Genomic DNA, 72,089 nt, shown 5'->3' on the forward strand with positions numbered 1-72,089 from the left:
CAGTATAACATCATAAAACACACCTGTGTAATTGAATGTGTTGGGAAATGTATTGAGTGTCTTCTCTCGTTTAGAGAGTCAAACTAGGTTTAATTATTGGTTGCATACATATGTGTCTGTCTGTCTTGCATCTGACGAAGTGGGTATTCACCCACGAAAGCTCATGCTCCAAAACGTCCGTTAGTCTATAAGGTGCCACAGGACTCTTTGCTGCTTTTACAGATCCAGACTAACATGGCTACCCCTCTGATACTGTCTATCTTTGATGTACTATGGCGGTGTCGGTGATGGCTCCACTGTTAAAGTTGTGTTGAGTGTTGCATTTACTGGGCCTGATTCTCAGTTACTCTGTTTCTGCAATTGAGGCCACTTTTGTGCTGCCATCATTCCAATGCTGAGCAGGGATTGCCTGTCCACTGTTAAGTTAGAGCACACTCAGTCTTCAGGAAGAGGAGATGAATGAGACTTTTATTAAACTAACAAAATCACCCAAAGCACAGGACCTGGTGGGCTTGAACTACCCAGACATCTGTTGGGAAATAACACAGGGGGGGCACAGATTATCCAACAAGTTCTTGGAATGTATTGGAGACACTTTTTTTTATTTCAGAAGATGGAGAATTGATTTTGACAAATAGGGAAGAACTGGTTGAGAATTTGAAAGCGGAACGCAGCTTAGGTGAAAGTGATCATGAAATGGTAAGAGTTCATGATTCTAAGAAATGATAGGAGAGGAAAACACCTCGCACATAGAAGATAATGGATTTCAAGAAGGCAGACTTTTAGCAGACTCGGGGAGTTGGTAGGTAATGTTCCATAGGAAGTTCAAGGGGAAGACTGTTCAAGAGAGTTGGCAGATTTTCAAAGAGATGTTAAGGTTAAAAGAACAAAGAAAAAAAATGGAGATATACCTATCTCCTAGAACTGGAAGGGACCCTGAAGGATCATCAAGTCCAGCCCCCGCTTTCACTAGCAGGACCAAGTACTGATTTTGCCCCAGATCCCTAAGTGGCCCCCTCAAGGACTGAACTCACAACCCTGGGTTTAGCAGGCCAATGCTCAAACCACTGACCTGTCCCTCTCACCCTGGGAAGTATAATAAGAGACCACTCTGGCTTAAGCAGGAGATCTTCAATTATGTGAAACTTAAAGAAGAGTCCTACAAAAAAGTGGAAACCTAGATCCAATTACAAAGGATGAATATAAAAAAATAACATAAGTATGTGGGGACAAGGCACAAAATGAGATTAAATTAGCTAGAGACATAAAGGGTAACAAGAAAACATTTTACAAATACATTAAAAGCAAGAGGAAGATCAAGGACAAGGTAGGCCTGTTACTCAATGAAGGGGGGAAACAATATAACAGAAAATGTGGAAATGGCAGAAGTACTAAATTACTCCCCTCTTCCCCCCGAAAAGGTTGTTAGCAATTGGACGTCTAACAGTAAATACCCATGAAAATGAAGCAGGATCAGAGGCTAATATAGGGAAAGAACAAGTTAAAAATTACTTACACAAGTTAGATGTCATCGAGTTACCAGGGCCTGCTGAAATACATCCTAGGTTACTCAAGGAGCTGATTCAGGAAATATCTGAGCCATTAGCGATTATCTTAGAAAACTCATGGAAGATGGATGAAATTCCCGAGTACTGGAAAAGGGCAAATATAGTTCCAATCTATAAAAAGGGAGATAAGGACAATCCGGAGAATTACGGAATAGTCAGCAGAACTTCAGTAACTGGAAAGATAATAGAGCAAATAGTTAAGCAATCAATTTGCAAACACCTAGAAGGTAATGTGGTAAATGACAATCAGCATGGATTTGTCCAGAACAAATTGTCAGACAAACCAGATAGCTTTCTTTGACAGGGTGACAAACCTTGTGGATGGGGGGAAGTGGTAGATGTGGTATATCTTGACATTAGTAAGGCTTTTGGTATTGTCTCGCATGACCTTCTTATAAACAAACTAGGGAAATACAACCTAGATGGGGCTACTTTAAGATGGATGTGTAACTGTTTGGAAAACCATTCCCAGAGAGTAATCATCAGTCGTTAACAGTCAAGCTGGAAGGGCATATTGAGTGGGGTCCAACAGGGATCAATATTGGGTCTGGTTCTGTTCAGCATCTTCAGTGATTTAGATAATGGCATAGAGCAGGGATGGCCAAACTTATTGAACCTCTGAGATGCTTACGACAATCTTCAGAAGTTCAAGAGCTGGGGTGTGCCTGCCCGTGGCTTCACCCCCGCTCCCACTGAGACCCCAAGCCCCAGCAGGCACCTCCCATGGGGTGAAGCCCCAAGATCCCCCTCCCTGCCGGGCAGAAGCTCCTAGGTTTCCCCTCCCAGCTGCAGGGCAGAAGCCCCGAGCTGCCCCAAACAGTCTGGTAGGGGAAGAGTGGTGAGGTATTGGAGGGCTGCACTTTAACGGTAAAAAAAGTTGCATGTGACTCACAAGCCATGCTTTGGCCACCCCTGGCATAAAGAGAACACTTATAAAGTTTGCAGATGATACCAAGCTGGGAGGGGTTACAATTCAAAATGATCTGGACAAACTGAAGAAATGGTCTAAAGAAAATAGGATGAAGTTCAGTAAGGACAAATGCGAAGTACTCCACCTAGGAAAGAACAGACAGTTGCAGACATACAAAATGGGAAATAACTGCGTAGGAAGGAATACCACAGAGAGGAGTCTGAGGGTCATAATGGATTACAAACTAAGTATGAGTCAACAGTGTAACATTGCTGCAAAAAAAGGTGAACATCATTTTGGGATGTATTAGCAAGACGTGAGTGGAAGAATTATGTCTCTACTCCACTCTGATTAGACCTCAACTGGAGTATTGTGCCCAGTTCTGGGCGCTACATTTCATGAAAGATGTGGACAAATTGGAGAAAGTCCAGAGAAGAGCAACAAAAATGATTAAAGGTCTAGAAAACATGACTATGAGGGAAAGTTGAACACATTGGGTTTGTTTAGTCTGGAGAAGAGAAGACTGAGAGGGGACATAAAAGTTTTCAAGTACATAAGAGGTTGTTACAAGGAGGAGGGAAAATTTTTTTTTGTTAATCTATGAGGATAGGACAAGAAGCAGTGGGCTTTAAATCACAGCAAGGGAGGTTAGGTTGGATATTAGGAACAAATTGCTCAGGGAGGTTGTGGAATCCCCATCATTGGCAATTTTTAAGAGCAGATTAGAAAATGTCAGGGATGGTCTAGAGAATATAGTCCTGCCATGAGTGCAGGAGACTGGACTAGATGACCTCTTGTATGATTCTGTGCTCCCCTTCCCCTAGGCTCTGGGAAGTAGAGAATAGCTATAGCACAGTGTTCTCTGGTCACACCTCTGATCTGATCCCAGTGTCAGTGATACTTAGACTTCAGTGATTCAGGAGCCAAATTAGTGATCAGCATTACCCAAAAGAGCTGTGGTAGTGTGAATTCATTGTTTCGTTAACTACAGTGCTATATATTCAGTCATACTATGTTTTAATAGCACGTGCTGCAAAGAGCCACAGGAAACACATTAAAGAGCCACTTGAAGGTCATGAGCCTCAGTCTGAGTATGGCTGTCCTAGCGTATAAGTAATGACTGTCACCTTGGTCAGCCCTGGGGATTGAACCGGGGACCTCCAAGTATGAAAGGAGGAGTAAGCTTGAGCAGAAAGACTAAGCCTTGTCTATATTTAAAATAGTGTATAGCTATAATTGCAAACTTTCGTAGACACAATGTATACTGGAAAAAAGTCCTTTTGCTGGTATAGCTCGTTCCTTGGACAAAATGTGCTACACCAAACTTTGTCAGTGCAACGGTGTCTACACTAGGATTTTTGCCAACATAGCTGTCAGTAAAAAAAAAAAAAAAAACTCCAAAAAACACTTCCCCCCCCAAACCCTTTATCAACTTTACTGGCAAAGCTTAAAATTCTGGGTTGAGAGCCCAGTGCCTGATGGGGCAAAAATCATTGTCGGAGGTCGTTCTGGGTAAATGTCGTCAGTCATTCCTTCCTCCGGGAAAGCAACGGCAGACGATCATTTCGTGCCCTTTTTCCCTGGATTGCCCTGGCAGATGCCATAGCACGGCAACCATGGAGCCCATTCAGCTTTTTTTTTTATTTTTTTTTATTACAGTCACCGTATGTGTACTGGATGTCGCGGACAGAGGTGATACTCCAGCGCTACACAGCAGCATTCATTTGCTTTTGCATGATAGCAGAGATGGTTATCAGTCGTTCTGTACCGTCTGCTGCAGGTGTAAATTGGCAATGAGATGACGGTTATCTGTCCTTCTGTACTGTCTGCTGCTATCATGGGTGCCCCTGCCTGAGATCGGCCGGGGGCGCAAAGGCAAAACTGGGAATGACTCCCTGAGTCAATCCCTCCTTTATGGTTTCTAAAAATAGTCAGTCCTGCCTAGAATATGGAGCAAGTGTACTAGAGAACCAGTGTATCAGAGAGCACAGCTGCTCTGTGTCAGATCCCGCAGAAATGATGAGCTGCATGCCATTCACGGGGGGTGTCCCTGCAACAACCCCACCCATTGCTTTCCTCCTCCCCCAACCTTCCTGGGCTACCGTGGCAGTGTCCCCCCCATTTGTGTCATGAAGTTATAAAGAATGCAGGAATAAGAAACAGTGACTTGTTAGTGAAATAAAATGAGGGGGATGCAGCCTCCCGGTGCTATGACAGTCCAGGCAGGACAGAATCTTTTCTTTACACAGGAAAGGGAGGGGGCTGATGGAGCTCAGCCCCCAGTTGCTATGATGAGGACGGTTACCAGCCGTTCTGTACCATCTACTGGGAGTGACAGAGAATCATTCCTATTTTCACCCAGGCGCCCCCGGCCAACCTCACCTGAAGCCAGCCAGGAGCACTCACGGGTTGATAACAAGGACGGCTACCAGTCCTACTGCACCGTCTGCCACCGGGCAGGGGAGAGGAGTGGATACTGGTATTCACTGCTGCAGCATCGCGTCTACCAGCAGCATTCAGTAGACATAGGGTGACATTGAAAGAAGTCAAGAAATGATTTCTTTCCCTTTTCTTTCATGTGTGGGGGGGAGTAAATTGACGATCTATTCCCTGAACCACGCCGGACAGTGTGTTTGAACCTACAGGCATTGGGAGCTCAGCCAAGAATGCAAATACTTTTCGGAGACTGCTGGGGACTGTGGGATAGCTGGAGTCCTCAGTACCCCTCCCTCCCTCCATGAGCGTCCATTTGAGTCTCTGGCTTCCCATTACGCTTGTCATGCAGCACTGTGCAGCCTGGAGATTTTTTTTTCAAACTCATTGGCATTTCGTCTTCTGTAACGGAGCTCTGATAGAACAGATTTGTTTCCCCATACAGCGATCAGATCCAGTATCTCCCGTACGGTCCATGGTGGAGCTCTTTTTGGATTTGGGACTGCATCGCCACCCGTGCTGATCAGAACTCCACGCTGGGCAAACAAGAAATGAAAATCAAAATTTCGCGGGGCTTTTCCTGTTTACCTGGCCACTGCATCCGAGCTGAGATTGCTGTCCAGAGCGGTCACAGTGGTGCACTGTGGGATACCGCCCAGAGGCCAATACAGTTGATTTGCGGCCACACTAACCCTAATCTGATATGGTAATACTGGTTTTAGCGCTACTCCTCTCTTTGGGGAGGAGTACAGAAACCGATTTAAAGAAACCTTTATATCGATATTAAGGGCCTCATAGTGTGGACGGGTACAGCGTTAAATCGGTTTAACGCTGCTTAAATCGGTTTAAATGCATAGTGTAGACCAAGCCTTAGCTGAGAGATATAGCAGAGCCATATCCTTTGTAGATTGGACACAGAGGGGGAAGCATTACAAACACTGAGCAGTGGGGTTATATGTGTGTGCCTTTCCTGTTTTAAATCTATCTTTCTTCCTACAGATCACGCTGTATCAGTGCTCCATACTCCTATTGATCTGTTACAAGTTATTAATGAAAACAGGTTCACTTAGGGTGTGAGTGTCTTCCCCCTCTGGCCCCTTGGTTTCAAAAGCACATCATTGATTTTTGGGATTACGGCAACAACATAAAAAGCCATGCATATACTTTGTCAATATTACACACCATTCCATTCAAGTGAAAAACAACATTGGCACATTGCAGAAATACTCCTGTGATGACTAACCACTCTACCTTAAAGTAGAGAAGAATCCTTTCGTACCCAGCACAAACACCAACATTGGAAGCTTGCGGAAGTTTTCAAATCTGTGTTCAGCTGGCAACAAATAAAGGGAATAAACCATAAAATAAAATTGACAATGATAATTTTATGGAGTCTTTTATGTATAGTTTTGTAAATTGGATCTGTTGAAGCATGGCAGAAGAGGAGAATTTAATCTAGAGATACTGTCTCTTGCTAGACTAGGTTTCCCACTGAAAACTTCCCAAAAATACTCTGAAATCAGATCTGAAAGTTGTCAAAAGCCAGATGGATCTTGGGCAACTCCATTTGTGGGTGTCCAACTCAGTGGGGCCTAATTTTCAGAGAGCTCCAAGAACCTGCGTTCGATAAACAAGGCTCTTGTAAAGAGTCTCAGGTTGGGCACTAAAATCACTGCTTACTTCTGGAAAAGTTAGGCCTAAATCTTTGATTTGCGTATTGAATATTGTATGTTTTAAACCTCTCCTTGCATCCGTTCCTTCCCTCTCACCCCAGTTCCAGACACAGAAAGTATGGATGACATTTAGTCATCAACTAAGAAGTTATTTTATTGAAGTCAGAGTGAGTTTCACTGTCCTTTTCTGGATTAATAGTTTAGTTTTCTCCTGTGTCTTATTCTTTAGAGATGGCAGTGACAAATGAGGAATTAGTTTGTGTACACTTACTTTAGTTTGGGGGAGAGAGGTTCCTATCTTCTCTCAAACTTGATAGACAGCAGTAAGTCAGTCCCTGCAATCTGAAGTGAATTGGGTGCCGCTTTCTCTCGTTATCACTTCCTTTTCATGCATGATGGATTCTTTCTCAGTACCTACTGTTTTCGATATATCCAGTCCATTGCCCTGGATATAAAACAGCTAAATCAAGTGCAAAATCAGGTTTTCAATAGCAGAGCAGGTGTGAGACTGTTGCCTCATGAACAGTATAACATGGGGCAGTGGCACTCAATCTTTCCAGACTACTGTACCCCTTCCAGGAGTCTGATTTGTCTTGCCTATCCTCAAGTTTCACCTCGCTTAAACACTATTTGCTTACAAATTCAGACATAAAAATACAAAAGTGTCACAGCACACTGTTACTGAAAAAATGGCTTACTTTCTCATTTTAACCGTATAATTATAAAATAAATCAGTTGGTATATAAATATTGTATTTATATAGAACAGTATTAATATTTTATTGTATGAAATTTTAGTTTGTACTGACTTCGCTCGTGCTTTTTTTGTAGCCTGTTGTAAAACCAGGCAAATCTCTATATGAGTTGATGTACCCCATGGAAGACCTCTGCATATCCCCAGGGGTACGTGTACCCATGGTTAAGAACCACTGGCCTGGGGTAACCTGGAAAACTTTGTTGGCTTGGTTCAGACAGGAAACCTTCACTATCTTAATAGCTCTGGTGCAGTTCTTTGCATTAAAACAACAAGAGCTCATACTTTTTCTGATATGCCCCCTGCAGTCAGGAATCTCAATTCTGAAATGGCAGTGCCTGTGGTCTTTGCAGCACCCCATTTCTCCCCCCCCCCATCCCCTCCTATGCACACCAGTAAAAGGTGCTGCTCAGAGATTGCCCACCACTGCCTTTGCCGCTGACTCTTGCGGAAGGGTGATGGTTCTCAAGCTTCACGCTCTCTTTGCAATACTTCCAAGGAAGCCCCAGAACACTCAAAACTGGAAGCTGCTAGCTGGCTGTGTTGGATCTTTCCACAAACTGCTGAGACCATGAGAGACATTTCAGCCAGGATGGGAGGGATGTGGTGCATCTCGGACGGAGACAATGTTGAATTTTTCTGTCCCTAGAAAGTTATTTTTTTCCCAAAACTGTTTCATTCATCACGTTTCCCCCTCCACTACACACTTGCTAACATTACAGTTCCCAAATGATACCAGTCATCACTACGCTTTGCCTGCTCTTTTGCAGCAGAAGAGTACGTTGCCCTGTACTGGTGGATACGCAAGATTGTATTTCTGATCTAGCAACAGTGACTTACTTTAAAAAAAAAAAAAAAAAAGAAGAAGAAAAGCCTTTAATAATGAGACTAGACTAGTGTGTGCAGGATGTTTCACTACTTATTGCTTCAAGATGTTCCTTTCTTGACTGGTGCACCTTTGTAGCTACTTTCAAAGTATGTATTTTTTTTTAAATGTATGATATTTGCTTTTGTTATGAACAGCTGCACCTGCTGCTGTTTAGCTGTGTCTGCTTTAATGGGCACTCTGTCTTTTGGATTGTCTTTAAAATACCCCCCACAATTTAGAATTAATAAAATACTCCAAACAAGATATATTATTGCAGAACCTAGCAACCTAAAATCATCTACCGAATTATTGAACTGGTATATTAATTTAAAGGACTCCACGGAGTTTGAATTGTTTTGATATTCTTGTGCTCATCTGCTGAGCAGACTAAGGTGGGTTAGATAGGAATTTGTAGTGAAGTTGCCTTATGGCATTAAAATGTAAAATCTCTGTAACTGGCTGACATCCCAAGACCACAAGAGGCCTTCAGAGGAGTCTTTTTATAGAGATGTGCGAATTTGAAATATACTAAAACATCCTCTGTGCGAACTGGACACTATATGAAGAATTTGTGATCAGTCCTCCATGCAGTTTAGTAGCTGATTTTCAGGTGGCAAATAAAAACAATCACAGAGGAAAACCTGTGCTGTGGTAACAATTGGTAATACTATTTTGGTGTGATTTACAAGTGGATATTCTTTCCTAATGCTTTAGGACAGGGGTAGGCAACCTATGGCACGCGTGCCAAAAGTGGCACACGAGCTGATTTTTTCAGTGGTACTCACATTGCGCTGGTCCTGGCCACCTGTCCAGGGGGCTCTGCATTTTAATTTAATTTTAAATGAAGCTTCTTAAACATTTTTAAAACCTTATTTACTTTACATACAACAATAGTTTAATTATATATTATCGACTTTTAGAGACCTCAAAATGTTAAAATGTATTACTGGCATGTGAAACCTTAAATTAAAGTGAATAAATGAAGACTTGGCACACCACTTCTGAAAGGTTGCCGACCCCTGCTTTAGGAAGTGGCCTCCACGCTGTGTTGACTTCTGAGTTTCAACCTTACAATCTAAATAGACAAGATGGAGAAAGGGAGTAGTGTTATCCTCATCTTACAAATTGGGAACTGAGGCACAGAGAGATCACAGCCCCAATTTTGCAAGTGTATCCAAGAGGATAGACTCTGGAGCCCCACTGACTTTTGACTTCAGTGGGGCTCTCTGCAGGATAGGGGTCTAATAACTTGCCGTGGTTACACACTGAGGGCTTCCGTCAGAATTGAACCCAGATCTGTTGAGTCCTAGTCCAGACTGTTAACCATAAGAACATCCTTCAATGTATATGTATGTATGCCACTATTTTATGCTCTGTCAGTACAGAAATAATTTTTCAGTACCAGTAAGGGTATTGGCTTCCTAATGTCCTCTGTCCATTTCATCTGACTCCCCCAGCAGAGTTTCCATTTCCTCCTCCTCTTCTCTTTGCCAGCCCAGCAAAGGATTGGGAGGTTTCCCAAATCCTGGAGTTCTGCATTCTTACTCTTTCTAATCCAGCTCCTGGTTACCGTTTTCAGATGCTGGAGAGTGTATTCTGCTTGTCGATATCAAACCTTTTTGGCTCACTCCCACACTGTGGAAAAAAGACAAGGTGCTTGGGAAAGAAATCCCACAGATAATTTTTTTTCTCTACTCTGCTGTAACTTTATGTAGAAGTTGGGTTATTCTGCCTTTGAATGACTAAGAAGGAAATTCCTTTCTGGTTAGAATGTTACTGTAAATTCATTAGATTTTTTTTTTTTTTTTTTTTTTAATTCTTGTAGGTTTGTCACTCTCTCAGTTTTTATTGGAATTTGTAGTTTGAATAGTACTAGTAGAAAAAAATATAAGTGACTACCTGGGCCTGGGAGAGCCCTCCAGCCCAGGCCCTGCCCCTTCTCTGCCCCTTCCTGCCCCCATTCCACCTCTTCCCCCAAGCCCTTGCTCTGCATCTTTCCAGCTTCCACCCCCTCCCCTGAGTGATACCAGAAGCCAGTGGAGCGGAGTGGTGCAGGCTGGGACCGGTGCCAGGCCCCTCGCTAACCCTCCAGGCCACCCTGGACCCCATATCCTGAAGCGCTGGGCCCCTGGAGCACGGGGCCCAGGGCGGTTGCCCTAGTCTGTCCTATGGACGGGATGGCTCTGGTGACTCCCACTTATAGAATTTTCCCCTTAAGAAAAGCTGTTGAATCTTGAATTGCCTGAATGGCTGTGGCTTTCATATCTGCCATGTGTTACTTTATAGAGCTTGTTCTGTATCTAGTTCATTTGTGAATATCCATTCTAGTACTTGCCATCTTCAGAGTGTTTCATGCTTAAACTAGTTGATCATCTAACAGCCCTGCAGCGTAGGTCAATAGTGTTACCTTTTTTTTGTACGTGTAGGGCAGAAGTTTTGTTCATGGCCTCAGAGGGGTGGTTGGAATCAAAGCCAGGCTTAGATCAAGGAGTTGCTGATTACCAGCCCTGTGCTCAGCCCACTAGACCACACTACCTCTTGTTTTATCCCTGGGGCCTGACTTTCCCACTGGAGAAGTTGAGCTGGTTTGGGAAGTGCTCCTCGCAAATCTGCCATGGAAGCCGTTGTGCTATTGTAGTTGCCTGCTGCACGTGCCTAGGAAGTGAAGGAGCTTTAAAAGTGGAAGATGCACCAAAAGACATCCAGGTGCTACCCAGCATTGTTTGATTTCTCAGGTCAGATTAAATTCTCAACGTTGTGCTCGTCATCATGGTGGGACATAGCGATGCATTTATCTTTCCATTTGGGTTTCCTGGGAGAGGGAAACACATTGCCTGTTTTCAACAGAGGTGAGGCATACAAAGAGTGCTTGTTTTTTCCAGGCCAAAACAGCAGGTCTGGCCAATCCAGAATAAAAGCCAGTTTACGGAGAGTTCATGTCTCTTATGACCAAGCACCAAGTGTGTATAAAACTCAAGTTTGCATGCTGCCGTCGTCAGGCTTCTCAGTATCTGAAGTAGCAAAGAGTCCTGTGGCACCTTATAGACTAACAGACATTTTGGAGCCTGAGCTTTCGTGAGTGAATACCCACTTCTTCGGAAAGCTCATGCTCCACGAAAGCTCATGCTCCAAAATGTCTGTTAGTCTATAAGGTGCCACAGGGCTCTTTGCTGCTTTTACAGATCCAGACTAACGTGGCTGCCCCTTTGATACTTAGTATCTGAAGTGAAAGCCTTAATATAATTGAATAAACCAGTCATTCAAATAAAACCATGTCATTGCAGTGTGTGCATATGAGTACACACCTTTCTTCTCCTGGATATTTTTATCTGTACATATGCGTGCATACATACATACCCAAGATTCAAGGTAGCTTTCTTCAATCAAGGCACTATATATGAATGCAAGCAATACAAATCTAAAAGATTAAAGAGAGCACTAAAACATGTAGGAGGCTGGAAATAATGACAATAGCTTTCATCAGTAAAACCAAATTACCCTCTCCACGCACAGGCTCTCATCTCCTACAGAATAAGCAAAACTATTTGTTCCAGAGATGCTTTTACCGTAATCTGACTTTCACAGAAACGAGAAGCCAGCACTGCTTTCAGATGTTTTATTTTTCTAGCTCTCAGAGATAGATCAGTTGTCAGAAATATGCCTTGCTGTACAGAAGAAGGAAAAAAACCCATATAACTGAGCACAATGACCATCTGCCGGAGAATGCTGAGTAATAGGATATAACGAAAATTCTGCCCTGGCCTACCAATCTAACTGTTGCTTTTCATGTTGGCCACTGTCTGGAATGCAGCTCTGCCAAAAGACTGCTTTAACCAGAAGTATGACTGCACAATCCTATGACCTATAAGCCCTCAAAACCAAAGCTGATCTTTAACATTATCAACACAGTTAACTCTCTAGGGCTCTGTGTCTCACTAAAACGCTCCAGGAAAGAAATTTACGTTTTACTGGAACACAGAAGATGAATCCTTCCCAGTTTATGCAATAAATATGGACTGCTTTTTTTTAAATAAAATGAATTGGAAGATATGAAGCAGTGTCATTATTTAGTACTGTTATAGCATCATATCAAAATACTTAATGAAGATTAATCAGACCTCTCAACACTCTTGCAACATACTTTCCTGACATCATTCCCATTTAATAAATGGTACACTGAGACAGAGTGTAAGTGACTTCCCAGCACAGTAGTCATGGAATGTCTGAGGATGGAAACAGTCTGCTTCTGATCCTCTGCTCTAACCGCTAGACCTCTTTGCGATACAATTAATAGCAGTTTTCACACAGTGAAAGAACGATATATAATCATTCAAAATATAATACACTCACATTTAAATGATTTTCATCCTCAGAGTGGTTTACTAGCATTAACCTTCAAATCTCCATACCACCCATGATGTAAAATGACTATAATGATGATACATATGTATATAACGATTTCCTTCCAGAAGGATTCTAAAGCCTGTAATTTCCCCAACATAACAGTAACAAACACTCTGGTTTTGCAGTGCAAGATTATTGGAGTATTCTTGCAATTCTTTGCACCACTTGCCCGCCTTCATGGTTTTACTGGTGAGTTGAAGATTCTACTCCACTTTTAAGCTGTGCTATTTCTACTGAATTCAGGAGATATACTTATTTGAAATTAGATGAGAAGCAGTCTGATGATGAGGTGGTTTGCGGCTGTGGTGTAATAATCTACATTGGGAGCCCAGAGGGTAGCCACACTGTTGACCCTGCCCTGTAACTCGTGTGCGCAGATAGAATTTAACGGAACAGCAGCAGGTTTTCTATTAACTGTTTGGTTCTTCCATAGTTTTTCATCCTGAAGATGCTTGGCAGCAGCTTTCCAGCATACTGTACAGCTAAGAGGGGTGGGGACACTTTTGCCAAAGACATCACAGCAGATGTAGACCTTGCGTGGTCTTTAAAGTCATAACAGGCAGTTCTCTTAGTTTATATGATCTTATGCAAAGATCCACCACATGGGAAACTGAATGGAACTCAACTACCTGGTTCAAATAGATAGTGTTGAGAGAACCTTGCCGGAGTCTAGATATTTCAAACCTGTGACTTGGTTTATTAAACCATTCCATTCCGGTGATACCAAACTGCTGAAGTGCTCAAAACAGCAAGCAATTTCTGTTCATCCACCGGGAAGCTATAAGTGCTAGCAAATCTATACATGCAAATGAAATGTCTCTCTTGGGCTCCTGGCAAGCTGGCCACTTGGCCTCAAGTTTGGATGGCACAATTCACTGGGGAGGGTTTTCTGGGCCCTGTTGTACTCATCACAGTCGTGAAAGAGAACACTGAGGTAAACGGCAAAAGATGTTAAAGGCAGAGAGGAAAGAAGGTTCCAGAGGTTCAGGCCCTAGCCTTGGCTTTGGGAGACCTGGATTCAAGTCCATAGACTGCCTGTGCGACCTTTGGCAAGTCACTCAGGGCTGGGTGTTTAAAGGTATTTAGCTGTTGCCTAGGATAGAGGCACTTTTGAAAATGGGATTTAGCCATCTGAGTTATTTAGGCCGAGGGGCGCAATATGTAGCTTTAAAAGTCTGTCCCTTAGCTACTCTGTGCTTCAGTTCCTCTCCTGTAAAACGGGGGTTAATTGCACAGGAGTGTTGTGAGAATAAATGCCATAAAGATTGTGAGGCATCTGGGTGCCAGGATGGGGGGGGGGGGCGTATAAGTACCATAGAGTGTTACTGAGGACCCCAGTCCTGCAATGTGATGCACACAGAGGCATAGGTGTTGAAACTAGAGGCGAGGGTGCTGCTGCACCTCCTGGCTAGTAATAACCCAAATACATAGTTTCCACCTTCAGCAGTCCCACTGTAAAGATTGCCCTAGTGCAGTGGTGCTGGAACAAAGGGGCATCTCCACACATCACACTGCAGGATCAAACCCTTGATCTATAGAGGGAATGAAACGACTTCATGTCCTACAGACTGAGACAGCACAGTAGCCTGAAATGAAGCCGTCCAGGGTTTGTTAGCAAGTCACCCTCAGAGTGCATCCCCCACATCCCACAATTACAGGAACTGTTTACAAGTTGCTTTCTTCAAACCAGACTCTGAGGTTTTAGCTGCCTTTGGTAAATAGGTACTTTTGTCTTGAGTGGGGTTTGAAAGACTAAACATAGCAGGGTTCCTTAGCAGAAGAAACACTTAACAATTACGAAGGACAACACCAAAACAACAACAACATAAAGTGTATGCATGTAAGGCCTGGCAATTGTCAGGGTCTTCAATCCTTCATGTTCATACTATGTTCTGTAATCAGCTGTCATTTCAGGATCTCTGGATATTGGGCTTCACAAGTACAGATTGAAAATTAAAACAAACAGCGACTGTTCTATAAATATTTAGCTCCCATTGTTTAGGAAGTGTTCAGAGCAGGAGACAAAATAAATTAAAGTTCACGACTGTCTGAGCAAGCTATTGTAGGATGGCATTGTCTCTTTGGACCAGCTGGTGGGGGTGGAATGTACACAGGTTTTCTGCAGTGATGTATGCTTTATTTGTTTTAAAAGGGGTGGTGGCAGTATGTAAACATCCTTTGCAGAGAATTAAGATTACACTATTCCAAGGTTCATGGCTTATTGTATTGTATGTCCAAAACCACATTGATCGATGGAGTAGTGATCCTCTACGTTGCTAACCATGTGCACCCTGTATCAGCCCCAGAAACCACTAAACACACTGCATACCCCAGGCAGTAGTTTTATTTTGATGGACGACTAAAATTTCTTCATTCGCATGATAACAGTCAGGTGAGAATGTTTTGTGCTTGAGCGGTTAAAGTTATGCATGCATTTTGAAAGGTCAGCCTAGATCACTTCGGAGCTGTGTTTTTGTTTCTGTGGTTTTCCAGTGGTATCAATGTATGGTAACCATATTTCCCAAATAGAAAATGGGCCGTGCATGGGGCTGGCCCGTGCCCTGCCCGCCCCCCTCCCTCCCCCCCTCCCTGTGCATGGGGCTGGCCCGAGTCACTAGCCCAAGCCCTGCCTCCCCCACACGCAGGGCTCTCATCCGAGCCCAGCCTGCTCCTCACGTGGGGCTGACATTGCTCCTCGCCTGAGCCCTGCTCTAGTGGTAGAGTGCAGGTTAAGAGGAACAAAGAGCCGGTGGTCAGGGCGCTTGCCTGGGGTTTCAGAGAACGTGGTTTCTCTGCCCTGCTGTGCTGCCAGTTTCCTGTGCGACCTTGGGGAAGTCATGTCGCCTCTCTTTGCCCCTGTACGACGGGGATAAGGGCACTTCTGTACCTCACAGGGCTCTTGGGAGAATAAATGTGTGGAGGATTGTGAAGCGCTCAGGCACTGCGGCAGTAAGGGTCATAGAAGTACCTAAGATCGATCCAAATGCTTTATCTGAGTAGTGTGATCTCTTCTGCACACTGGTCCTGGGCCACTGATTAAAGAGAACGAGGAGTACCTGTGGCACCTTAGAGACTAACAAATTTATTTGAGTATAAACTTTTGTGGGCTAAAACCCACTTCATCGGATGCGTGCAGTGGAAAATACTGTATTTTCCGATGAAGTGGGTTTTAACCCACGAAGCTTATGCTCAAATGAATGTGTTAGTCTCTGCGGTGCCACAAGTACTCTTCGTTCTTTTAGCTAATACAGGCCAACACAGTTACCACTCTGAAACCTGATCAACGAGAGACTGTTTGACCCTTGCTGTATAGCAATGGTTCCCAAACTGGGGTTCGTAAAATGTTACAAGGGGTTCTCAGGAAAAAATTCCCTAACGGCAGATGGAGCTGTTCCTGGGAACCCCGTGCAGCACAAGGCCAGCAGCCCGGAGCCCCTGGACTTCCATGAGCTAAGCAGATCAAAGCAAGAATATCTATCAAACTGAGGAGATTTAAACTTCAAGACTCCTTCTGAAAAATGGAAAGGGAGGTGGATATTTTTTGCTGTTGTTAAAATTAAATAGGCAGCTAATATTGGTTTTAAAATTATTTTGAAGAACAAGTTTAAGCTTTGTTGTAACGTGCATTGTTTGCCTGGACTGCTCAAGACCCGAATGCTTGTGTAGGAGGAACTCTTTGAGTTGGCTTCTTAAATACCTTCATGCTGTTTCACATCTGATACTCCGTGATAAAACATAGGAGCCTTGTCTTATAATAGGCTTATTCAAAGTGATAAAAGCTACGAAAGCGAGATCTTGGAAGAGTATTGCTGTTTTAATAATGTAATAAAAATACTGTAATGATAAATAATTAATGTGTAATCATGTCATAAAAACAAATATTTTAAATTTCCAAGATCACTGCTTTTATAATTTATACTCCAGTAAAGGAGAAAGTCCCTGGAAAGGAGAGGTTTCGCGAGACTTGACATTTTTAGTGAAAGGGGTTCACAGGTTGTTAAAGTTTGGGAACCATTGCTGTATAGTAAGGCCCTGTTCCTGCCTCATTTTGAAAACAATACAGTAAATACCATTTCTTGCCCACCGCCTGTCAGTCTGCCTCACTCAGGAGAGTCTCTGTTTTCCATATCATCCCTCTCCCTGCCCCTTGCGACTTTGCACCCTGGGTGGCTGCCCCGCTCCCCCCGCCCTGGGAGCAGCTCTGTCCTAGGTTGAACGCTTTGGCCATCAGCCTCTAGCCTGAAATGTATGATTTGATTACTCTTTATCTTAACCTGCATAACTTAAAAAAAATAATTTTGTTTTGATCCTGGTTAGTTGCTAGAGAAGAGACTGTGTAACCAAATACTTAGAATGCCTTGGAAAGCATTTTCTGACAGCTTGTACCTTTTTTGCTCAGGGCTGTCTCAACCTGTAGAATTCTCCACTGTGTTCTGGGTCTATCCAGCTGAACAGCAAACGCTGCTTGAGGTGCAGTGCATTTCCTAGTGTTCCACTGATTTGAGGGAAAGATTGATGGATGGTGGCAGAAAAGCAAATATGGTGGAATAACCAGTAAGAAAAGGATAAATTCCTTGGTTGTCCACTGAATGAAATCACTTCTGGAGCTCAAAAGAGCGTTTTCTTGTTTGATTTTTGGGCACAGTGGCAGATTTGGATTTTTACCCTTTATTAGGATAATGCCTAGCTTTTACAGCGCTTTTCATCAATAGACCTCAAAGCACTTTACAAAGGAGGTCAGTATCATTATCCCTGTTTTGCAAATGGCAAAACTGAGGCACAGAGAGAGGACGCGCAAGGTCACCCAACAGACCTGCGTCAGAACTGGGAATAGAACACAGGACCCCTGAATCCCAATCCAGTGCTCTGTATATTTCACTTTTTATGTGATACCTTTCAATCGAAGTATTTTATAAATGGGCTATGCAAATCACTGTTAAAAATGCAGCTCTCTGTGGTGGGCAGCATACACAACTTCGTCTTTAACAGAGGGCACTCTCCCTATTCACCATAAAGAACAGAAACTACAAGGAGAAATTTAGGAAGAGAGCAATTGTCCAAAATAGCATTTGACCTGAATATTTAAATGAGTGCCATGATTATGTAGTGAACACAGCTATTTGGGACTTCAGTTTTTCTCTCATTGTTGCTGGAGCAGCTGTCTGTGCAATGTGGACCCTTGGCACTAGCTAGTGAAGTGTTTTAATACTGATTCAGTACCACTTGCTGAATCATCGTCCCCACCACTTCCTGCAGCATCCAGAGAAGTGGGAAAAGATGACCAATGCCAGAGTTTAAAATGTGTTCCTTTACAAAAACTAGAGCTAGAATTGGATTTAGATCTAAAGCCAACATGAGCTTTGCGATGTAGTCACAAACTAAATCTCTCCATTCATTTTGGGTTTTTTGTTTTGATTTTGTATCAAATCTTGTTCTTGGTCCTTGAAGTGATCCACAGACAACCATGAAGAATAAAGTATTATAACTTGGGTCTGAGGCAGCTGTCCAAAACATATATTTTGGGATACACTTGGCCTTTGAAAAGAAGGTCTTTAGTCTCCAGTGTTGTCAGTCCTTCTGGCTCCTGGAAGTTTTCCTTCTGAATGGTTATTTTAAACCTCAGAGGAGGTGTTTGTGTTGTTCAAAGCCATGATTAATACCGTTTTTACACTTCATTGTGTAATGCCACACAATGTTAGACCAGTGTGTTATAATGAGAATCATCAAACACTATTATATAACAATAACATAACGTATGTGTCTGTGTGTTTTATATATAATCCTTTGCAGAGCTGTGAGATTTCTTCTCTCTAAAATAATCTTGAGTGCGAAGATTGCGGGAGACAGATGAGCAATTAGCTAATAACTTTCACTGAGCTGATGTAAAACTACTAAGTTAAGGTGCTGAATTGCAATGTAATAAGTCACTGAAATGAGGCACAATGGGTTGTATGAACACTTGGTCTCATGTACTTGAAACTGAAGGTACTGCTTGGGTCAATGATCCACTTTTGGTTTCCTGCTAACTACTAATCTAGTTAAAGTTTGTATGTGGGGAAGCGTAGAACTATAAGTGTGTGTGTGTGTGTGTGTACGCACGCACACGTGCACACACACATTAATGAGAGGTCTGTAGATTTGCCGTTAAAGATACGCCCAGAGTAAAACCCTGGTTCTGAACACCCTCAGACTTTTAGGGGAGTTTGGTTCTGTAGCTAAACTTCGTGGCTTTGGCTCCTCTCTGATACTTAGGTGCTGGCTGTATTTCAAAATCTGTCATGTTTGGCATAAGATCTCATCATAAATGACTCTCCCTTAGCCCCCTCTGCTGTGGTTGAGAGCAGGTTGTCCGGCTAGTGCAGACACATCTAAAAGGGTCCTTGACACCCGTTTGGTCATCCCGAGGAAATGGGAAGAAACGGACTCACAAATAGAAGATGAATACAGATTTATTTATGCTACAGTTGGAAATATCCCCCTTTTGCCCCTCTCCCCTGCACATTGCCCACAATCAGGAAGGCCCCCGAGCTGTTCATTTTGTGCAGTGGCTCGCATCCCACATTCATGTGTTTTGGAGGCTTGGAAGTATGTAGAGATGATTTACCTTATCCTTGCCCATTTATCCCAAGAATGCTTTTGGAGGCAGTTTTGTCCTTTTCCTGGTTCACTTAGTGCTCCTGGATTGGTCTGCCACGCAGAGCTGCACCCAGATGAGTGAGATGTTCTCAGACTGAGTAGCCTCAGTGGAAAAGGGGAGCTTCTTGTAATGGCAAATGACCTTGTGGCTGTGGCTTCATTATCTGGAGCCTGTGAATTTCGCTTCCCTCCCTCTTTTGCCCCTGCCACCCCTGCGTTCCTACGTGCCTGCCTGCTGCTCATTACAAAGGCTTGAGTCGCTTTGCCCTACGAATCCTAGCCTAGTAATTTCTCAAAATAAAGAGAATTAATTTCACCTTTGAAGAGCTCTGCTGCAGACTTGCCAGCCTGCCGTAGAGCTGCTATGCAAAGTGACAGCATGGTATCCTTGGGCTACTTTAGAAAACTCTTCCTTTCTGATGGCCACAGGAAAGGGAGGCAGAGAGAATTTGTGTGTGTGAGAGAAACACACACGTAGGAGGTAGGTATCCTACTTGCATTGTGCAGTGGTGCACAGTGAACCACCTGGGGCTGCATGCAGAAATGATATTTCTCCATATCCTTTTCAGATGATTGTTATTGTCATGGATTTGCTTCCTGATGGCCACTGATGATGATACCTGGACAAACACATCAGGCTGGAAAGCTACTGGCAAGCCCTCACATTGCCTTGCATTAAAAAGAAACAACAAAACCAACAGCAAAACAAACCCTACGGTAACATGTTAATTCTCATCCTCTTTGGGTCTCTAGTACACTCTTTTGATCTTTTTCTCTGCAAAGCCATCTCATTGGAATGTTCAGTCCCTATGCCAGACCTAAGTGCCAGCAACATGAATGTTTTCTAATTAAAAATAGATCATGGACAATGCCACTTCCTAAACTCTGTGACTTACCACTTAATAACAAATGGTTACTCACTTCCTTTGGAACGCGCATTGGAAGTGTTCTGTTTTCTCCCCATGTTTTCTTTATTTTAAGTTCCTTCAGATTCCTTTGATAGTTTTTGTGATTTGTGACTCCTTAAAATTACAACCATCTCATCAAATGGCAATTATGTTTTGGTTTTAGGGTTTATAAAACTTTGTTAAAATGTTAACACTGTGGGATGTGGATTTTCTATATAAGTTAATGTATAGTGCAGCATGGGATAGCTCAGTGGTTTTAGCATTGGCCTCCTAAACTCAGAGTTGAGTTCAGTTCTTGAGGGGGCCATTTAGGGATCTGGGCCAAAAATCTGTCTGGGGATTGGTCCTGTTTTGAGCAGGGGGTTGGACTAGGTGACCTCTTGAGGTCCCTTCCAACCCTGATATTCTATGATTCTAAAGTCACTGTCCAGCAAAGCAAAATATCAAAGGAATCTGTGCATTGACTTAAGTGTTTTGCCGCATTGAAGGCTAGTTGTAGATGCTCATTGGCAAGAATATGGGGAAGGATGTAAAATTTGAGAAAGACAATGGCCATGGGTTTGATTTCTACATGGATTTGTAAAATAGTGAGGCTTAAGAACACTCTTAACAGCCGCAAAATGCGTTTGCTTACAAATTTATCTTGTCTTGAGCACAAACTAGATGAGGAATTTTTCAGCTCCATCACATCCTGTGATGTACCAATCTTTTTTTTTTTTTTTCAATTCAGGTGAGGTCCTTTTCAAACCAAGCAGCAGTAGAGGTGTAGGGTTTTTCTGGGTGTCCTGTCACCTCTTGCAGCTGACCCAGCATGCAGCCTAGATCAGAATTAATGGTCTGATGGTTTTCTGTTGTGGTCAGTACCTCCAACTTCTGTTTTGCTGGGATTTGTGGGTATTCAGCACTCAAGAAAATTGGCCCCTTTAGCAGCAAACTAGTTGTTGCAGAAATATCCATGGAGATTTGCCAGGTTCCTCTGCTTTACTGGGTTTCTTCCATCCAGATGTGCTAACTTTTCTCAGATAAGCATTAGCTGGCATTCTTTCTTCCTCCAAGTTCCTAAGAATTATATCTCTGGATCTCTTATCTTAGGGCTGGTCTACACTGGTAACTTTAATAAGCATAGTTGTGTCTCTTGAGATACGATAAATCCACAGCCCTGAGAGAGACAGCTGTGCCAGCCTAACCCTGGGGTAGACAGTGCTAGGTCAATGGAATTCTATTGATCTAGCTGCCACCTCTTATGAAGGTGGATTAACTACAGCGATAGGAAGAACCCCTGCTGTCTCTGTAGTGTGTGTTGCTGCAGTGGTGCCACTGTACCCTTACTCACTATAGATTCTGATGTTTCCTGCTAAAGAAGATGGTTTTTGCTCGTTGGGCCATGTAGGGAAAAAATGCCAGGAAATTTCTGGGAAGGGGAGCAGATCTTTTTCTCTTACAACTTTGTTTTTCACATCCAGTTCAAAAGAAGTAAAATAGCATATTTGTGTGTCTGTTTTCTCCTTCCTCTCTCTTCCCCTCCCCCTGTTTTCTTGTTAGGTGACTGGATGCCAAATCAGTTTTTCATTCATTCACCTATTAATTTTCCACCCTTGACCTTAAGTTGGTAGGTTGCTGGCCTTCCAGAGTGAACTCCTCTCTTTGCAACTCACAAGTGTGAACTTCCTTTCATTATCTCACCCCTTTGTCTTCATCCTGGCTACTTCTAGCCCTGGAGGTCAGGTGTGTCTCCATGGCCCATTCAATCATTGCCCTGATTTGTGAAGATTACCAGCCAGTTTGGTGATGCTGCCAGTCCTCAGGTGATGACTGTTTAGAGATGCGGACTCTTGTCCACTGGGCACTAGATGGAAACCACCAACTCATTTCTCTTGTGGCACTAACAACCTTCAAATCCTGCAAACTTTTCATTACTGCCAACCTGGGCTGGGTTTGAAATGGTAATTTAGAAGTTGACCAGTCTGAGAGGGCATTATTGTGCAGATTCTCCCTTCTGTCATTCTCTCTGGTTTGGATCTTCTCAGAAGCATCGTTTGCCTTCTGGAAAGGCACATAAGCAATGGCATAAACCTGTGAGCGATTCCCTTAAAGAGGTACTGTAATGTGCATGTAAGGCTTACATGGCAATGGAAAAGTGTTGGGGAGGTTGCCCAGGTAGTATGTAGTATTTATGTTGGGGTTTGTTGTCTGTATTGAGAGGCTGAAGTGAGGGTTGGTTTCTGTTATATATTAGGAGGGTGGTTGGGGTTTGGATATAGTTGGGGTTTTGATAAAGGTAGGGTTCCAACCTTAACTGAGAATTTCATGGTTTCACATTTTAACTCTGGTGCCTTCAAGCTGCAGCGTGTTCTACATAGGGCTACCCTGGAGATCTACTTGGGAAATTTTAGCTAGTGCAGAATGTTTATATAGTGGCATTATCCAAAAACACTGACAGCTACTGAGTAGCCAGATTCTGGCTGCCGCCCTGCTCTGTCAGACTGAAGCTGAATTTTCAAACCCTCTGGGTCCAGTCTAGTCATTCAGGGTGTCTAGATTTCCAGCATACCAAATTGTACTGAATGTGCTGGGATTTGGGAGTAGACCAGCTGACCGCAGATTGTGTATATCTTGCTGTGATACAGGCAGACCATTTCCTCATATCTCTCTGAACATTTAACTGTTTGCTCCAAGAGCTGCCTTCCAGCAGAGGTAGAACTGCTGGGTGGGGCTAACTCTTCATTGGGCTTGGTGGGAATCTTCACTAGCTGTGAAAGCCTTGATGATTCAAGCTGATACTTAGCAGATTTAATCAAAAGCATAGGGTGTAGGTGCCTAGTTGGTTCTGCCCTTTGGCTGCTAGTAGCTGGATCCCTCAGGGGGAGGGGAATGCAAAGCTTTAGTGTAAGAAGAAAGGATCAAAGTTAAGACAACATATTCTGTTTTTTAAAATCATAGGAACTAAATGAAGAAGATTAGATAGAAAGACCTACTGGGTTCGCGTGATCATACTTTTCCAATACAAAATTTGCCCTGCAGTATATTAGGATTTTATTGTTTAATACTATAGATGTGCATGATGCTTTACAGAGTGAATGCAGATGTGGTCTCTGCCTGGAGGATCTTGCAAACTAGGGGTTTACTTGATCTTAAAATCCCTCTGTTTTAGAGAGGATTTGACATGTGGCAAAATAGCATTGAATCTAACTTGTGCCGATCTAGGTTGGATTTAAAGAATGAAGACAGAAGTGACATTGCTTGTTTTGTTTTAAGCAAATGAGAACAAATTGCCATTCGTTCCCTCTTGAAACCCTGCCCCTCAAGCTCAGAATGGAATGAAGTAAAATACAACTACAAAACCATGCTGCAGAGTGCTGAACAGCTGGCAAGGGAATTGGACTGACTGCAAGGAATTCTTGCTCTGTGTACATAAATCTCCGAGAGGTCTGAGTGCAGCAGGGGGAAGTGCGCAGAGCTTGTAGCCGAGAGTATCCTGGAGCCAGGAGGCAGGCAGCATTGTGCCATATGTGAGCTCCAGCCTGAGTAAACTTGATAAACAAGGGAGGAAATTTTTTGTCTAGCAGAAAAAACAGTGGGAGCACTCAAAGCTTACCAGGTTTTTCCGGTAAATATACCAAGCAATTCCCAGATTGCTCATTGTGCATTTTGGCTGAAAATGCTGTAAATGAGCCAGCAGCCAGCTGCTTGTGGATGTACTGGAGTGGCCTGAGGTCTTGAAATTTGAGTTCTAGAGAACTTTGCCTAGGGCACATCACTGGCTGTGATCAACAGAGCAGCTGGGTGAGTAGTAAGAGGAGGTGGAATCATGGGGGTTTCCTTTGAGCAGAGTGGAGACCCAGTGTTGCAAAGGAGAGAGAGAGAAATTGAGCGATTCCAGAGGCCATCCCACAAACATTCTTCTTCCTTAAGTGTGTGGCAAGGACATGGAGACCCACAACTTACACCTTATGGGTTGGGATTTTTCTGAATTTTAATGGGTCTTGTGCTTCAAAAGGTCCCGTAGGTGCTTTTGAAATTCCCACTCTCGGTTGATAAAAGGAATCTTAATGTCTTCCTCTTCTTTTGATGAACCCTGCAGTCTCCCTAGTACTAGCTAGTTTGTGAATAGGTAAGTAAAACATAACGTCTGTTAAGTTCTGGTTATCATTAGCACTCCATCAATGTGAAAACATGAAATTGGCTACTTACCCTGGTATCTGACTTCCATGAAAATGCATAATTCTTGATAACTTGACCACTGACTTCAGCAAAAGCTGTATGCGTCCGTGCAAGGACAGAGAGTACCTCTCTCCCCACCTGTGCCAGGTAATGTCTCCGTTAGTGCTTTGCTTTTAAAAGTGTAAAATAAGTCTGTAGTATTCACTTTGCCACTTCATAAGATCAGCTTTATTGTGTTTCTCTTTAGTTCATTATTTTCCCAAACATCCAGTCAGCTTTGATTTATGGTTGGCTCCTGCTACTCTTACATGTTTTACCTTTCACAGCATGCCACTCAATCTAAAAATAAATTACAGCAGTGAAAATTAGTTCCACTATTAAAGGAGACATTTAAAAAAGAAATGATTCTCTCAGCACAGATAATATCCTTGGCTAGCTAACTGAAAAGCTCCGTCTGAGTGTGTGTGTGAGAGTGAGTGAGTGAAATAAATGGGGAAGACAGTGGCTTGCCACCTAGGTACAAGAGATTGTAAGTCTTGAAACATGGTTTAATGACAACTTGCGCTACTATCCTGGTTAGTATTTATCCCATCTGTTGCTCACTCAGATGCATGACATTTGTTGTTGTCCTCCATATCCTGCTTTCTCAAGGTGTTTCTCTGCACAGTAGTGTGCTCATCACATAGAACTGATAGGACTCATGATACATCATGGTCAAGTTTAAATAAGACTGCATCATTGACAGCTCAGACCAGCATGGAAAGAGTAAACTCAAGAAACTCAGGCAACCATAGAGTTCTGCCACTAATAGCACCTGCTTCTTTCAGCCCCACTAGGAGACTGCAGCAAATCCTAAAGGGACACTGATGCTACGTTTCCAGAGCCTTCTCCATAGAATTTCATGGTAAGGCCATGAGAGCTTGAAAGTTCTGTGGGAGGTTGGAGTTAGACTTTAAGGAATTCTAGGAATCCTTTTGAGTAAGAAGGTTTCCACCTTCTTGGCAAACTTGTGTGCTGCCAAGTTATTCTATTATCGTAGAAAAAACGAGAAGTCCAGTGGCACCTTAAAGACTAACAAATTTATTTGGGCATAAGCTTTTGTGTGTAAAATAAATAAATAAAAAAAATCCACTTCTTCAAATGCATGGAGTGAAAATTACAGATGCAGGCATTATTAAACTGACGCATGAAGAAAAGGGAGTTACCTCACAAATGGAGAACCAGTGTTGACAAGGCCAATTGAATCAGGCTGGATGTGGTCCACTCCCAATAACTGATGAGGTGATGTCTTGGTATTGACACCTCTCTTGGAATTGACACCTCATCAATTATTGGGAGTAGACCACATCCAGCCTGATTGAATTGGTCCTGTCAGCACTGGTTCTCCACTTGTGAGGTAACTCCCTTTTCTTCATGTGTTTGTTTAATAATGCCTGCATCTGTAACTTTCACTCCATGCATCTGAGGAAGTGGATTTTTATTTATTTATTTATTTTACACACAAAAGCTTATGCCCAAATAAATTTGTTAGTCTTTAAGGTGCCACCAGATTCCTCATTTTTTTTGTGGATACAGACTAACACAGCTACCCCTCTGATACTTAGTTATTGTAGGTCATCCAATTAGCCATAGCCGCCACAGGGCTTTTCCCACATGCTGTACTTTCTTCTAGCTCTCACAGTTGTCTCGTTCATTGGCCTTCATCAAAGGAGGTTTTATCTTTTATGTGGTGGTGTCTCTGTTTGGGTTGTATTCTTCTGTGTCTTCTCATCGCCCAGACCTGTGTAGTCTTACACCATTTCCGTTTCTCTCTCTCACAGACTCTAGGACTGGAAGGGACCTCGAGAGGTCACCGAGTCCAGTCCCCTGCCCTCATGGCAGGACTAAATATTGACTAGACCATCCCTAATAGACATTTATCTAACCTACTCTTAAATATCTCCAGAGATGGAGATTCCACAACTTCCCTAGGCAATCTATTCCAGTGTTTAACTACCCTGACAGTTAGGAACTTTTTCCTAATGTCCAACCTAAATCTCCCTTGCTGCAGTTTAAGCCCATTGCTTCTTGTTCTATCATTAGAGGCTAAGGTGAACAAGTTTTCTCCCTCCTCCTGTTGACACCCTTTTAGATACCTGAAAACTGCTATCATGTCCCCTCTGTCTTCTCTTTTCCAAACTAAACAAACCCAATTCCTTCAGCCTTCCTTCATAGGTCATGTTCTCAAGACCTTTAATCATTCTTGTTGCTCTTCTCTGGACCCTCTCCAATTTCTCCACATCTTTCTTGAAATGCGGTGCCCAGAACTGGACACAATACTCCAGTTGAAGCCTAACCAGCGCAGAGTAAAGCGGAAGAATGACTTCTCGTGTCTTGTTTACAACACACCTGTTAATGCATCCCAGAATCACGTTTGCTTTTTTTGCAACAGTATCACACTGTCGACTCATATTAAGCTTGTGGTCCACTATGACCCCTAGATCTTTCTGCCATACTCCTTCCTAGACAGTCTCCTCCCATTCTGTATGTGTGAAACTGATTGTTCCTTCCTAAGTGGAGCACTTTGCATTTATCTTTATTGAACTTCATCCTGTTTACCTCAGACCATTTCTCCAATTTGTCCAGATCATTTCGGTTTGGATCAGGCCCTTTGTGTTTAACCGAGTTTCTCCTCACTCTTACCTGATGCCCACCATTCTTGCCAGGACAACCTCATTAAAGCCTGTGTGGACTTATGTAGAGAACCAGAGGTCTTCATGCTGAAGGAAGACAACCTGTGATTTAGTTTTGTGCTGGGTTGCATTTAGAGAGGCATGTGGAAAGCTAGCCTCGTTGCATGGGTTTTCTTCTCTTTCCCCTTCCACTCTCCCGTTTATGTTGTTGAGGGGAAGATTCTTTAACACTTTGCTACCAGCTGGCTCCCCAGATGAACAGCAAGTTTGGTAATCCTGGACATCAGTGCTGAGTAATAACTTCTATGACCAAATTGATACCTGGGTTAAGTGCAACAGTTACCCATGACCTTGAGTTCATAGTTATTTGCAGCAGTGGAGACTTGTGTTGTAGACTTGGCTCAGACTTACTCTCTCTGAATACTAAATCCAGAGACAATGGAGAAACTCCTCTTGACTTCAGGGAATTTGGGATCAGGTCCTCTTTAAGCAACTAGTAAGAAGTATCTCTTTATACGCATGAAAAAATATTTCTCAGCAGAACCAGCCAGTTTTGTACTATGGCTTATATACTGCCACAGTTATAAACTAGCTAGTGGAAAATATTGCTAGTATAAGAAAGGGGCAAGGGGGGATATTGTAGTAACAGATTAGAGAGCCTTGTTAGCGTGCAAGAATCAGAAAGTGAAGCTAACCAGTCACTCACTGTCCAAGCTGAGAAAAGTTCACCATGTAACCAAACAATATAAACTGGTGCCTGGCAGATCAAAACATTACCGTTCTTAGTTTTAGCAATCTGCAACATAATTGGTAATATTCGGTAGTAAACCAGATGAGGATTTAAAACAATTTTTTATTTTACTGTCCCTTTATAATTGAATTTCACAAAACCTGCAAATTGAACTGTTTGATTCTGGTTAGTACAAAAGTCTGTACCACAGCACCTGGGAGCTTGCACAATGGATACCTTCCCAAGAGAAGAAGGGGTCGTAACAGTAGAATATTTGAAAGATATGTCTGATGCAAACTGATCGGTTGTGGGTAGAACGTGATTAATATCTCCGTTAACATCACAGAGAGAAGAGCTCGTATCTCATAGCGCACAGGTGCAACTTTTTGCTTTAGTGCCTGCATCTTAAACCCTCAGAACTGCTGAAAGATAGTGATGAGTTGGAAGAGCAGGGTGGGCATTGATATGCTCTCTGAGCATTCCACTTTGTTTTGCAATTGCCACAGCATGTGTATCATTTTAAGCTGCTGCAGAGTTTACCTAGGGCAAGTATATGACATATTGCAAATGACAACTTGTCTAAAGTCGCTTTTAAAACCTCATATTTCTGTAACTCACTTTCACTGGTGCAGACTCTGGTGTATTCATCCGCTGCTTACCATTGAAAATGTGAATGCCAACTACATGGATGTTTTCAACTTCAGGTTTGGATCCCTTGCTGTTTGCTTCCCGCTACTCAGGTAGCTTCTGGCAATGTCCGCTCAACAGCTTCCTCTCAATCAGAAATTTTGAGCCTGGGGAGGGAAGAGCGTAGAGAATGGGATGTATGTAGCAGGGTCATTGTTTTTTAGGGTGAAGGGTCACCTCATCTCACCTCCAGGAAGGGAATTTTTCCAGGAGTTATTGGACAAAGGACAGGCCCAGTGTTCAAGATACAGTCCCTCATTAAATGAATTATAGTTTATTACTTAGCACGGCGGGCTGGGAGCTATTCAGGACTCCTGGCTTTTAATCATGGTGCTTTACTGACTCACCATGTGACTCTTACCCTCTTTGTAGTTCAGTTTACACATCTGTAAAATAGGTACAAAAATGCAGTGTACTTACCACACCCACTGTAAGTGCAGTGAAATAGGAATAGTTAGGGAACAAGTTTTCTAAATGGTACTTTTACCTGGTTAGACATCCCTTTTTCCTGCATTCTGTCCAGTTATCCTAGGTGAGTTTCTTCATTCCTGTATTTTAGGCTGTTGCTGTACAGAACCTCACAGTCGTCTCCCCCAGAGGCATCACTCTTGTAGGAAAGGATTTTGTGTTTGCATATGTTCTGTTCTTTCCTTTAGCTGTTTGTTTCTATTCTGTGACCTGGTTGCAGAAATTCATGCAGTGTTGTTTTGTTGAGCTTATTGAGGGAGTATAATCTGCAAACAAGGAAGGTAGCTGGGATACAGTTAAATTAGCTTTCTCATATGGAAGGATTTGACTGGGAAAAGAGAGGCAAACTCTGGAATAGGTGGAAAATTTGCCAAGTGATTTGATCTCACCTGCCTCTCTCATTTCAGGGAGAAGGAACGCCCCCAACAGAATGTGCCACTGTAACCAAGCTACAGAAAACAATCCAGCAGAGGCAGGAGTGGGTGGGTATGTTGATTTACCGGCATCGCGGTCTAGCATCAGTTTGGAAGGTTCACAAGAACACCTGAGGCAAATACGGATGAGTCATAGGACGTCACCCAAAATCCAAGAGCTGACAGATGGTGATTGCGGTGACAGAGCTTATACATTTACAGCTATTGCCACTTCATGTTTTCCACCTGCTTATTTGCCTTCTGAGAGAAGTGGTGCACTGCTGGTGCTCACTGAGGAGAGCAGGGTAGCAACACAGAGAGGTGCTAAGAGCCGTTGCCATAACTGTCTAAGAAGCCTACTTCAGTGCTTGTACTCTGCCCTGATTTCTAAATAACCGTCAAAGCCGCCTAGTTGTCCTTGTATTAGAGAGACCCTCTGTTCAATATCTTCCTCTCAAGCTCCGTTCCACTTGACTCCCATCAGCTGTGCCAGTTGGAGCTGCAGATTAGCCCTTATTTTTGGCTGTCAGGACTGCATGTGATCCGTTCATTGTGAATCGTTGCCCACTTGCCTCTCTTCCCCTCCTCCCCCCCAAGTTGCTTAAATGACTTTGGCTGGTGTCCCAGAACAGCCTCTGAACACACACACAAACCTGGAAGGCTAAAATAACACTTTTAAATTGTTAAATAAATAGTGATCAGTCTCTTCAATGAGAAACACACGTGAATTCATTATAATTTTGCCCCTCTTGGGTGCAAGGTTCTGGTTTTTCTTTTATTCCTGTGTGTGTGTGTGTGTGCGTGTGTGTGCGCGCGCCTGAACCATTTGTTATAGTTAGTAATTTGTGTGTCATGTTCCCAAGTGGGATCAGGAGGGCTGTGCGAATTCTAGAGTTACTAAACACTTACAGTAAAAATGCAGTCATCCTGAATCTATTCCAGAGATTTTAGTCCTTTTTCCCTCCAGGATGCTACTGCTGCGTCACTCACATTCTTCTCCCTCACCACATTGTTGAAGAATCAATCACTTTATGAATCCAGTAACGCTTTCAGTGCTAATAATAATACTCCACTCTTATGCAGCCTTCCTCCTCTGGAGATATCAAAGAACTTTGCAAAGGAGGGTAAACATCTTTATAGCTCAGCAGGTTAGTGTCGGAGCTGGGAATACAACTCAGCACCCCCAACTGCCGGTCGAGGGCTTTATGCAGTGTTGGAGTCATGGGACTGACAAGATGGGTGAAGTAAAATTTTTATTCCACCAACTTTAGTTGGTGAGCGAGGTCTGAGGAAGAGCTCTGTAGCTCTGAAGCTTGTCTCTCTCTCCAACAAAAGTTGGTCCAATAAAATATTACTTCACCCATCTCGTCAGTCCCATGCTTTATTTACTGAATGACACTGCCTCCTTAATCATGTACTGACTGTCTTCATTGCAGGGCACTGGTTGTCTTGCAACCAGTGACTTCTGTGCTGCTGGTGGACACCTACCATTGTCATTGCTAGGGCTGGGTCATATTTGGGGGTCCGAGGGGCTTGCAGTGCTGCTGCTGCTGCTGAGGGGAGAGGCTTCTTGGATTTCTGCTGTTTCTTTAACATTGTTAAACAGGAGAATGTGCCTGTTTTCACAGCACCCCTTGCCCCTGTATTGCAGGCAGCCATCCAGAAAGGATGCATTCCTCCCTGGCATATTTTTGGACTGCAGACAAAAATAGAATATCAATTCTTGTACTGTAAGAGAACAGGGATTCCAGTGGTGAGTTTTTAATGGGTATTTGGAAAATGTTCTGGAAAATGGCTGCCAGCAAACCCATGTTTGACTAGAAGTGATGACTAATTTAGATGCCTGCCTGGCAGGGTGTGGGGGAGCTTTAGTGCAAGACAGTTATTCTTACGTTTGAACCCTGAGCAAAACATGCTAGTAGTTGCCTGTATCTCAGCCTCTCGTAAGGAATGGAAGCGTTTCCTTGGGTGGTTTTGATGCTTCCCTGTGTAAGAAGGTACAGAAGCATTGAGCATGGTCTTTCAACCAGTTGTGCACCCACCTTATAGTAATTTCACCGAGACCAACAGTTTCCAACCTTTTTCTTTGAGGCCCCGCCCAAAGGTCCAGGGCCCGGTGGGAGGGGCACTGGGGGTTTGGGCTCTGGCTGCTGAACGAAGGGGAAGGGGCTTGGGCATACATGTAGTTTGACTTCTGAATACAAGTCATGTGTGTGATGCAGCTGCAAAAAAGGGAAGGCTAATATGATTCTGGAGTGTATGAATAGGAGTGTTGTGTGTAAGACACAGGAGGCACTTGTCCTGCTCTACTTGGCACTCTACTTGGCAGCTGGTATACTGTGTCCACATCTGGGCACCACAATTTGGAAAGAGTCTAGAGGACAGCAACAAAAATGATAAAAGGTTTAGAAAACCTGATCTATGAGGGAAGGTTGAGAAAACTGAGCATGTTTAGTCTTGAGAAAAAAAGACTGAGGAGTGACCTGATAAGTCTTCCAAAATATTGAGGGCTGGTATAAAGACGACAGTGATCAGGTGGTCTTCATGTCTACTGAAAGTAGGTCAAGAAGTACTGGGCTTAATCTGCAGCCTGGGAGATTTAGGATAGATATTAGGAAAAACTTTCTAACTATAGGGGTAGTAAAGCTCTGGAACAGGCTTCCAAGGGAGGTCATGGAAGCATCACTGGAAGATTTTAAAACAAGTTGTCAGGGGTGGTCTGGATTTACTTGGTTCTTCCACAGCACAAAGGGTGGACTTGATGTCTTCTCGAGGTCCCTTCCAGCCATACATTTCTATGATTCTGGGGTTCTTTTGACAGAATTTGCTGATTCAGTTCAATTGAAATGTTTCATAAGAACAAAAGAATGGCCCTTCCAGGTCAGACCAAAGGTCCATCTAGTCCAGTATCCTGTCTTGCGATAGTGGCCAGTGCCAGGTCCCCCAGAGGGAATGAACAGAACAGGGAATCACCAAGTGAACCATCCCCTGTCGATCATTCCCAGTGTCTGGCAAACAGAGGCTAGGGACACCATTCCTGTCCATCCTGGCTAATAGCTATTGATGGACCTATCCTCCATGAATGTATCTTGTTTGTTTTTGAACCCTGTTATGGTCTTGGCCTTCACAACATCCTCTGGCAAAGAGTTCCACAGGTTGACTCTGCATTGTGTGAAGAAATACTTCCTTTCATTTTAAACCTGCTGCCTATTAATTTGATTTGGTAACCCCTAGTTCTTGTGTTATGACAAATATTAAACAGCACTTCCTTATCTACTTTCTCTACACCAGTCATGACTTTATAGACCTCAATCATATCTTCCCTTAGTCATCTCTTTTCCATGCTGAAAAGTCCCAGTCTTATTAATCTCTCCTCATACGGAAGCTGTTCCATACCCTAATAATTTTTGTTTCCCTTTTCTGAACCTTTTCTAATTCCAGTGTATCTTTTTTGAGCTGAAGTGACCACATCTGCACACAGTATTCACTATGTGGGCATACCATAGATTTATATAGAGGCAACATGGTATTTTCTGTCCTATTTTCTATTCCCTTCTTAATTATTCCCAGCATTCTGTTCACTTTTTTTGACTGCCACTGCACATTGAGTGGACGTTTTCAGAGAACTATCCACAATGATGCCAAGATTTTTCTTGAGTGGTATCAGCTAATTTAGACCATCATTTTATATGTATAGTTGGGATTATGCTTTCCAATGTGCATTACTTTGCATTTATCAACATTAAATTTCATCTGCCATTTTGTTGCCTAGTCACCTAGTTTTGAGAGCTCCTTTTGTAGCTCTTCGCACTCTGCTTGGGTCTTAACTATCTTGAGTAGTTTTGTATCATCTGCAGATTTTGCCACCTCAGTTTATCCCTTTTTCCAGATTGTTTGTGAATATGTTGAATAGGTCTGGTCCCAGAACAGATCCCTGGGGGACACCACTATTTACCTCTCTCTCAATTCTGAAAACTGACCATTTATACCTACCTTTTGTTTCCTATCTTTTAACCAGTTACCAATCTGTTTCGTGGAGGTGGTTCAGTTTTGCCAAAGTTCTTATAGAACTGGGACAGGTTTGTTTTGGAAACCTGCCTTCTTTCCTGCCTGCCCACTCACCCAGATGCTCAGCAGACCTCCTGGGGAGCATGGGCTTCTAGAGTCCATAGCTGTGGGGTCATCCTGCCAGTTCGACTGCCCTGGCACTATGGCTCTGTTCTCTTTTTGTGGTGAATTTCTAAATGTTTGGGCTTTGATCTGAACTGGAACTGAACTGCATTTTGAAATATCAAAATCCTCTGCAAAAGGACATTACTTTCCTCCTCCTAGCTCTACTTTCAACCCCAAAAGAAATGGAGGTATGGAATCATAACAACACAGGGAGGGAGTTGTGTGGTGAGGTAGGGTTCAGTTGCTGGCCATGCTATTGATATGGTTGTCATTGCAAGTCAAAAGCGAGTCACAATGTCTGACTCGCGTATTGTATTGTCCGTAAACTATACTGTATATATGAACTACAGCTGGTGTAATACTGCCCCTTGATTTTCTACTGGGGCTATTTCAGTTGTCTGTGGAGTGAGGAGCTACTGGAGGACACCTGGTGCTAATAGATGGTAACCTTGTTACTGTACCATGAGAATTTGTGGTGTCAAATTTAGATTCCATTAGCCAGCTGAGGAAGGGAAGACAGGCAGTGAACTGGGGGGATGGGGAGAGAGGTGGATTGCACACAGGTGGTAGGGAAAAGCTTGGGAAGTTATCTAATCCAACTCCCTGTGCTGAGGCAGGGCAAAGTATATGTAGACCATCTCTGACAGATGTTCGTCTGAGCTGTTCTTAAAAACCTCTAATGACATGATCAATCAGTCCCATTGACTTCAGCGGGACCATGTATAAGCTTAGAGTTACATGTGCTCAAGTGATCTGCTGTATTGGCCCCTGAGTACATGTACATGTACATGAACTGTTCTGATACTAAGGCGACGGACATATAGTAAAACCTAGGTACCTCAGAAAGGCACTCAATGAGCAGAACTGAAGTCCTTTCCTTAGGACAAGTGCAGCATGGACAGTGATGGTTGAAATTCCCCTAAAGACATGCTTCAAATTTAGCCTAGCAGGGTCAGCTGTTGAGAGGGGAATTCCGTCTTTGAGAGCATTTGGTCCTTGGCTTTTTTGGGTCAGTTGTGGTGATGTGAACAGCGGGAACTGCATGGAGGCTACTAACCTACACCCATTGCAAAACTTCCTGTGACTGCTGATATCTGTTGGATGTGAACTGGTGATGTGGAAGTAGAAGTCTTTAATCTTCCTTTGCCAGTCTCTTGAGCCATCTAATCTGCGGGGTTTACAGAGAATGCACAATCCTATGAACTAACTGCACGATAGTAATCCCTCACTCATTAACTGACAGAACAGTAAATTCCACTTTCTCCATAATTAAGAAGGGAAATAAATGTTTCAATCACTTGAATACTCAGAAGACCATTGAATGGAAGTTCTGGTGAGTCTGGGGTAGATTCTCAAAGGCACTAAAGGGTGGTTAGGTATCTAACTCAAGGATCCAAACTCCTTATGGGTTTGTGTAAAGTCTCCCCCTGTGGGATGACTGACATCAGCTGTCTCAAGGTTTACCAGGCAGAAAATGTATTTTATTTATTTAAACCTTTATCAATAAAAGGACTCTGATGTCTGGTGACCAGATTGTTGATATAATAGTAAATATGAGATAGAAGCTGGTCTTAATAGTTTTGTGGATTTACCTTTTACTCACAAGCAACATATTCAAAGATATCAAGTTCACTTCAAAACCGTGAAGAATTTACCATTGCATGTTCCTTAGTGAAATGACACGGCTGCTCAAATTCCATTCTTAGAAAGTACCCAATTTTCCACAGGAATATACTAGCTGGGCTATCAAGTGGTAGTGGACAGTATCAATGGAACCATCTAGTTATTGTGATTGTCGTGATTTAATTGATCAGACACATGATACATCTCTAACATAAGATTACTCTTGTATTCAGTAAATAATGCCCAGCCGCTATAACGTTATTGTTCTCCTTAAAAAGTGCTTCCCTGTTCATTCTGTAAGGAGATACCCAAGAGAAGTCTGCAAGACCTGGACTTAAAGGCCTCTTATAGGACATTTTAGGATGCAGAGGGTGTTACATGTATAAGTGTGCAAAATCCACTCTTTTTGGTTTGTGACGAGCTTTATTTTTTTGGCAGACCTAAGCCAGTGAGTTTAGTTGTTGTTTTGTTAAGCTTGCTTGGAGTTTTGGGTTCACCTCTAACATTGCAAAACCTTCAAGTTTCGTGCACTACTTCCCCCCGCAACAGACTCAGTCATCTTTTCTTAGCAGACCCAGATATTTATTTTCCAAGATGGAGGTTTGGTGAACTTACTTCCCCCTTTACTTCCCCACCATTGAGTCAGATTGTTGCTGGCCTAACTCTGTTAACTTCAGTTAAATCTCAACAACAGAGGCTTGGCCCACTGTCTTAGGAGCAGTTGGTGCTCGCCTTCTTGGCTTTCAGGTTCTGGCTGGGCTGCTTTTCTCAGGGCCCAGCTGCTTCTTGCAGAGCTGATCTGATTAAGAGAACTGCGATGAGCTGTTTATCCCTTGTTCAATAGCCGCTATGCCAGGTCTTGCTGCTGCTGCTTCTGCAGTAGCTGTTTATTGTTGGTGCTAAATGGTGTCCAGAGTCGGTGTTGGTACTGGGGAAGCCAGCAGACCACTTAGAAAGAGAGACTCCACAGACCCACTTGTTTCAATTGATGCTGGGATGGCCTGGTTGCTATCTTCTCTCTTCCTTAGCAAAGGCATACTGGACTGGGTGTGCTGAAGGAGAATGGGGTTGAAGGCAGGTGAAACCTATGAATGCCAGTGACTGCTGGAGCCTGACTGACTATTGAGTTCAGTATTGGCTTGGATTAGTCCAGGGAATGGTGAAAACTGCCTTCTTAAAATTGGGGGTTGGTTTCTGTTGCACATGGAAAAAGAAATATCATTACTTGAAGCAAGTATAAGCAAATGCTTTCAAACAGCTGTCATCAGCTTGCATGAGTCTCTCACCTGTTTGCCTATAATAATATAGAACAATATTAATTAGAGATGGAATAGTCCAATCCATATTCCCTGCTGGGCAATGTGGTGTTATACCAGAGAGTACATGTCCTAGCAGCTAGTTTTGAATGGCTCAAAATATAAAATAAAATGAAGAGGTTTGCACCATTTCTCTGGGGAGACTTTAATAGAGCTCATTCTCAGCGATGTTGCTGTTTGTTAATTCAGGGCTGTACCCTTCATCCAGAGGCCTACGGATTTTTATCAAGTCTCTCCTTGTCATTGCTTAGCCAAGTTATACAAATGTAATTCTTCTAAACTTTCCTTTATATGTCAGTGCCTTCAGCCCTTTAATCAAAGTCTTTGGTACCCACTTTGGCTGAAAACAAGCTAGCGTGGGGGGGAATGTGTGGAATTGAGTTGTCTGGTAGGAAATGCTCCTGAGAGCAATACCAGTTTATATTCTAGTGCACTGCATTTGGCTATATGGCCTCACTCCATGTTTCCTCAAAAGCTCTTTTGACTACCTTGGTGTGTGCGCCACTGAGGATTTCTGGCTCACGTTCATGTTCTCAGACTTGGCATCATTTGTATTTAATTAATACATTATTTATGGTGTTGGACAGCACCATAAGCCATTAAATGGCCTGATTAAATGTCCATGGGGGCAGGTGTTTGAGAATCAGGTCCAGAAAGGGTGCGCTAAACCTTCTGTTCCTCTCCACTCATCTTCAGCATTGACTGCAATATGACAGCTTCATTTTAATCCCTTGATTTTAACAGAGGAAGATTGGTCCTCTGTCTGCTTTTTTGAGACTGTCCCAGTGCAGGGCAACGTACCAAGTGTTAGGTGTTGCTACCAGTCCATTCACACCATGCCAGATGTTAGGGATTCCCTTTTCTGACTAGCCTATTTGGACCTGCACTACAAAATTGTCATTGACAATTTCTCAAATTATTTTGAGTGAGGTGAGTGAGCTAAGCAGCATGTACACTTAAGGATAAACTTTTCAAACTTAGGTTCCTAAAGTTAAGCACTTGATTCCCTATCGAGGCACAAATGTCCTGATTTTTCCAAATCCCCATCGATTGCAGTGGGAGCTGCAGGATCTCTGAAACCCAGGGCAAGCACCTGGATAGCAATAGTAACAATAATCAAAAATACCTGTGTAACCCCCAAGGAGCTTCCCTACGTCCCTGGGACCCTTTGTGTGGGTAGCTCAGATTGAGACACAGTGTCCCTGGAAGGAAGGGCAAACTCAGAGTCTGTTGGGCAACCCAGAGGGAGAGAGGAGGGACACTGTGTAGAATGCCAGGGGCCCTATTGGCTTGGGGGGAGGATTGCAGGTGTGCCTACTCATTGGAGGGGGCAGAGTCACACGATTGACATGAAGAAGAGCTAGCCTGACCAATAGGGAGTGAGATGCCCTCCCCTGGGAGCCCAGGAGAGGGGAGAAGCCCCATTTTGGAGCATCCTGGAGCCAGCCAGGGAAAGGGCAGGACTAGCTGGGGGGGCTGCTGCCTGCTGGGAATGCCTCAGAGCACTGGGATGGGAGACTAAACTTAGGTGTTCAGTATATTTTTGTAACCTGCAACTTGAGCCCTACACCGTTGTGGTGAGGGGAAATCCTGGGTCTAGAAGCTGTCTGTGATAGGATTGTACCAGACCAAGAGGCCCCCTGCCAGAGGCCTTATGGTCCTACCACACCCTGTCCCAGAAAGGAGCAATAGAGAAGTCCTCCAGATGGCCTAGAGAGGCTGCACGAGAAGTAGCCAATCATGGCCCAGTAGGGCCGTATAAAAGGAGCTGCAGGATGCCAGCGCAGGAGTCAGTTGCTACGTGGAGCTGGAGGAGCAGGGATGGTATTCCTGGCTTGCTGAAGCAAGGACAGAAAGCAGTTGCTGGCAGGCACTGGGGAACAAGAAAGAGCTCCTGGCTGGCTGCTGGGACTCAGTACGAGAGTGAAGCCAGAGACCTGAGCAACCAGAAGAGCTGGAGATGATAATGGTCATTGCGCTGGATTGGTAGCTAAATGTTTCTATTCCAGCTGAGCAAGGACTCTGTTACAGCTGGTCCGTGTTCCATCTGCACTTTTTAAAAGAGAAAATTGGGGTTCAGACTAGATGAAACTTTCTATGGAAAGTGTTGATTTTTTGTGTGTGGAAGAGTCTGTTTTTGGGGGTTTTGGCTAAAATTTAGACTTTGAAATTACCTGGGGGGAGGGGGTGGGAATGGAGGAAGGGAGAAATCCTGTTTTCCAGCAGGCTCTACTAAATGTAGCTTCTTTCTAGACTTTGCTGCTCTGCAAAATAAGGAGCACGATGAACTGTCATTAAGCATTTTAATCTCAAAACTGAAGAAACAAGTGTTGATAAGGGTATGTCTGCACTACGGAGACTATGCTGGCACAGCTATGCAGGCGTAGCTCCGTGGTGTAGACACAGCCTACTGTGGCAAAGGGTTTCTCTGTTGGTGTATGAGACCACCACCACCCTGGAACGATGTTAGTTACGTTGACATAGCGACAGAAGGTATTGTGATGGATACAAAGAGTAGTCATCTCAAGAACAGCCAAGTATTCTCTCTCACTTGTAGATACAGGTACATTTATATATGAATTAAAGGAGTCCTTCACGCATTTGGCAAGTGTCAAGTGTCACAAAGTTTAGGCAATTCTGAGCGACGGCAGTATTACTAACCCCTAGAGTGCTGAAACCATGAGTTATCCCCCCAAAATCACGAGACTGACTTAAAAATCATTAAATATTTTTTTTAAATAACGGGATCTTTTTGGTGAGAGAGACTCAAGGGTTCATGTCTACAAGCTTTTCTCCACAATCATGAGGGACAGAAACTTAATAAATGAATCTAAGTGAGATTCTTGCATAATCACTAGCTTCCAGGAGTTGAGGCTTTGAAAATAATCACCACGTATCCTGATAAACACAGGAGTTGGCAGCACTGCACAGAGGTGTCGTGTTTTCCTTGACAGCGGAATAGAAATTGAGGCTTGAGTTCCCCACCAGGAAATGCCCCTGTCCTCACTGCACTTTTACTGGGAAACGGGGGGTCAGTTTCTTTACTCTGCAAGTTGCAGCAGGCCATCCTGAGAGGCAGCTGTGCTGCAGATGCTAGTTTGCACTCTCAGTATTGCAGCCGTCCTGTACCACAGACTTTACCTACCCAGATGCTATTTCCTGGTTTTTAAAAAAAAGTGGATCTTTGATCTTCATTAACTGTCTCTGTTTTATGGGGCTTTATCTGGAGGGGGAGGGGGGGGAGGCAGTTCTGCTCCATACATGCCTGTGCAACTCTGTTGACTTCAATGAGGCTAGCACAGGTGTAGCGGAAGGCACAATTGAGTCTTATTATTTTAGCATGCTGCATGCAGTCCTTGCATTTATCATACGTAATAGCTTGTTACCCACGCTTTGCTTATAAAGGCCTGTTCAGCTACAGGAATGTTTGACGGGTTCCTGTGTAGCGAACTGTAAACATCTCAGGGGTATCTCATCAGCTATGTGATTCATTTTGCTCCCCTGTTGCTGGATTATTAAGTGCATTTGTCACTGGGGAGGTCATAGCAATGAGAAGGACTCAGAGAGACTGTGAACTGTCTAGTCTGTGAACAGATGGCTCAGTTTTCTAGAATCTAGCAGGGGTGTTTCCTCCCTCTGTGCCTCTTTCCACCCCCACCCCTCCTCGCCATGACAGATTATGCCATCTGTGCAATTAAATTAATTTAGCTGGGGGATTTCCACTGACTGCCTCTTTGCTCTGAGCTGGCTAACTGCGATTGGAATGGCACTGCCTAGGGCCTGGAGAAATCACTTTCTATAATTACTTTACATGGCAGTGCTGTTCTGAAGAGTCATAGAAATAAGTTTTGATTGATCAACAGCTCTGTTTAAACCCTGCTGGGACAACATGGGGTTTCTCTGCTAATTGTGAAATGGGGGAAGGAGGAAAACCCAAACCTGACATGGGTTATACTGGCAAATGGGACGCATGATGAGCTTCAACTCTGCTGGCTCAGTGGTGTAAATCCACTGCGCATGCATGCCTGTGCTGATTTTGGTGGATCCTATTTGTTGGATAATTCATTGAATACAGATTGCTAGTGTGTACCCTTTTAACCACATGCATTTCAAGCGTCTTGGAGCCATCTGAATGAGGGGACATCCGTGCCTTGGAAAGTGCAGCGGGGAGGTGTGGCTTAATGCTCTGCAGGGTTGTCCGTTCTGGTTGGACGTATTCCTGGAGGTCTAATCACATGACATAATCTTTAATTAAAGATTAATCTTTCATTTCTGGAGACTCCCGGACAATCCTGGAGGATTGGCAACCCTACTTCACATGCATGGTGCATGTGAGGTCACGATGCATGGAGGATGCCATTTTGAAGAGCAAAATGTCTGCGGTCCTAGGAGCAAATAATTAATTAAAATGCAGCCATGCCAGTAAACAGTTTGGAACCCCTGGGTTAGATGCTTAGTACGATTGTGCAAGGGCTAAAATAAAAGATATTGGCTTCCTTTTGTGAATCTATAGTCCTGCATCGCAGTGCCCTGGATTAACTTCTCCTACCAGGGTCTCTGTGCCTTCTTAAATGCCGGTCCTGGGCAGGGAGTTCCCCCCAGTTTGTGGTCCATCAAACCACTCCGCTTCCTCATTCAGATCCCTTCTCACTTGGCCCACAGGGGAGTTGATAATAGGCCGTACCAGTTTCTAAACTCTCTTTGGGGCAGGGACCATCTTAGTGTATGTTTTTGTATGGTGCCTGGCCCAAGAAAGTCCTGATTCATGTTTGGGATCCCTAGACCCTAATTGCAGAACAAATTAATAGTAGAGAAATCACAATGATCCATATAACAAGTCCCAGTCCCTGTCCCTCCCTCTGCTGATTAAAATGAGAAGTCTAGCACCTGGGCTAGAAAGGCACTAATCCTATAGCCTTGCCCTTGCCCTGTAGGAACGTGAGATGGGGATAGTGTGTGGCTGCTGAATACAACAATGCATAAAATTAGTAATATTGTCATAAGAATTTGAATGTGGATATTTTAGATTTCACTTTGGTTTTCCAAAGAGCTGAATTTTTGTGTCTTAAAGCCCTGGCCGTTAAGGTCAGCATTGAGTTTCTAAGAGAAAAGACCTGGCTCCACCCTAAGGCCATGTCTACATCTAAAATTTTGCAGCGCTGGTTGTTACAGCTGTATTAGTACAGCTGTATAGGGCCAGCGCTGCAGAGTGGCCACACTTACAGCAACCAGCGCTGCAAGTGGTGTTAGATGTGGCCACACTGCAGCGCTGTTGGGCGGCTTCAAGGGGGGTTCCGGGACGAGAGAGCAAACCGGGAAAGGAAACCAGCTTCGCCGCGGTTTGCTCTCTCGGTCCCGGAGCCACCCAGCAAACCGCAGGGAAGGAGACCTGCTTGCTCGGGGTTCCGGGACCGAGAGAGCAAACCGGGAACGCCGCGGTTTGCTCTCTCGGTCCCGGAGCCAGCCAGCAAACCGCAGGGAAGGAGACCTGCTTGCTCGGGGTTTCGGGACCGAGAGAGCAAACCGGGAACGCCGCGGTTTGCTCTCTCGGTCCCGGAGCCAGCCAGCAAACTGCTGGGAAGGAGACCTGCTTGCTCGGGGTTCCGGGACCGAGAGAGCAAACCGCGGCGAAGCTGGTTTCCTTTCCCGGTTTGCTCTCTCGGTCCCGGAACCCCGAGCAAGCAGGTCTCCTTCCCTGCGGTTTGCTGGGTGGCTCCGGGACCGAGAGAGCAAACCGCGGCGTTCCCGGTTTGCTCTCTCGGTCCCGGAACCCCGAGCAAGCAGGTCTCCTTCCCTGCGGTTTGCTGGCTGGCTCCGGGACCGAGAGAGCAAACCGCGGCGTTCCCGGTTTGCTCTCTCGGTCCCGGAACTCCGAGCAAGCAGGTCTCCTTCCCTGCGGTTTGCTGGGTGGCTCCGGGACCGAGAGAGCAAACCGGGAAAGGAAACCAGCTTGATTACCAGAGGCTTCCTCCTTCCACGGAGGTCAAGAAAAGCGCTGGTAACTGTCTACATTGGATTACCAGCGCTGGATCACCAGCGCTGGATCCTCTACACCCGAGACAAAACGGGAGTACGGCCAGCGCTGCAAACAGGGAGTTGCAGCGCTGGTGGTGCCCTGCAGATGTGTACACCTTCAAAGTTGCAGCGCTGTAACTCCCTCACCAGCGCTGCAACTTTCTGATGTAGACAAGCCCTAAGTCTTTTTTGCTGCAGTGTCTGTACTAGAGTAGTGGCAGGTGAGACTAGGCCTATGAAGAGCTAGTGCAAAGCTCCTGAAGGGGAATTTTTTGTTTGTAAAATTTGAGAATTACGAAACCAAAAGTCTGTGCACCTGCTGCTGTCTAATAGCAAAATGGCAGGGGCACCCGATAGAAACTCACTGAAAATCCTTCAGTTTCTGACACTGGCCTGGGAGCCACTGGGGATGTGACCCTTAGTTCTTTGTGCTTCAAGGGTTTGATGATGATAATGATGATGATCCACCTTTGTGGTTGTCACTTGGTTTGGTGAATGTGCCCGTGGACATGTGTGATCGCTGACAAATGTTGCCACTTGCTTGTCACCCTTGTTTAGTTTCAGGGGGGCAGAGGAGAGGGATGAATGTGTGGGTTTTTATTTTTTTCAAAAGAGATGTTATTTATTGGCTTTCTTTGGACTGGGCATTGTAGTGTCCTCACCATAGCCTGGGGAGGAAGAGAATATATATTTTGCTTTTACAGATAGGGATATTGAAGTACAGAGAGGTTACATGACTCGCTGACTAGTGATTCCGGCTGAGCTCTGATTAAACCCACCTGGGAGGCGTTGTTGCTTAGTAGATAGAATACTGCAGTAGGAATCATGAGATCGAGTCTGTTCTCATCTCTGGCACTGGCTTACTGGGTGACCTTCAAGTCACATTCCCCCTTTGCAGAGTCACATTTCCCCTCTACCTCAGTTTTCCCATCTGTAAAATGGTACAGACCACCTTGTAAAGTGCTTTTTGCTCTGTTGGTGAAATGCATTATATGAGAGCTATATAATGAAAACAGTATCCCCCCAGGTTCTATCCAGTCAGTGCCTTAAGCATCAGCTCATCCTTCCTCTTAAGTCAGTGGTACTCAATAAGCAGGCATATTTGAGATCTATCAGTGAAAAGAGCCAGATAAGAGCCAGGTATTATTATTTGACCACAATGAACCCAGCTTGTTCTTTGAGATGATGCTCGTCCATGACTACAGCTGGGTTTCCTTTCCATGCTTTTCTTCCTACCTCCTCCTTTAGATTTAAAGGCATGTACATGTGGGGATGCATAATAAATAGAGTAGGGACTGGAATCAGGGACTAGGAGATGGGACTTTCAGCTTGCCAATTAGATCTTTCAGATTTCGGGCCAAGTCAGTTATCCCCGCTATGCTTTCATTTTTCTGTTGTGCAGGAAGAGTGTAGAACACACAACGTATGGCCAGTTGCTCGCAAACCTGTTGGAAGGGCTGATTAATGTTCATAAAGCACTTTGAGATTCTGAAATGAAAATTTGTATTTAATATTTCCAGCTCTATTTTGGCATTATTTCGATCAGGAGGTTCAAGAATCCTGCTTTTGTCTCCAGACCCTCTGTGCTGCAATCTGTGCAAATCTGTTACAAAACCAGTGCTAATCACCAAAGCAGTTTACTAGCCCAGGTACAAGATCTACTTATCTATGTTAAGTATAATGATGAGTATTAAAATGAATTGCTTTCCTCAAAACTTCAGGACCAGACTTCAAAGAGAAACTGCTGAGCTTCAGTTCATCTGCAAATTTGACACCGTCAGCTCAACACCGTCAGCTCAGGATTAAACAAAGACTGTGAATGGCTTGCCAACTACAAAAGGAATTTATCCTCCCTCGGTGTTCACACCTCATCTGCTCGAAGAGGGCCTCATCCTCCCTGCCTGAACTAACCTAGTTATCTCCAACCTGATTCTTGCTTGCATATATATACCTGCCTCTGGAAATTTCCACTACATGCCTCCGACGAAGTGGGTATTCACCCACGAAAGCTCATGCTCCAATACTTCTGTTAGTCTATAAAGTGCCACAGGACTCTTTGCTGCTTGTACAGATCTAGACTAACATGGCTACCCCTCTGATACTTAAAAATTGGAAGTGGCCTGTGGGTTGTGACGGGTGGGGCAGGAGGTTTATTTGTTTCCAGCAGCTGAGCAGTTGCCCTTTTGAATGGGAGTCGCCCCAAAGGCAGAGAATAAGTATGCAAATCTACCTATGAGCACACAACAAACTGTCTGAATACTCTTTTCTGCTGTTTAATAAATTTACCTCCCACTCAGTAGTAATTTGCATCTTGTAAATTGATCATTCTGTAACTTCTGAGAAAAGATGGTTGAGTCTGATATAAAAAGCCACCTCTTTCAAGCCAGAAGTGGAGGCAAAAAGGGCTAAACCCAGAAGGCAAAACCAGTTGCAAATAGGCATGAGTTGTCAAGTGATGCATGCCTGGTGTTTCCTAAACAAATAGAAAGGGAGGTGGACCGAATCTGGGCCCTGTGTTGACAGAGGACTGGGATTGCTATGAAAATTGGGACACAGACCCTCGGGGTTGGGCAGCATTGTAAGTCTGAGTGGAACCTAAGTACCTGACACCTGGTGATGTCATTACTTAGGAATCTCTCTCTCTTTTTTTTTAAGCCAATTAAATTAAATCCATGCAGACAATGTAGACAAGCCTTTACACTGGTTTAGAATTGTTGATCTCAGGGCTTGTCTACATCAGAAAGTTGCAGCGCTGGTGAGGGAGTTACAGCGCTGCAACTTTGAAGGTGTACACATCTGCAGGGCATCACCAGCGCTGCAACTCCCTGTTTGCAGCGCTGGCCGTACTCCCGTTTTGTCTCGGGTGTAGAGGATCCAGCGCTGGTGATCCAGCGCTGGTAATCCAATGTAAACACTTACCAGCGCTTTTCTTGACCTCCGTGGAAGGAGGAAGCCTCTGGTAATCAAGCTGATCTCCTTTCCCGGTTTGCTCTCTAGTTCCCGGAACCCCGAGCAAGCAGGTAAGGAGAACCGCTTGCTCGGCGGTTCGGGGAACGAGAGAGCAAACCGGGAAAGGAGACCAGCTTTGCCGCGGTTTGCTCTCGCGTTCCCGGAGCCACCCAGCAAACCGCAGGGAAGGAGACCTGCTTGCTCGGGGTTCCGGGAACGCGAGAGCAAACCGCGGCGAAGCTGGTCTCCTTTCCCGGTTTGCTCTCGCGTTCCCCGAACCCCCGTGCAAGCAGGTCTCCTTCCCTGCGGTTTGCAGGGGGGTTCGGGGAACGCGAGAGCAAACCGTGGTGAAGCTGGTCTCCTTTCCCAGTTTGCTCTCGCGTTCCCCGAACCCCCCTTGAAGCCGCCCAACAGCGCTGCAGTGTGGCCACATCTAACACCACTTGCAACGCTGGTTGCTGTAAGTGTGGCCACTCTGCAGCGCTGGCCCTATACAGCTGTACTAATACAGCTGTAACAACCAGCGCTGCAAAATTTTAGATGTAGACATGGCCTCAGTGCAAATGAAACTGATGTATAAACAGTTTTAAGCTAGTATTCATGTGCCCACATTAAGATGGGTGTGTGTGTGTGAGCCCTAGGTTTGGATAGACCTACCAGACAGCTCTGTTTTGGCTGGAAGGAAGATTTTCTGTGAAGTGAGGACTGTGGGAAGGGTAAATGAAGGAAGATGAAAACAAGTGTTCTCAGACATCCCCAAAAGGAGTGGGAGAATGTAGCTGAAATGCAAATGGTGCTAGGTCAAGTGGAATAAGGGATTGAGACTAGCCGAGTTTGAATTCCTCACGTGCTCCCTTGATTCTGCTGCAGCCTAATTTTACAGCTACACATACCAGTCATTGCCTGTGTGCTAAATGAAGTTAATTTTTAACTGTGGTTTACGCATGCACACGTCCTTTGCAAAGCAGATAAGTCTAGCACTTGGACTACAAATGATGTACTCACCCGCCCTGCTGCTTTTTTTTTTAAGACTACACTTCCATGATTGTCCTAAACCTTATGTTGTTTCATTGATGTTTGTTAGGTTTAGGTGGCGATTGAAGTTGTTGGTTTGTGACAAAGAATGTTTCTGCAGTGATCCCTGTAGGAAAACAGTCTCCTTGTTGAGTGGGTTTGATTTTTATTTCAGTTGTTTTATAGACAAGCAGTTTTGTCCTTTTAATTTTATTTTAAACACACACAAGCATGCAGTGTGTAATGATAAAAGTTCTTTGAAGTGCCTACTATTTCATATATGCATCCCATTATTAAGCAGAGTTCTGGTTTTGTGTTTGTAAACATACTAACATGCATATGTGTGTGTACATATACACATGATGTGAATACACACATTAAAAACGTGTGTGAATGTGCACACACATTCATATAGAGATTCATGGCTCTGATGGCCTCAAGGGACCATTAGATTGTGTTTTGATCTCTCGCATATCACAGGCCATAGATGTCTGTCCAATGTAGGTGGGGTGTAGGGGTCGGGGTGGGGTGGGGTGGTTTCCTGCACTAAAAGACTTCAACTTCAGAGCTAAGGTTGCTAGATGTCCTATCCCATCAACACAAACCCCCAAAAGCAAGGAAATAAATGGCCAAGTCATTCATCTCTCCCATCTACACTCCCACTCTTGGTTCTTCTCCTCAGTCTCAGTTACCTTCCATCTACCAGCCACAGTCTCCATTTCTCTGCTCTTCTCCGGAACAGCCAACAACCAGCTATGTTTATCAGTTAAATGTTCACGTGGTCTGCTGACTAATGTAGGGTAGCGTGGCGTTTGTAAGTTACACCGTATGTAGCTCTGTATGGGTTTTTGAATTGGGGCATGTGAGGCTTGTGGGCAGATTGTGAGCTGTGTCTGTGAGGTATTTTTCTGTTATGTGAATTGGGTGACCAGTGCTTTTAGCTGGAAGTCGTCTTTAGGTGGAAGGTAGAGAATTGAAATCTTTGTGTGTTGGTGGGTTTTATTTATGGTCAGAGTTAAGGCTTATGGTCATCTGGTTTTTAAGGAGGAGGGTGAAGATGTATGGGCTGTCCGTAAAGGAAGAGGAAAGTAGCTGAGGTTGAAAAGAGAAAGTGATGTATGAGTATTCAATAACTGAGCCATTTATCTCCTTGCTTTTTAGGATTTGTGTAAGTGGGGCATGCAGGCCACCCACCTTATCTCAAAGTTAACAAAGATTTTGAGTGTGGGAATTTCCGAGCTTTTTTAATCAAATGTCTATTAATATTGATGATTATTTATATGGATGGCAGTTGGTGGTGATTATGTGTTATCTCCTGTATGTTCTCCTACAGAGCCCTCGTATCTCCTGGACAGCCACACTGCTGTATTTCTCTCCCATATCTCCCGGTAGGAGCCTACTCATGCCCAGGCCTGGATTACCCCAGTGCTTCTCACAACTCTTCAACATTATCCCCCCATCCTTGCTATGCCCTCGCTTCCCTACAGACTACGTTGAATGATGAATAAAAGCAGAATGCAGGGCATGGGTGATTGTAGGCTTCAAGGTGGTGAGTGGGGACAAAGGAGGTCTGGGTGGGAATCTGAGAGGGGCAAGGTTGGGACAGATTATGAGGCTGTAAGTGCAGGAGAGTAGGGGTGGGGGGAGCATGGTGGTTGTTGGGGGAGCATGGGGAAAATGTGTGGCCTCAGCTGGGAGGGACTTAGGGGGATTGAGGTGGAGAATGAAACAGGGAGAGGACATTTGTTCTGACATATCATCTATGGGGGGAACAAGCAGGGGAGAGAGTGGGTCTCCAGTATGTCACATGGAGATATCATCCTCCAAACCCTCAGAAATACTGGCTGGTCTGTTACACCTTGGATAGGGTAACATCACCGAACCTTCTTACACCCTTCTCATAGGATATGTTTACACTGCAACTGGCAGAGTGCCTCCCAGACATACCATAGAGGTCCAAGTCTGTCCTTTTGCTGAACTAAAATGAAGAAGGTGAGGTTAGAGAGGGGTTGAATGGTAAAACTGGGTATATTCTGTTTGTTATAGGAGTGGGTTGGGGATAATATGACTTAATCAGAACCCTGTGTAATAACTGCCCATTTGTCGCGGGCGGATCATTACCACTGAGGAAAATGACACGCTCATTTTAAGCAGGAGATATGAGGATTCCATATGAAGAGTCTCGCACGTGGGTATCTAATATCAAAGTCACTGAGGCACAATATGTCTTGGTGGGAGGGAGGGTAAAAATAGAGAGAGAAATAGATGGGAAAGTACATTAATCAGAAGCAGTGTCAAGTGGCCCAGCATTTTCTCTTCTATTCAAGTGTGTCTGCATCTCAGCCTCTGTCAATTCTCTCCCCAAAGACCACAAAGACCTATCAGCTCTTTTTTACTGTGTAGCCAGACATCGATGGGGTTCAGCTATGAAGGAAGGGAGGCAATCAGTGTCATTTGCTGCTCTTTCAGCATGTGGTTTATTCCTCAAAGCAGGCACAAAGGAATTGTTGAACTGAAGCTAAATAAATTAAGGATGACTTCCTGTCTTGTCTTTTCTGTTGACCTGCTGAGGTTGCTGCAGTTTTATATCGTTGTCATTAACAATACACCAATAATTAGTATTTAATAGAGTGTTACCCTGCTGAAGGAAGGACTTGAATTTACCCTTTGGGTAATTATGATGATAATTAATAATTCACTGAGCACCTACAGTGGGGCTGATGCTTTCCAATTGGCCTTTGCCCCAAGGAGGTCATATCCAAAACCGCCTGTTCAGTTACACATAGCGCATCAGATGATGGCTCAAGTTTGAGATTTATTACATGTTATTCCCAAGTGCCTGAAAGTGTGTGAGACTAAAACCATAGTCCTCTTCCCAAAGATCTTGCCCTTTGTGTATGTTCCTACTACTGATTTCCTCAGCGCTGGAAGAGGAGGCTAATGGCTGAGTATAACACTACAGGAATTATGGCAAAATAAGATTCTGCTCAGATTCCAGCCCTAGAATTTGCTCACCTCCTCAGATAGCCTGTAAAGATCCTCTTTCACACACACAGATGAGAGAAAGCGAGGAAAATGTGTCAAGATTGTCTTGTTGATCTTTGCTATTTCTGTTGTAATCGCTCTCAAAGATCCTGATCAAAGTCTGGGTTTGTGGAGCTGAGTGCCATAAAAATAGTTGAGAAGAAATAGGCCAAGGTTGTCAAGAGTGACTAGTGATTTTTTGCATACCTTGATCTCTGCGAATCTGACTTAAGACACCTAAAAGGGGACTGATTTTTAAGAAAACAGTGAGCAACACCCAATCTCTGGAATTCAAGACCCTTTAAGGTGTGTCAAGTTGGACACCCAAGAGGGAGGCATGCAAAATCACTAATCACTCCTGACAATCTTGTCCATAGTCCCTGCTCCAAAGATCTTAAAACTTCACTTACACTAACTTGTTGCATCTTGTTTCTGTCAAGCAAACAGTAGGTGGGAATTGATCCAATTTATACTGGAAACTCCATGGAATACTTTTAATGGTGACATGAAAAGGATATTTTAAATATTGAGTTTCTGCCCTTTGTTGTTTCTTTATATATAAAAAAGATGGAAAGTGGCTCCCTCCCCCTCCAAAATAAGGTGGATTATTTTTGTTTTTGTTTTTTCCTACTATGGAGTTTGAATTAACCCAATTTTGTTAGGTGGGAGTCCACTTGGATCAAAGCTGAGAGAGGTTTGCACACAATCCTGTGAGGGTATGTCTACATCTACAGTTTTGCATCGCTGGTTGTTACAGCTGTATTAGTACAGCTGTATAGGGCCAGCGCTGCAGAGTGGCCACACTTACAGCAACCAGCGCTGCAAGTGGTGTTAGATGTGGCCACACTGCAGCGCTGTTGGGCGGCTTCAAGGGGGGTTCGGGGAACGCGAGAGCAAACTGGGAAAGGAGACCAGCTTCACCACGGTTTGCTCTCGCGTTCCCCGAACCCCCCTGCAAACCGCAGGGAAGGAGACCTGCTTGCACGGGGGTTCGGGGAACGCGAGAGCAAACCGGGAAAGGAGACCAGCTTCGCCGCGGTTTGCTCTCGCGTTCCCCGAACCACCCTGCAAACCGGGGAAGGAGACCTGCTTGATTACCAGATGCTTCCTCAGGTATGCTGGGATACCTGCTTATTCCACGGAGGTCAAGAAAAGCGCTGGTAAGTGTCTACACTTGATTACCAGCGCTGGATCACCAGCGCTGGATCCTCTACACCCAAGACAAAACAGGAGTACGGCCAGCGCTGCAAACAGGGAGTTGCAGCGCTGGTGATGCCCTGCAGATGTGTACACCTCCTAAGTTGCAGCGCTGTAACCCCCTCACCAGCGCTGCAACTTTGTGATGTAGACAAGCCCTGAGCTTTACAAGCATCTAGTGCTCAGAGAGGATATCTCAGAGATATCTCCGTGGTTAGGATATCCGCCTAGGGCTTGAGAGCCATGGGTTTACATCCCAGCTCTGCTGCAAACTTCCTGTGTGACCGTAAGCAAGCAGAGTGAAATTTTCAGAAGCATTTAAGTGACTTAAGAACAAACCAGCCCTAGGGTTCCTAAATGTTGTTGTGGCATAATTTTGTCAGTAGGGTGACTTTAATTGGAGCTGGGGCCCCTAAATCACTTAAATGCTTTTGAAAATTTGACTCTGTCTCTGAGCCTCATTTCCACACCTGTGCAATGAGGATTGTAGCATTTTCTTTACAACACTCCTGTGAGGTAAGATACAGATGTCAGACTATGAGGCACTCAGATAGTATAGTTATGGGGACCACATAGTGCAGTACATAGAACATAGCAGGTACATAGTACACAGCCAGATGCTGGGACTGGACGACAGGGGATGAATCACTCAATAATTGCCCTGTTCATTCCCCCTGATGCATCTGACACTGGCCACTCTCGGAAGGCAGTATACAAGGCTTGATGAACCTAGTATGGCCATTCTTCTGTTTCTTAGGTATTGCTGATCCTTTAGCTGCACTATGGGAAATGCTAGTTTTCCAAGGGTTAATGCATTCATGATAAGCTACTGATACAGGCTTTGAAACCAGTTTTACTGCCATGCTCCACTGCAAACCTCTTTATTTAAGATGTTCCTTTCATGGAGCTTCAAATAGCACCCACGTAGGATTGAAATCAAAATCTCCAGGAGAGATTAGGCCAATTTCACTTGAGGTTTTTGTTGTGGTTTCTTTTTTGGGGAATCAAGGGGCTAAAATAACCAAGGTCAGCACCTGGCTTGGAGCTACCAGTTAAGCTCCTCTTGGGGATAGTGGTGTTGAATTACATTGTGTGTGTAATTCATCCATTGTGACGGTTACTAAATAATCCAGTAAAAGGAGAGCAAAAGGAATGGGAAAGTTATGAAAACTTTGTGCTGTAATCCAAGCGGAGAAGATTGCTCTTGGAGCTCCATTTACTTTTCAGGGTTATCTGTTCTCTTCAGAAAACATTGGTTAGAACCGATAATTGTTATCCAAAATCTTTAATAATAATTTTTTTTTAGCACTAATAAAGAGTACACTAATCGTCACTATTCAAACAGGCCACCTTACCTCCCTTCGTACCCCCATCTTGTCAATGTAAATTATAAGCTTTTGGGTGCAGTGATCCTGTCTGTAAAGTGTCTAGTATACTGTTGGCCATATAGAAATAATAAATATGGTCTAGTATTTTAGTACTGTTTTCCCAGAAGGCTCCTGAAGTGCTTTACAGCTTTTGTATATACAGTGCGTGTGTATGTTTTCTCTGGGGAACACCACCATTCCATGCCAACAGTGTTTTCATGTAGGTAAAAAGGAATTGTCCCTGTAAGAATATGACCAAGACCCTGGGACTGCAGCCTTACCTCTTGCTATATGGATCGAGGCTCTTTAAGGATTTTGATACCAGGGCCATAGCTTACATTTTATCTGAAAAATAGTTCATCCAGCGGAACAGTGCCCCATAACACCATGCTAGGATAGGGTTACAGTAGTGATTCAAGGGGAGGAATACCCCCTACTGAACCCTAATATCTCTAGCCCCTGTATCTTCCTTTAAGGTCTCCCATGGAAGTACCGACAAGGTCTGACCTTAGCTTACGGATGTGACTAGATCACAGTCCAAGTGGTATGTGTGGCTTCAGGCCAAGCACATCCACATTTTGAAATATGATAGTTACAACTGGAAATAACTTTCCATGATCTCATAATTAGATTTGGTAACTTTCTCTAATTTATTTTTTATGCTCTCCTGCCCCATCGCCCGCCCCCGACCCTTCCCTTTATTTCTATCTATATAAAACACCACCAATTCTTGTTTATGCTGTCGCTTTGGACCTTGCTGTCGTTTTGATCGTAAGGGTGACTCTTGGCCAAAGTCTAAGAATGTAAGTCATATCCGGCCAGGCTACTGCCAGATGCTTCAGAATCAAGTGGAAACTCCTTTGTAGGGCACCTGCTTGTGCAGCATGGGGCCCATGGTGAAGTGTTAGAGTGTTTACTTCCACCTTTTTCAGTCAGGAAGGATAAGAAGGACTGCAGTGGTGGCTCAGGGAGAGAGATTCAGGTGGAGGTGGGGGGACTCCTGACTGTGGAATTGGATGGGACTGAGTGAAGGCTAGGAGAGAAGGATGGTATGGGTGGGGGAGAGTAAGTTGATGTGAGGTGTAGGAAAAGGCAGGATGGAAACAACTCAATGGAAACCCAAGAGGGAAACTTTGAATTGGAAATGGGGATGGGTATTAGTAGGGACCCTGTTGTGTTGTTTTCTTGCAGAAAAATTACAGATCTCATTATTCATTTGTATTATGGTAATGCCTAAGGATCCCAAACAAAGCCAGCCCCCGTTGTGCTAGGCACTGTACAGTGAGAGTCCCTGCCCCAAGGAGCTTACAGTTTAGATCAGTGGTGGGCAGCCTGCAGGCCACACGCATCCCATCAGGGTAATCCACTGGTGGGCCGTGAGACAGTGTTACATTGACAGTCTGCAGACACAGCCGCCCACAGCTCCCAATGGCTGCGGTTCGCCGTTCGCAGCCAATGGGAGCTGCGGGTGGTCAGTGTAAACCCTGTCTCATGGCCCACCAGTGGATTACACTGATGGGCTGCAGGTTGCCCACCACTGATCTAGATAGACAGGACAGAGGTTGAGGGGGTGAGGGTGGACATAACACACAAGTAGTGTGAACAATGGAAGGTTTCAGAAACGTTACATTGGTTCTATGAAATTTTTGTAGGTTTCTTGACTTGTTTGGGGTGGGGTTTAGTTGAGAGGTAATTGGGATAAATGGAAAGACAGAAGAAGGGAGTGGTCAGAGGGCTGTGGTGGGGGGCAGGGAAGGAGAGAGCATGGAGTCAGGCTGATGTGAAGATAGTGTGGGTCGAGGTGAGAGGGATTTGGTGCAGGTAGCCAAGAGAGAATGTCCAGGGTATATCATGAAAAAAGCCGTTGGGCACAAATGCCCCATCAGTGTCCGATGGTCACTGCTGGAGCTGCTTGTTGCTGCTCTTACAGGCTGGACTCTTGGCTTTGTGCTGATTGGGAGTGAGTTCTCCCATTGGCATAATGACTCCACCTCCCTGAGTGTTAGCAACTGTGTTGGTAGGAGAGCTTCTCCCACCGACATAGGGCTCTCCACACCAGCATGTAGGTCAGTGTAACTCACATCACCTGGGGGGGGGAGTGGTAAAGGGGGACAGAGGTGGCTTTTCCATATCCCTGACTGACTTAAGTTATACCAAAGTAAACGTTGGTGTATACAAGCCCTTAGTTCAGTGGTTCTCAACCTGAGGCCCAATCAGCTGCAGCCCATGTGACATCCTCAGAGCCATACAGCTAGTATCCGATGTGGCCCACATAACACATTGTGGGCTGCATATGTGGCCCACAGTGGTAAATGGATAGAGAACCACTGCCTTAGAGCACTCTTCCTCAAACCCACAGAGAGGATGTACAGACTCCTCTGAGGCAGAAGTCATTGTCATTGTATAAATCATTGAGGAGGTTTGTGTCTACCCTACATGCTAAAGTCCCAGGGTGTCACATCTACCATGCATCTAAGATCCAGAAGCTGGGCTGTGAGAGCAGACGACCAGCAGTCATCCCAAAGCTGGCTTTCCCGCACTTCAGGGCACAGGGATGTTGCCAAGCCAGTCCAAGTTCAATATAAATGTGCTGTTCTGTACAAGCATCTGCTCTGGAGTCGTCTCTCAACCTGGTGATTACCCCTCCTCAGAGACAACTTTGAAAATGGTGGTTTAAAAACCTGAGATGTATCTTTGTTCTCAAGCCAAAATCAGATACTTAAAGATGGCTTTAATTCAGCCACCCTCTTGCGTCACAAGGAGGGTACTGGGACCTTCTCTAGGTATGGAGCATGTAACGCACCCCCCTACACACACACACACACACACACACACACACACACACACACACACACACACACACACACACACACACACACACACACACACACACACACACACACACAGTTGCTTTGGCTGATTCTGATTGCTGTGGTGCAATGGCTGGAATGGCTAGGAGTGGAAGTTTTGCACTTGCATCAATGGCTCTTCTGATTAAACTCAATTTTGTTAATCTTTCTCCTCCTCTGAAATTCCTCAGTAGTTCAGGAAAAGCAACAAAGCCCAACAGCCAGACACCTTTCTCCTGTTGCTAAGGCTGCTTTCCTTCTCGGGGTAACTGGGTTGAGGCTTGCTGTGAAAATTACCTTGTTTTGTTTTTCATTCTGAAGGTTTTTTCCCCCCCATACCCAGTTCACGTGACTCTCTAATTAGGAATAACCATTTCCAAGGCCAGTACTGGAGATTGCCTTTTTTTTTTTTTTTTTTTAAAGCAATATCACTCAAGATCCTAGCAGCATGGGAGCCTAGTACCAGAGGCTAAACTGGATTCCAGCCTCATCCAGTACTGGCTTGACATTCAGAAGAAAACAAAGGCTTGACTTAATCTGTGCTGAGCACATGCAGTGCCCAGTGATTTTAATGGGTGCTGTGGTTGCTCAGACTCCCTACGTGTATCGTATTATTGATTTTGATGTACACACATTACACTCCTCCCATGGAAAGGCAGACCTTCTCTTTACTCTCGTGCACCGGTTGGTGGATTAAAGCGTTAAAACTAGCGCTGTCTATTAATCAGTTAACTCACGCCATTAACTTAAAAAAAAAAAAATTGTGATTCACTTTTTTAATCACGATTTTAATCACATTGTTAAACAATAGAAGACCAATTGAAATTTATTAAATATTTTTGGATATTTTTCTACATTTTCAAATACATTGATTTCAACTACAACACAGATTACGAAGGGTACAGTGCTCACTTGTTTTTATTACAAATATTTGCACTGTACAAATGATAAACCAAAGAAATTGTGTTTTTCAGTTCACCTCATACAAGTACTGTAGTGAAATCTCCTTATCGTGAAAGCACAACTTACAAATGCAGATTTATTTGTTTGTTTGTTACATAACTGCACTTAAAAACAAAAGAGTGCAAGGGCTTGTCTACACTGGCAACTAACAGCGCTGCAACTTTCTCGCTGAGGGGGTGTGAAAAAACACCCGCTTCCCAAGCGCAGCAAGTTGCGCGCTGTAAAGTGCCAGTGTAAACAGTGCCCCAACACTGGGAGCTACGCCTCTCATTGAGCTGGGTCGCTGTGCCGCGACCACATAAGGTACGTTAAAGCGCTGCCGCGGCAGCACTTCAGCATTGCCAATGTAGACTAGCCCTAAAACTTTAGCGCCTACAAGTCCGCTAAGTCCTACTTCTTGTTCAGCCAATCGCTAAGAGAAACAAGTTTATTTACCGTTAAGATGCCCGCTTCTTAATTACAGTGTCACCTGAAAGTGAGAACAGACATTTGCATGGCACTTTTGTAGCCAGCATTGATCAGATTGGTATTGATCAGATATGCTAAACGTTCGTATGCCCCTTTGTGCTTCAGCCACCATTCCAGAGGACATGCTTCCATACTGCTGACGCTTGTTAAAAATAATGCGTTAATTAAATTTGTGACTGAATTCCTTGGGGGAGAATCTGAAGTGCCTTCCAAAATCTGAGAGGGACGGGTTGTGGAGCATGCTTTCAGAAGTCTTAAAAGAGCAACACTCTGATGCGGAAACTACAGAACCTGAGCCTCCAAAAAAGAAAATCAACCTTCTGCTAGTGGCATCTGACTCATTATGATGAAAATGAACGTGTGTTGGTCTGCACTGCTTTGCATCATTATTGAGCATACCCCATCATCAGCATGAACACACGTCCTCTGGAATGGTGGTGACTTATGAATGTTTAGCATATCTGGCATGTAAATATCTTGCAACGCCAGCTACAACAGTGCCGTGCAAACATCTGTTCGTGCTTTCAGCTGAAATTGTAAACAAGAAGCAAGCTGTATTATCTCCTGCAAATGTAAACCAACTTGTTTGTCCGAGCGATTGTCTGAACAAGAAGTAGGACTGAGTGGATTTGCAGGATCTAAAATTTTACATGTTTTATTTTTTGAATGCAGATTTTATTTTTGTACATCTATATTTGTAAGTTCAACTTCCGTGATAGAGATTGCAGTACAGTACTTTCATTAAGTGAATTGAAAAATACTACTGGATTTTTTTTTTACAGAGCAAATATTTGTAAAAAATATAAAGCAGGCACTGTACACTTTGTATTCTGTGTTGTAGTTGAAATCAATATATTTGAAAATGTGGAAAATATCCAAAAATATGTATATAAATAGTATTCTGTTATTGTTTATCAGTATGATTAATCGTGATTAATTTTTTAATCATTTGACACCCCTAGTTAAAACTTCTCTCACTTACACTATTATAATTTGGGCATACTCCACTGAAGTCAAAGGGGTTGCACCAGTGTAAAATTGGTGTGAGTGAGATGAGAATCAGGCTTGTGAGTTTAACAGTCACTTGGGCCAGGTCTACATTTGAAAGCGTTTCCAGTGTATCTATACAAGCAAACCCATGTAGTGTAGAGACAGCTTGTACTGGCAAAAAAGTGCTTTTTCTGGTGTAGTGTATACCGGTTTCCTGCACTAAATAAGCTACACTGTTAAAAACACTTATGCCAGTATAACCTCATGAACATTAGGACTTCCACAAAAACTCTCACCCCTCACCAAAGTTGCTGTCCCAGCAAAAGTTTTTGGTTGTAGGTCTAGCCTTAGAAAATCCTACAAATAAAGAAGATCAGCTTCACTTTAAAATGTGTCATTTATTGCTTTGTGCGCTCTCTTCTTAATTTTGTTTCTGTCTCCAGGTTCATGTGTTCGTTTCAGGGTCTTTCTGCAAAAGATTTCAGCCAAAGAGAAGCAAAAGAAAATGAAAGTTGCTGAGCTACTGTGTTGGATTCCTTCCTGGGCTGTTTCACAGTTAGCCAGGTACACTGACCCTGGATCAGCTTTCCATCAGGTAAGAGATTTTGCTCCTGAGGGCTTGTCTACATCAGAAAGTTGTAGCGCTGGTGAGGGAGTTACAGCGCTGCAACTTTGAAGGTGTACACATCTGCAGGGCACCACCAGCGCTGCAACTCCCTGTTTGCAGCGCTGGCCGTACTCCCGTTTTGTCTCGGGTGTAGAGGATCCAGCGCTGGTGATCCACCTCTGGTAATCAAGCTGGTCTCCTTTCCCGGTTTGCTCTCTCGTTCCCGGAACCCCGAGCAAGCAGGTCTCCTTCCCTGCGGTTTGCTGGGTGGCTCCGGGAACGCGAGAGCAAACCGCGGCGAAGCTGGTCTCCTTTCCCGGTTTGCTCTCGCGTTCCCGGAACCCCGAGCAAGCAGGTCTCCTTCCCTGCGGTTTGCTGGGTGGCTCCGGGAACGCGAGAGCAAACCGCGGCGAAGCTGGTCTCCTTTCCCGGTTTGCTCTCGCGTTCCCGGAACCCCGAGCAAGCAGGTCTCCTTCCCTGCGGTTTGCTGGGTGGCTCCGGGAACGCGAGAGCAAACCGCGGCGAAGCTGGTCTCCTTTCCCGGTTTGCTCTCTCGTTCCCGGAACCCCGAGTAAGCAGGTCTCCTTCCCTGCGGTTTGCTGGGTGGCTCCGGGAACGCGAGAGCAAACCGCGGCGAAGCTGGTCTCCTTTCCCGATTTGCTCTCGCGTTCCCGGAACCCCCCTTGAAGCCGCCCAACAGCGCTGCAGTGTGGCCACATCTAACACCACTTGCAGCGCTGGTTACTGTAAGTGTGGCCACTCTGCAGCGCTGGCCCTATACAGCTGTACTAATACAGCTGTAACAACCAGCGCTGCAAAATTTTAGATGTAGACATGGCCTGAAAGAATTCAGCAAAGGTGAAAATGTTCTTCACCCCTGATTTTCTTATGGCAGGATGTTTGTCTTTGTCCGCTGCTAATTTGAGGAATGCTCAAATAAAGAATTCTGAAAGGAACATTTTGCAACTTCCCTTTTATGTTGGTTAGGGTGTGATTTTATATATATATTTTTAGTTATGTTTGTACATCCCAGATGCCATATACTGCATAGTTTATTCCCCATCCCATACAGGAATAAGCTATACTGGTGTAATTGCACCTACACTAGCTGGAGTCGGGGGTCTGTGTTTGAAGAGGAGGAGGAGAGGAGGTTATACTGGTATAGCTAAAGCGGTACAATTTTTGATTGTAGGCAAGTCCCTGGCTTTCCAAATCTCCTTTGAAGTTGGTTCATGCTTTTCACTCTTTCTAGTGGCCACTCTTTGCATTTTGCAGTTTTCTGGTTCTCCAGTATCCAGCATGGTTTCCGTTTGGTTGGCTTCTTTTTCTGCGTAATTGCGTCATGATGTGAGCAAGAAGCATCCACAGTTCTGGCACCAGGGTTTCATTAGGTGCTGCTACGGTGTGACAAGAGGGACTTACACACTGTATTATCATGAGTCACGCTATAATGAATTAACAGTTTTTGGTGGTGTTTCTGTACACTTCTTGATGAGTTGGGTGGTGGCATGTAAAAAGAACACCAGTATTTTAGAATCTGGAGGGTCTTCATCACCAGACTACGATCATTTAAAACCAAAGTCAGTTTGCAAATTTCTCTGCACACAGTGAACACCGTTTCAATGGCACTGCTTGAAGAGAAGAACTTTTTTTCCCCCTTGGAATATGTGCGAGGCCCCTCCTCGAATTGAGGGCAACTTTTATTAGTAACGTTGGCTGTTCCCATTGAATTAGCTCTTCAGAAACATGTAGCAAACTGAATGCTGGTTGGCAAAATGTCCCACTTTTCTGATAGTGTGAATTTCTGCATTGAAAATCATTGTGTAACTTTCCAATCAGTGGGTAAAGTAGATCGAAATAGGAGTGGCAGTTTGGTGGCTGTTGTCACAAGATTATAGGTTAGTGATGATAGGATACAGGAAGGGGAAGGGCTTGGGGACCCTTTATGGTTTCTATAACACTGCTATCACTGTAGTGTCTGAGCATTTAGATGAACAGGAGGAGAATGGTGTCCAGAATAGACTTGTGTCCCTAAGCAGTAGGCTCAGTGCGGTCAACATATACGGGTGTGCAGCATATGTAAACAATGCCGTTTAGACTTGATCAGGGTGGAGAACCTATGAGCAAAAATAGAAGCTCTGAGGATTTTTACCCCCAGATGTTGAAATGCCTGATGCAATTTCCTACCCTTTAGACAATTGAAAGACATTTCAAAAGAGGGATTTTATGCACTGTTTTAATGTTTTATGCATTTATTTATCTGTCTGGAAGCAAAAGGTGAGGGACAACTGTTCCTTTAGAGGAGGTGGTTGTAGGATTTCCAGCAGGGGATCTTCTCCCATCAGATGCTGCTGTGCCACTTCCTGATTGCAAAGCTGGGAGCCCCAGAAGCTTGCCCAGTCCGTCTCCAGCTCCTTTTGCTAGCTACATTTCAGATCCCCCTGCCCGATGAGCTCTCCCTTTATCAAGGATGTGGGGGGAGTTGAGTTCACCCAGTTGCTCAGCAAAGGGAGAGACACATGCTCTCTGTGCCCTTAGCAGGGAAGGGGAGATGTGCTTCCTCATGGGCGGCTCATGAACCACTGGCTTGCGGAGGCTAGCCCCAGCCCCGCCCCTTCCATGCCCCCCACCAGAGCCCAGACAAGAGGTTCCCCCCCCCACCCCGCAGCCACTGGCCCTTGTCCCAGGCTAGCCCCCCCAACCCCTGAGCACTGGGAGGGTGGGCGGCATGGCCCCAGCCCGAGCTCGGATACTGGAATCACACCACACAGTGGGAAGTGTGGGGGAGGATTGGGGCGGAGCATGGTCAAGGCTATGCCTGGCTGTTTGGAGAGGCACAGTCTCCCCCAGCCTATAGTACCTGCCACCCATGTGCTTCCCTTTCCTTGAACTCTGATCTAGCCCGTGGCAGATTTTGATTACTGAACAGAGACAGCTATTTTGTCATCTATCTGAAATAATCCCGCTCCTATTTACTGAGCGATTGAGGGGTGTGTTGGGGTGGGGTGGGGTGAGACGCTTCCCCACAGTTATTAGCCCAGCCCTGTGCAGTTTCCACAGATAAGCTCCTCTCAGCATGAGCAAACTCCAGAAGCAGGTTTTTGATACCTTGGCATTAGTAGTTGAGCATTTAAGACATCTGGGATGAGCATCAAAGTGGGTACAGTTTGGTTTTAACTTCTTTGTGAAGGCTGGGGAGGGTCCAGGACCAAAACACCCTTATGCTTGGAGGAAATGTTTTTTCTGGAGCTCAACTGAGCTATGCAGACCAGGATCCAAACCCTGGATCTGAAAATCCCTTTGAGTCTGAACTGTGTGGAAGTTTGGATGCAATTCCTGCTCTGAACTCTGCAGTTTGGGTCTGTCTCCATGGTGTACGAACCAGAGCATCGCATCAAAACTGCCATACTCTGGGAAAGTTCTAATCTGGCATCTGCCAGCCCTAGCTCAGGCTTCTCTCTCCGGAGTACATAATGCAAACCGCCTGTCCAAAATGTCTGGGTGCATGGACCCTGCATGGATTGTCAGTGAAGGGGCAGACATGTCGCATGCATGCCTTTTGATGACTGCTCCAAGCCACTATTAGCTTATGGCATGGTGCTGCCTTGGTGACATGTTGCAGCTGAAAAGCACACAATGGTGTTAACAGGATAGCTGGGGCAGGATTTTTCTGGTCAATTATCTACAAAGGGCTGAAATTACCAGGTTCATGTTACAATGTTATCTCAACACCTTCTGTATGATGGACCTGAGATTTCAACACTTTCTAAATGAGTAGTCTGCTTCATCCTTCCCAGAGCTCTCCTTTGGTTAGCATCATGTTTGTCTGGTTTATTTTTTAAATGGAATTTCCCCCTCAATTTCGGCATACTCATCATAACAAACGAGCTAGTATTGTGTGCTGTTCAGTGTGTGTTATTTCTCTCCCTCTGTGAAACTTATCCAAAGACGACGTTTGTCTACTACAACCACTAGCCAGAGGATTTAAGACTCTAAGCTCAGGCTGTGTAGAGAGAGGCTCATGTTCTTAGCATAGGTCCTGAGTTTCATCCCTGATGGTGACCAAGATCATGGTGATTACAGTTGTGCTTTCCAAGAAGTTCAATAGATATGGTGCTGATGTTGAATGTATTTCCAGACTTAAGTTGGATTTATTCTCCTGTGGTGAGTGGAACTTTGCAAGACTTCTGCAAAGATATATGAGAGTTTTACCAAGGGTTTACATTCCTTCTGTAGAAGCTTTTTATTAAAATATCCTATTTGCAAAAGATGGAAGATTATGAAGCCTGTCTCCAAACCTCCAACACAACTTCCATTTGTGGGATCCAGGGCTGTCTATTGACTAGACAGGACTTGGGGCAGGAGATCTGAATCTTCTTCACTCACCTTTGCTCTTTGACATTGAGCAAGCCACTGCTTGCTGCAGAGGTAACTTGGGTGATTGACACCAGGGTCTGAGTCACCTGGACTAGCCTAGTTTGGGTATAAGCAGAGACGCTGCAAAGCCCTGCCTGGGTTAGTGTCTCTTCACTGATTGCACACCTGTGGAGGACTTGTGAGGGCACATCCCATGATTCCCTGTGCTGTAGTAAGCTGAGCCACTCTGAGGGTTTGGCTACATTTGCAGGTGAGCAGCGCTGGGAGTTACAGCTGTCTTCGTACAGCTGTGTAGCGAAAGCGCTGCAGTGTGGCCACACTGACAGCTACCAGTGCTGCAGTGTGGCCACATTTGCAGCATTGGCAGCAGTGTTGAGAGTGGTGCATTATGGGCAGCTATCCCACAGAGCGCCTCTTCCCATTCTGGCCCCGTGGGTTGTGTGGGAAGGGGGCAGAGGGGGCAGGTCATTCTGCTTCCTGTCCCAACGCCCCGTGATGCATTGCTTCACATCCCAGCAATCCATGTTTTTCCGTCCACGTTTGGCGCCATCTTGCCTCTTTCAGCGGTTTCTGTGCAGCGCGATTTCTGTGGGAAATGGAGCCCGAACTGCTGAGGAGTATGTTGACGAGTCTTGCTAGCACATCACATTTGGCAGCTGAGCTATTCCTTAAGATCCAAAGTAACGGTGAGGAGTCCTCCAATGATAGCGAGTCGCATAATGCGTGCGACACAAAATTGCTTGTGGCATTCACAGACATGCTCAACACCATGGAATGGCACTTCTGGGCTCGGGAAACAAGCACTGAGTGGTGGGATCACATCATCATGGAAGTCTGGGATGACGAGCAGTGTCTGTAGAACTTTCGGATGAGAAAAGCCACTTTCATGGGACTGTGTGCTGAGCCCTGAAATGGTGAGTAAGGGGGACTGATTGTTTCAGGGCTGTACTGTCCTCGGGGTTTCTGTGTGTTGGGGAAAGCAAACAGCTGCAGGGGGCACCTACAGTGAACAGTGTCCCAACATTTTCCACAGTTTATCCTGGAAGATATCTCGCTGCTGCGGGTCACCTGGGAAGCACGGGATTCCACCCTGACCCCTGTGCAGCTTGCCTGTGTCTTGCAATGGTCCCCCCCACCCCTCACGGCACAGTGGCATGGACGCGTTAGCCTGACTGGGACAAGGACCACAGTGGCTCTCCCAAGAAATCTGCGCAAGCGTATTGCCCACACTCTGGCTGAAACTTTTGAAGAGATTACCGAGGCCGATTACCGCGATGTGATAGACCACATCAATGCGCTGTTCCGCATCTAGGCATGCATGCAGCCCTAACCTTCCCTTCTTTCCCGAAACATTTCCATCCTGAAAATAAAAGCCGCTTACCAGGAATCCGCTCCTCTGCTTGTCCTTCACCAAGTACTGGCTGCTGCGACTGGCTACCTTCCTTCTGGCTTGAGAAGAGCTCCTGGCTGCATGCCTCCTGGGACTCTGGGGTGTCTCCCCCAACCCTAGTACCCTCACTCTTGGTTTCCTCCTCCCCCGCCTCCTCCTCCGCTTCCACCTCCGCCACCCCCGCTCTGAAGTGTCCATCGTGGTCCTCGGATTGGCGGTGGGGTCACCCCCAATTTTCGCGTCCAGCTCTTTGTAAAAATGGCAGGTCGTGGGGGCAGCACCAGAGCGGCAGTTTCCCTCATGGGCTTTGCAATAGGCACTCCGCAGCTCCTTCACTTTAATCCTGTACTGCACCATGTCCTGGTTATGACCCCTTTCCAGCATGGCCCTTGATATCTGCCCATAGGTATCATAATTCCTACAGCTGGAGCGCAGCTGGGACTGCACAGCTTCCTCCTCCCAAACACTGATGAGGTCCAGCAACTCGCCATTGCTCCATGCTGGGGCTCATTTGGCGCGTGGAGGCATGGTCACCTGGAAAGATTCACTGATTGCACTCCACACCTGGCTGAGCAAACACGAAGGGGATTTTTAAAATTCCCGGGGCATTTAAAGGACAGTTCTGATGCTTGGGTCACCTGAGGCCAGAGCAGTAGAGTTCGAACTGATGAGCACAGTGGCTGAACAGGCATTCTGGGATACCTCCGAATACATCTGGAGGCCAATAACAGCGCTTTTGGTGGCCACACAAGCTCCACAGCGCTTTTGGTGGAGCAGCGCTGCATGAGCAGCGCTATAGTCGTTATTCCCCAGGTCGAGGTGGAGTACAACCAGCGCTGTAGCTAAGGAGATACAGTGCTGTATGTGCCTTGCAAGTGTGGATGGTAAGTGAGTTGCAGCGCTGTAAAGCCACTACAAGTGCTGCAGCTCTCCAGTGTAGCCAAGCCCTGATTGTTTCCTAGTGAATGTGTCTGTCCTGCAGGGCACACGGGGAGAGTTATGGAAAAGCACTGCAGGACTGTTCAGCACTCAGATGGTTTAGCCACATCCTCGCTGAAAAGTGGATGAGTTACCAGCCCAAGTGAAATCCTATAGGGCAGGATGGCCAGCTAGCTCAGGTTGAAAGTACCAGTAATTTCAGAGGTTTTTGTGTCTGAACGATGGCTTGGTTGGGACAACGTCTGGGCTTAACTCTGCAGTGAAGATATACCCTGAAAATAGCTGCCTGAGTCTCCTGCTTTGTAAAGAGAGTATAGGTGTAATAATGCTTCCCACCTTGTTAAAAATTCTTTGAGCATCTTCCTTAGGAGGTGCAGTTTAAGTCCATTTATGTTCGCATTCAGCCAGGGCACCGAGGAGGTGAATGGGTCAAAACTGTAGCTTTAAATGGAACATTGGCTTCCCCCTTCATGGTTAGGGCCATGACAGACATGAGCTGTGTTCTACCAGCTCCTGTCCCCACGTGTGACTGCAGTGATTGCTGTGATGTTCCGGATGAAATTTCACCCGATTTTGTTTCGTTGCTCATCCTCAGTAGGAGAGGCTAACAGCTATCTCTGCAGCCAGCCAGAGGGCAGGAATGCAGTGATTTGGAAAAGCGAGGCTGGCTCGCTTTGTATTTTGCCCCAATTTCCAACCTGAGTGACCCATGTAGAAGTCAGTGAGGCTTTGTGCTGATGTATTGCTGCCCCCTCCCCCCCCCATTGACTTCCACAAGGATTTGGGGCTTAGTAACTTTCTCCCACTCTTACCTTGATTTGCCACCTGTATACTTGCATCTCTTGTTTTTAGGTGTATATTCTGTGCTCATTGCTGGCGTGTCTGATCATTCTCCCCCGTAATAAGTGCCAAACATTCACACTTCTCTTAATTCAAATCCCTCCTCAAAACAAACAGCTTGGACACAGGTTTTCAAAAATGTACTGCAGCAGCGCCCTGTGTGGGGCCCTAGACCTCTGTGGGAGGAAGGAGGGGCTAGTTCCAAGCCTTGCTGGTGAGGAGGGGAGGGCTGGCTTGTGGAACGGTGGGGAACCGCCTCACACCACTCACCAGTGGCGTGGCTGGGACCAGGCTACTGCACTTCCCGCCACCGGTGAGTGCTGGCCCAGCCTTGCTGCATTCCTCAGGGGATTGGGAGTGGGGGGGGGGAGGGTAGAGGCTTTTGGGAAGGGGTGGAGTGGGGGCGAAGCTGGGGCAGAGCAGGGGCAGGAAGAGACAGAGCAGGGGCTGGAGCAGCACGCAGCTGCGCAGGGCACCAGGAAATCCCGACGCAGCTGCATACTTTGCGTATGGGTAGGGACAGCCTTGTACTGTAGGTAGGGAGAAAAATAGTGGCTCTCTGCTATAGTATAGCCTGGTATCACAGCCATTATGGAGTGAGCCACTTTTCAGCCTGTCTTGAAGGTGAATTTGCAAATGAAGTTTGGTTGGGACCAGATAAACATTTTTTTCATATACGTAACTTGTCCTGGCTACACTAGATGCAAAGTCTTTTTTTTTTTTTTTCTTCAAATTGTCATGGTTTAAAACATGTTGGCTAATAGGTTTTTAAACATGACCTGTTTTCCTAGTCTGCACATGGTTAGGATTACAGTTCCAGCAAAATCTTGAGGTAGAGGTATGGTATTAGGCACCGCAACGGACACTAGAGATCTGGGGAGTGGCTCCTCAGCTGGTATGAATTGTCTAACTTCCACTGAGGTCAGAGGAGTCGGGACAGTTTACACCAGCTGAGGATCCGTGCATTGGGTTCTAGTCTCATCTGTTCCATGTGCTTTGAGACCCTGGGGCTTCACCTCTCTGTGATTAGTATCAGAGGGGTAGCCGTGTTAGTCTGGATCTGTAAAAGCATCTGAAGTGGGTATTCACCCACGAAAGCTCATGCTCCAAAACGTCTGTTAGTCTATAAGGTGCCACAGGATTCTTTGCAGCTCTCTGTGATTGTTTGCTTTATCTATAAAGTTGAACCACTGGCAGCTCCCAACCTCATGGAGGGGTGTGCAAGGCTCAGTTCTTCACTGTTTGCCAAGTGCTTTGAGGTCTATTGATGGAAGATGCAGTAGGAAGCGCAAAGTGTATTATTATTATTACCACAATACTATGTACTCGTGTATCCAGTAACTCCAAAGATCAGCCTTTAGCCAGTTGGAAGGTCTGAGGTTCTCTGTCTATCTTAGATATTTATTAGGGCCCCATCCCCAGAGTATCTGGGCTCCTCACAGTCATTAATGTAGTTATCCTCCCAATACCCATATGAGGTAGAGCAGTGCTATTAGCCGCATATTGCAGTTGGGAAACTGAGGCACAGAGAGGCTGAGTAACTTGTCCAAGGAGTCGGTGGAGGAACAGGGACTCAAACCTTGGGCATTCAGGTCCTAGGCTAGTGTTTGTACCATTGCCTATGCAGGGCTGGCTTTAGGGCATGCGGGGCCTGATTCGAAAGAGCTGCCACCGAAGATAGCGGCGGCAGTTCTTTTGCAGCTCCGTTGGTTGCCACTGTTTCCGGCAGCACTTCGGCGGAGGGTGCGGGGCCCTCTTAGGTGCAGGGCCCGATTCCCGGGAATTGGGGGAATCACCCTAAAGCCGGCTTTGTGCCTGTGCATAGAACAGACCGAGCCCTTCAAAGGTATCCATGGAGCCTGATAAGTTGCAGACCATGTTCATTCTCTAGCACCCCTGTGCCCTTTGTCGTGAGTGCAGCACAGGGCTCCCATGACTGTGTGGTAGAGCTGACTGAAAACTGGAAACAAATTGCTATGAAAATCTTTTTTTTTTTTTTCCTTAAATGGTAAATCAAAGTCTAGAAATGTTTGGCAATTTCCCAACTAGTTCTGTTATGTACGCTTCCCCCAATCTAGCGGTGAGGTACCAACCTCAGCATGATCGCTACCAGGATGCAAGTGGGAAAGAAAGAAAAATGGAGAGGTTTAAAGACTAGTGTCACAAACTAAACAGAGTCATTCTTTGGAGAATGGGGTAAAAGAGGAGGAAATACATGATGGAAGGGAGGACAAGATGTAGGTGGAATGGGCCAGGTAAGCACTTTGGCTCCAGTAGAGTGTGTATGTGTTAGATTGTCATTGCTTAATAATGGTAGCACCCAAATGGCCTCAGCCAGTCTTTGAAGTTAGCATCTTGTTGAATTGTAAAGAGCAAATGGGAGGTGGAGTCAGCATTTTTGCTGCTGAATGCATTTTTCTGCAAGGCTGGGCTAGCAATGAGGCAGTGCATGGGTTATGCTGGGAACAGTCTTTCTTTGGAACAAAAGGTATTAGAAATATCTATATGCAAACCGGGATTATGCAAAAAACAGCAGAAAGCCACAGAATTGTAGCCTCTGTAATTCCTTTGCACTCACCATTTCCCACTGTTCTGGACTGTAAACGAACTGTAATAGCTGCTGTTTTTCTCATTCCTCATTTGAAAGCAAGTTCACACAGAAAGTGGGAATTATTGTGGTGTTCTAGTATTTTCTCTTCCCTTTCCGTCTCAGGTTTTGTTTATTCCCTTGCGCAATGATAACTAACCAGTTTATTGTAGGCAAAATTACACAAGCTTAAAAATCAGGATTTTACTGTGTTGTGTACTTAAGAATTTCCATACCAGTTCAGAACACTGGTCCATGTAGTCCAACCTGCCTTCGTCTGCTCCTTTTCTTTCAGTACTTACCTGCTACTCTTTCTCAGGGCTGGTCTACTAGCAAAAGAGATCAACCCACATCTCCTGAGGGAGAGGTCTAATTAAACCAACCTGAGTTCCTGTGTGGACAGTGCTAGGTTGACTGAAGAATTCTTCTGTCAAGCTAGCTGCTGCCTCCCGCGGAAGTGCATTTACTACAATAATGGGAGAACTCCTCCCATCAGTGTAGTAAGTATCCACCCTGAAGGGCTACAGGAACATGGCTGCAGCTATGCTGCTGTAGTATTTTAAGTGTAGACATGGTCTCAATCCCACTCTGTAACAAGACTCATCTAGAGAATTCCACATATTTTAATTCTTGTCCGTCTGCTCTAGCTCCATCTTCCAGAACTCGCTGTAGTTGGCCAGCCTTCCATTGCTATCCTCAGCCATCCCTAGATATTAAAATTAATTTATTATTTTAAGCAGAAGCACTAACATGATCTGCGTAGAACAAGAAACCACCTCTCATCTTCTCACACCCTGTCCCTGAATCCTTTATCTTCCCTTGGTCAGTATTGGCCAAGTCAGAAGGTCTAGGGGACAAGGACCTTTACTCTGTTCCTGCCTCCCAGCCCAGTGGTAGAAACAGGGACTCTGGTTTCCTTTGAGTTGGAGAAGCACCCAGAACTTCTTGGGTACTACTCCCTGTGACGGGGCAGCACCGCCTCACGCCAGCCCCAGTAGCGTCAGGCCGGAAGCACTGATGGCAGAAGTCCCGCCTTGTCCCTACTGGTCATGCTCCAAGTGCTCTGGGAGTATAAAAGGAGGGAGCCAGTTCAGTCTGGACTGGTGACTGCAGGGGAAGGACCTGACTGGGAAGCTGCTGTGGAGGACCAGCCACCGACCGCACAGGCGCTGGGGACTAAAGCCTCTCCAGGCCAGCTCGAAGCCCTACTACAGGAGGAACCTGGCGAGGCGACTGACCCGGAAGCCCTCAGGGACCTCCATGGTCAAGCTGGTAGGAAGTGGGGAGGTGTGATGGATTAGTACCTTGCCCCCGGCAAGCCTCAGCGTGTTTTGGTAGGACCCCCCTACTGAGCCAGGGGTAAAGTCCTATGCCATGGTTAAGGCTGGAGGCTGGGACCTGGTGGGAGTGGGAGAGCCTCTGGCCACTAGGCTGTACTACCCTGCAACCAGGGACATTCTATGGACTCTGGCCACTAGGCCGTACTGCCCTGTAACCAGGGGCGACCCTATGGACTCTGGCCACTAGGCTGTACTGCCCTGTAACCAGAGGCACAAACCCTCTCACTCCCATACAAATAATGACCTCTCTTTCTCTTTCTATAGCACCAAGCACTTTCTCTGTCCATCCTTGCCAAATAAACTTGTCGTCTTTTCTTTTCAGCTAAGTATCACACAGTCAGCAGTGCTTCCTTTCGGTCAAGAGGAACCTTCTGAAATGTTGCTTCATCTGCTATGCTGCTCTCCCTGACTTGGACCTCCTGTTTGCCTCCACTATCTGTAAACCTTTGCCTAAACAAAGGGTAGGCAACCTATGGCACATGTGCCAAAGGTGGCACGTGATTTTCAGTGTCACTCACAGAGCCTGGGTCCTGGCCACTATTTCAGGGCGCTCTGCATTTTGATTTAATTTTAAATGAAGCTTCTTAAACATTTAAAAAACCTTATTTACTTTACATACAACAATAGTTTAGTTATATATTATAGACTTATAGAAAGACATTTTAACGTTTTTAGAAGGTCTATTACTGGCATGCGAAACCTTACATTAGACTGAATAAATGAAGACTTGGCACACCGCTTCTGAAAAGTTGCCGACCCCTGGCCTAAACCTTGACTGTGACCCCTTCTTGTGGCAAAAATCTGAATAAAGCTTCTGTAGCATTGCTTGGCTATGTCTCTGCCTTGATTTATCTCTGCTCAGCTGCCTCTGTACCCTTGCTATGGCTGTTAATTTCTCTGTACTGATGATTTTGGGGCTGATTCAGTACCCGCTGAAATCAACTGGAGTATTTCTGTTGGCTTCAATGGGCTTTGAATCAACCCTGCACTTCACTTTTGTTTTATGTAATCCAGTGCATAGTGTCTTCTCTTCTGTTATTATCTCAACCTCTTTTAGAGATTTAAGTATTCTGCAGAGCATCTTTGGCCATGTCTACATCTAAAATTTTGCAGCGCTGTTAGTTACAGCTGTATTAGTACAGCTGTATAGGGCCAGCGCTGCAGAGTGGCCACACTTACAGCAACCAGCGCTGCAAGTGGTGTTAGATGTGGCCACACTGCAGCGCTGTTGGGCGGCTTCAAGGGGGGGTTCGGGGAACGGGAGAGCAAACCGGGAAAGGAGACCCGCTTCGCCGCGGTTTGCTCTCGCGTTCCCCGAACCCCTCTGCAAACCGCAGGGAAGGAGACCAGCTTGCTCGGGGTTCGGGGAAGAGAGAGCAAACCGGGAAAGGAGACCCGCTTCGCCGCGGTTTGCTCTCGCGTTCCCGAACCCCCTGCAAACCGCAGGGAAGGAGACCTGCTTGCTCGGGGAACGGGAGAGCAAACCGCGGCGAAGCTGGTCTCCTTTCCCGGTTTGCTCTCGCGTTCCCGGAGCCACCCAGCAAACCGCAGGGAAGGAGACCTGCTTGCTCGGGGTTCCGGGAACGAGAGAGCAAACCGGGAAAGGAGACCAGCTTCGCCGCGGTTTGCTCTCGCGTTCCCGGAGCCACCCAGCAAACCGCAGGGAAGGAGACCTGCTTGCTCGGGGTTCCGGGAACGAGAGAGCAAACCGGGAAAGGAGACCAGCTTCGCCGCGGTTTGCTCTCGCGTTCCCGAACCCCCTGCAAACCGCAGGGAAGGAGACCTGCTTGCTCGGGGAACGGGAGAGCAAACCGCGGCGAAGCTGGTCTCCTTTCCCGGTTTGCTCTCGCGTTCCCGGGGCCACCCAGCAAACTGCAGGGAAGGAGACCTGCTTGCTCGGGGTTCCGGGAACGAGAGAGCAAACCGGGAAAGGAGACCAGCTTCGCCGCGGTTTGCTCTCGCGTTCCCGGAGCCACCCAGCAAACCGCAGGGAAGGAGACCTGCTTGCTCGGGGTTCCGGGAACGAGAGAGCAAACCGGGAAAGGAGACCCGCTTCGCCGCGGTTTGCTCTCGCGTTCCCGAACCCCCTGCAAACCGCAGGGAAGGAGACCTGCTTGCTCGGGGTTCCGGGAACGAGAGAGCAAACCGGGAAAGGAGACCCGCTTCGCCGCGGTTTGCTCTCGCGTTCCCGAACCCCCTGCAAACCGCAGGGAAGGAGACCTGCTTGCTCGGGGAACGGGAGAGCAAACCGCGGCGAAGCTGGTCTCCTTTCCCGGTTTGCTCTCGCGTTCCCGGAGCCACCCAGCAAACCGCAGGGAAGGAGACCTGCTTGCTCGGGGCTCCGGGAACTAGAGAGCAAACCGGGAAAGGAGACCCGCTTCGCCGCGGTTTGCTCTCGCGTTCCCGGAGCCACCCAGCAAACCGCAGGGAAGGGGACCTGCTTGCTCGGGGAACGGGAGAGCAAACCGCGGCGAAGCTGGTCTCCTTTCCCGGTTTGCTCTCGCGTTCCCGAACCCCCCTGCAAACCGCAGGGAAGGAGACCTGCTTGCTCGGGGTTCCGGGAACGTGAGAGCAAGCTGGGGAAGGAGACCAGCTTGATTACCAGAGGCTTCCTCCTTCCACGGAGGTCAAGAAAAGCGCTGGTAAGTGTTTACATTGGATTACCAGCGCTGGATCACCAGCGCTGGATCCTCTACACCCGAGACAAAACGGGAGTACGGCCAGCGCTGCAAACAGGGAGTTGCAGCGCTGGTGATGCCCTGCAGATGTGTACACCT

At 45.3% G+C, this 72,089-nt stretch overlaps 1 long non-coding RNA gene across 1 annotated transcript; it reads left to right on the plus strand.

Moving 5' to 3' along the window:
• The first annotated feature begins 19,834 nt into the window (after window positions 1–19,834).
• Window positions 19,835–44,054, plus strand: LOC115647109. The gene is made up of 3 exons (XR_003999213.1): window positions 19,835–19,962; window positions 29,279–29,357; window positions 43,932–44,054. It is a non-coding gene; the product is annotated as an uncharacterized LOC115647109 (long non-coding RNA).
• Window positions 44,055–72,089: the final 28,035 nt, after the last annotated feature.

Source organism: Gopherus evgoodei, chromosome 2 (genome assembly GCF_007399415.2).
Source record: "Gopherus evgoodei ecotype Sinaloan lineage chromosome 2, rGopEvg1_v1.p, whole genome shotgun sequence".
Classification (NCBI taxonomy): Eukaryota; Metazoa; Chordata; order Testudines; family Testudinidae; genus Gopherus; species Gopherus evgoodei.